The 72,089-nt window shown below is 40.0% G+C and overlaps 2 protein-coding genes and 2 pseudogenes across 2 annotated transcripts; 3 read left to right on the top strand and 1 right to left on the bottom strand.

The window, feature by feature from the left end:
• Nucleotides 1–8,229: 8,229 nt before the first annotated feature.
• Nucleotides 8,230–8,961, top strand: LOC143567978 (uncharacterized). The gene has a single exon (XM_077054249.1). The coding sequence runs from the start codon at nt 8,230–8,232 to the stop codon at nt 8,959–8,961; it is 732 nt and encodes a 243-aa protein (XP_076910364.1).
• Nucleotides 8,962–15,608: 6,647 nt separating this feature from the next.
• LOC143567977 (peptidyl-prolyl cis-trans isomerase Pin1 pseudogene) lies at nt 15,609–17,560 on the bottom strand (annotated as a pseudogene).
• Nucleotides 17,561–26,442: 8,882 nt separating this feature from the next.
• LOC143567975 (transcription initiation factor TFIID subunit 14b-like) lies at nt 26,443–50,493 on the top strand. The gene is made up of 6 exons (XM_077054247.1): nt 26,443–26,739; nt 40,396–40,484; nt 40,572–40,793; nt 40,876–41,060; nt 41,159–41,301; nt 50,066–50,493. The coding sequence occupies exons 1-6, from the start codon at nt 26,443–26,445 to the stop codon at nt 50,096–50,098; spliced, it is 969 nt and encodes a 322-aa protein (XP_076910362.1). The 3' UTR covers nt 50,099–50,493.
• On the top strand, nt 50,485–68,314 carry LOC143567974 (auxin-responsive protein SAUR50 pseudogene; annotated as a pseudogene).
• The last annotated feature ends 3,775 nt before the right edge of the window (nt 68,315–72,089 follow it).

The raw sequence follows: 72,089 nt of genomic DNA, 5'->3' as shown, positions 1-72,089 counted from the left end.
TTTCGCAGGCGCGACACTGCTTCTCTCTTCAGCCGCGCGAAGGGAGGAGGTCACGCCACCATACCTCAAGTGGACAGGAGGTCTGCCCACTTTCACAGGCAGGGAAGCTAAAGAAACCTTGGTGGTAAACACCTGGGTTTCCTCAGGTCCCTTCGTTTGAGCATGGGGATGAGCGACAGGGGTGTCATCTTTCTTCTGTCTCTTACTGCCCCCTGCGCCAGATTTCCCCTTAGCTTTGCGCTTCAGTACGGGCGCCTCCTCTTCTTCCTCCTCCTCCTCTTCCGCGAGCTCCAGCTCGTAGTTTTCGAGCGCATCTGCAAATACAAGCAACAGAACTATTAATAAACTTGGGTATTCTAAAGGAATAAGCATAAGTGCGAAGGCTTACCAGGCGCGTCGTTATCAAAGTCAAATTCCAGATCCACAGGGATGAACATGTCATCGAAGCGATCTGGGAAGCCCACCTCCCCAGCGCCCAGCGGGACGGAGCCACCCTCCACTTGATCGTCGTAGGCGGCGTGGACAAACTCCTTGGTTACTGCGCAAAAACAAGACAAATAATATCAGCAAAGGCAAATTTTATTAGCGCGGAAATAAAGCAATGCGATAACTTACGCAAGCCGTCCACTTGGATGACAGGCTCCGCCGCGCTGTCGGCCCACAGCTTACTCATGCCGACCCCCACCAGCGCCTCCTCGCGAATTTTCTTGGCGGGGGATGGTTCGGCGGTCAGCTTCTTAACCCAGGCGCCGGTTGGGTTCTTAATAACATCCGCATCCGCGGGCGCAGAATCGATTGCGCGCATCGTCATGCGGATGGGGATTACACCAGCCCTGATGTAGAAGAACCTCTCAGACCAGTCATGAAGGCTCTTGAATGACACGGTGCTGCACTTAACCTTCTGACTGCGAGGAATAAAGGAGATCCAAGAATCTTGGATCTTGGGCTTGTAAAAAAATTGAAAGCGACGAGGGGTGGGCTCCTCGCGCTGTGATTTGCACATGAACTCGAAATGAGTCATGCGCACAAGTCCAAACGGATGGACTTGGGATATATGTATCCCGAAAAAACGTAACACCGCGCCTACAAACCTTGTCATCGGAAGACGAAGGTTGCAGTGGGTGAAAAAATGGGTGTACAGTGAAATATAGCCGGGAGGCGGGTCCGCCGCCGTTTGCCCGGCCACAGGCAACATGCAGCCAAACACAGGGAGAAAACCCTGTGACGAGATGAGGCTGTCGAGATCGGCCTGCCTCAGTTTGCAGGGGATTTCATTCCACCTTTTCGTGGCCTTGGTCCTCCCTACTTCTTCCGATGTGGTCTCAACAACCCTCTTCCCCTTGCCCTTTTGCTTCAATGTCGACATCACCACAGATTTCACACGGCGTCTTCGAGAGGCAATAGAGGTGATGGAGGGGTTAGAGGAGTCTGAGCTATCAGACATACAATAACAACAGCAACAGATAACAGGGTATCTGGAAGAAATAACCAGAAAATCGGAAAGACAGAAGCTTTGAAAACTAAAACAATGAAGATGAAGATAAAAATTTTTCCTAAGGGCCTGCTTTTATAGGCCCAGGAGAGAGAAATTGGGCAACTGATCGGATTTCACGCGCCCCCACTCGCAGGTGTAAGCCAACGAGGGCGCGGCACGTGTCCCTAACACTGTTGAGGGGACATAAAAACGTAACGGCACTGCCACGGAGCAGAGACGCGCCCCCACTCGCAGGTACAAACCAATGCGAGCGCGACACGTGTTCCAGACAGCTGTGCGAGGGGACATGAAAGGCAACTGTAGCACCTCGAGCACACGAAACGTCTGACACGTTTCCGGCGCACGTCACCACCAACCAACCACGTGTTTGGACACTTCGTTTCAAACAAATGGATAGAACTTCGCGCAAAGATGGAAACAACCAATAAAACGACAAAACCCCATTAAAAAGACCAAATCAGTAAGTCTAATATCTATCTTACCGCGCTAGCGCGAGATAAGACACACATTAGACTGGGGGGGCTTGAAGAGGTATGTACCCGCCTCAACATCGAGCGGGGCGGGTCAACCCACAAGATATATACAAGACATTAGAAATCAAAGATATTATCAAGGCACAAAGCCAAAACCTATGCGCATGGCGCATACAAAACATCGCCCAGGCACACATATGCTCGCGCATCACATATGCGCGCAGCGCATCAGCGCGCGGCGCATATCACATGCTCGTGCATATCATATCTGCGCATGAAATATCTGTGCGTGAGAATAAAGAGAAGACCTCGCGCATCCTCAGGATGGGCGCATATCACACATGCACATAATCAACCTCGTCCTTATCCAAATCAGGATTAGGGCAACCTTGATTGTGCACGTCAGACAACCTTCCAGAAGGCATCTTTTTAAGGAATAAGGATATGCTGATGTTGACAGCTGCCAAATGAAAGGTCGACAACTCAGCATGACACATGTGCTACCACGTGATTACAACCAACGAGAAAGCGCCAGGTGTCCCAGAGGACACGTGGCGTAGTGCGATTGGAGGAGGCCAACGAGGCTGAGCCCAATCAGTGGAAACCCTAGCACTATAAATACAGCATCAACTCCACTTTGATGGAGACATTCATACTCAATCATTGACAGTTACAGGCAGTGATATCACATTCAATCATATTGAATTACATTCACTCACAGTCAGTTACATACAAACACACAGTCACACAATCATACAGTATTCAGCTATTAAGCAATACTCTCAAGAGATTTCCTTACTCTCACATTATTATCTTCTCCTACACATACTTATTCTCACGCCGGAGGGTTACCCCAAAGAGGACCCCTCTGTCCCTTTCTGAGGGGTAAGTTAACGGCGTTGTTCATTTTGTAGGTGGAAGAACACAGATCCAGAAGAACCATCGGTGAAATAGTACAATCAAAACCCGAGGAAAGTAGATCTGCTACCAGTGAGTAGATCCACGTTTCTTCAATGGCCTTCCAAAAAATGGGGCCCGTTTGAATGTTACCTAATAACATATAAATAAAATGTAAATGTAAACAAATATAAACAACTGAGATCGTTAAAAAAAGTAAACAATACCCTTTGACGCATTCCCGCTTTCGCAAACCCAAGATCTTGCCAAAGCGATGAAATCGATAGTGTTCCACATTGTAACCTTTTCTCAAACCGGAGGTTCAACGGTTTCGGGTTGGGTTTCTTTAGAGGCCTCCCTTTTCAACTTCTTCTTTTACGCGGGTTCGATTTCGGGTTGGTTTTCCGGCACCACCTCTCGAACATCATCATCGGTATGAAGGGTTTGAGTTGAAATGCCTTGTTATTGGAAGTATGCTTTACAGTTGAGCCATTTGTCAAAAGCTAAAACCGCACCTTGCGAGACCTCCGGTTAAAGTTGGGATCCATTTTGGGGTGCCTAGGAATTTGTAGAAGAGTTTAGAATGTTCGAAATAGGTTGAAATGGGTTGAAATAGGTTGAAATGGGTCTGAAATGGGTTAATATATGTATTTATAAAATAGATATTAAATAAACCTTTTTTTTCAAAAAATGTTGACCGTTGGAACGGTCAATAAAGAAAGACAATGAGTGCGTGACGATATTGAGCGTCCTCAGTATGCTCAGGTCATGCATGTGGGAAGGAGGGGGGGGGGGGTTGTTCCAAATGAGACCCCTCGCGTGAGGGGAGTCAGATCAGCAGCCACGTCGGACCATTTTCCTCCCTCACTAGACCATACTGGACAGCCTAAACAAAATACAATACATCTTATTGACGGGATATAGCTAGTTAAACAACTAGTGTGACGTTTACTATACACATGATGATAAGCAAAAAAAAAAAAGGTTCAGATAGCACATGAAACGGTAAGAAAAGATGTAACGGGCTTCTGATGTCTTAAAAGTTTTTTTGGGGGTATAGTTTGACTTTCGGCGTGAGCAATGTGTCCTTTCAAAACTGGAAATATAATGGACGTTTGCATTGCCAAATCGAACTTCTAACAAATAGAGAAGCAACCAGTGCTATTGTTATGAAATTGCGAACTTCTAACAAATAGAGAAGCAACCGGTGCTATTGTTATGAAATTGCATTGCCAGGAAACCCATAATAACCTTCAATTTGCATGGAACAAATTGCGAACACCAACATACGTAGTTTAGACAATTAGGTTTTTTTAATGCTTTTTTACATAATTATAATTATTTTTATATATCTTTTTCTATTATAATTTTATGTATAAAAAATATATATTATTTAGTTCTTTATTTTTATTTTTTTCATAACATTATATATATCAATTCATTATTATTTAATATATATTTTAAAAAATTATAGATATGACAGGCTCGTTTAGGCTCGCGAGCCTGCTCGAGCTCGACAAGTGAAGCCTGGGCTCGGGCTCGATTATTAAGCGAGCTTGCTTTTAGGCACGAGCTCGATTACGCTCGGTTCGATCGGGCTTTTAACGAGCTGATCTCGAGTAGCTCGCGGGGAGCTCGGCTCGTTTGCACCCCGACTTGTGGGTAGGGAAAGACATGCTTATGTTTGGTAACATATTGATCGTTTGCCAACTTGTAAATATCGGCGTCATTACTACCACTCTTTGGATTATCCTTGGCGTTGATGTGAAGATTGTTAACCAATCCTACCTGTTTATTCATCTCCCTCCATTTTCTGTTTATGGAATCATGTGTCCGATACGCCAAGAGTTGTAAAATTTCATGATATTTGAGAGTGACGGCCTTCCAAAAAATCGGTCCTGTTTGAATGTTACCTAATAACATATAAATAAAATGTAAATGTAAACAAATTTAAACAACTGAGATCGTTAAAAAAAGTAAACAATACCCTTTGACGCATTCTCGCTTTCGCAAACCCAAGATCTTGCCAAAGCGATGAAATCGATAGTGTTCCACATGATAACCTTTTCTAGAACCGGAGGTTCAACGGTTTCGGGTTGGGTTTCTTTAGGGGCCCGCCTTTTCAACTTCTTCTTTTTCACGGGTTCGGTTTCAGGTTGGGTTTCCGGCACCACCTCTTGAACATCGTCATCAGTATGAAAGGTTTGAGTTGAATGCCTTGTTGGAGGTATGCGGTATGAAGGGTTTCGGGTTGGGTTTCCGGCACCACCTCTTGAACATTGTCATCGGTATGAAGGGCTTGAGTTGAAATGCCTTGTTGCTGGAGGTATGCATTATACTTGAGCCATTCGTCAAAAGCTAAAACCACACCTTGCGATACCTCCGGTTAAAGTTGGGATCCATTTTGGGTGGGTTGCATAGGAATTTGTAGAAGAGTTTAGAATGGTTGAAATAGGTTGAAATGGGTTTTGAAATTGGTTGAAATAGGTTGTATGGGTTTGAAATTGGTTAATATATGTATTTATAATATAGATATTAAATAATTTTAAAAAAAATGACTGTTGGAACGGTCAAAAAAGAAAGACAATGAATGCATGATGATACTGAGCGCCCTCACTATGCTCAGGTCATGCATGAGGGAAAAAAGGGAGGGGTTGTTCCAAATGAGACCCCTCGCTTGAGGGGAGCCAGATCACCAGCCACGTTAGATCATTTTCCTTCCTCACTAAACCATACCTGACAGCCTAAACAGAATACAGTACATATTACTGATGGGATATAGCTAGTTGGACAACTATTGTGATGTTTACTATCCACATGATGATAAGCAAAAAAAAAAAAAAGGTTCTGATAGCACATGAAACGGCAAGAAAAGATGTAACGGGCTTTTGATGTCTTAAAAGTTTTTTTGGGGGTATAGTTTCACTTTCTGCGTGGGCAATGTATCCTTTCAAAACCGGAAATATAATGGACGTTTGCATTGCCAAATTGAACTTCTAACAAATAGAGAAGCAACCGGTGCTATAGTTATGGAATTGCATTGCCAAGAAACCCACAATAACCTTCAATTTGCGTGGAACAAATTGCGAACACCAACATACGTAATTTAGACGATTAGTTTTTTTTAATGCTTTTTATTTATTGTACGTTGTAGTTAAGACTACTAGTTTTTTGTTTTTAATTTTTTTAATGTTTTATAGTTATTTTGTGAATTTTATTTGTTTGGGTTTCAGTAGTTTGTATCTTTTAAGCAATTTATATTAGTTTTTTTATTATTTAAATAATTGGTGTTGGAATGACTAGGAATAAAAAAAAATGAATATCAAGCCGGGTTAGTTAGGTAAATGGTGATAATTGAAACCATAATTGCACACTTTGGTTATTTAAAACAATAACCGTTTGATTTGGTTAAAATGGTTTCAGTTAATCGGTTATTAGTGGTTGATTTAGTTTGGTTAGGTTAATTAACCGCTAAACCAAAACTTTTAACATGGACTAAATTATTTTTTTAACTTTGTTAAGAATTTACTTTAATTAAACCCAAATTGAATGATATAAACAATTAGGTTATACATATTAGTTCCAAATTATAAGGATTACTCATGAACTCTAGCTTCAAAATTCCAATTTTAACATGTGAGGAGCTAATTACCAAAGTCAGTTTCATAAGAGAATTATTGCAACTTAAAGTCACCGTCATTCGAAATAAATTAAATTAATATATGTCACTAATTAATCTTTTCCGGCTAGTTTCGGGTAACCGATGGTACAAAAAATAACGGATAACCAATTTTCGGTTAATCGATTTTTAGTTGATTCAGTTTTCGGTTAATTTTGGTTCGATTTCTTTGGTTTTCGATTTAGTTTCGGTTAATTGTTCGATTATTGTTCACCCCTATTATCATATGCATTCAGGATGGTTACCAAGGGATGTATATCTGACGTTGGTATAGAAAAAATGAATACCCTCCTTCCCTATTAAGGAGCCTGGAGCCATGAAGAAAAATATGTTTTTCATCTATCTGTGTGTGCAATTGAACAATACAGCATTTATTAATTTTCGATAGCTTCTACGGTAACAATAAATGATGAAAAATAATTTTAGTTAAGGCAACTGTCATCAAGATGCTGAAACTAGACACAAAAGTACATATAAAACATAACCTATTCACATGAAATAAATTTGGATCCCAGACATGCTCACATGCACATTCATAAAAGTATACAAGGCAATCAAAACAAACGAAAGAAAGAATAGCAACTTTGCCCGGTCCATCCTACCAAAGGTAAATTTCTTTTACTTTCCTAATAGTCGAACCCAAGTGTTTTTGGGTGTAGATTGTCTCTACCATTGAGCCAAGTAGCCAACAACCTAAGGACGAAAATTCTAAGCACCCAACCCATTGTCTTATGTAGATGAATGCTAGTTGATTCTGTATTACTGTTCAATTCGGTTTTTATCAACCGGTAAAAACAGTTTTCATATTTAACTTTGGGTTAAAGTTTAGTAGAAAAGATAAAACAAGTTGCAAGACAATTGGACTGAAAATTCAGGTTGCTTGCTTAAGTAAATCTGTAGAAGATAACAAGTGGGTAGGATAAGGTGTAAGACCAACTTGTGTGTCAAGTAGTTTTGTGTTTCCCACTCTATAAATAGAGGGGTTTGTTTCTTTGATTATGTACTACCACTACCACTACCACTACTACAAATCAATTTTTATAAGAAATACAACTACAAAAGTTAGTAGAAATCTGGACCATATTTTCTGTTTTGTTTTTCTAGTTCAAGATCCAATTGTGACCAACAATTAGTATCAGAGCCTTGCTCATTGATCCAACCAGTTGTTAAACTGGTCCAGAAAAACACTACAGCCACCGCCAATCACATAGGTCGAAGGTGTCGGCCTGTTTACCAACCATAACCCCTGTTCCAGCCCAAAATCTGATAAAAAAACGAATCTGACCAGCAGCCCGTATGGCTGATTCAAGCAGCAGCAGTACCACCGCAGATCGAAACTCAGTTACAGCAGCTGCTACAATCAGAGAAGTTGGGGGAACAACATCGTACCAATGTCCGTTACTAATTACAATGAACTATACCTCTTGGGCTATCAAGATGGAGTCGTTCATGGATGCCCAAGGAATATGGGATGCCATAGAACCACTTGAAGGAGTTGACGTGGATGTCAAAGTCAGGAAGAAAGCAAGGGCTTTCATCTTCCAGGCGCTGCCGGAAGACATCTTGTTGCATGTCACAAGGAGGCTAAGGACGTGTGGAACGCCCTTAAAGTTCGGTATCTTGGTGCTGAAAGGGTACAACAGGCTCGGATTCAAACTTTTAACCTAGAGTTTGAATTATTGAGCATGAAGGAGGCTGATAGCATTGATGATTATGCTAGCAAGATTGGTGGGATCGTGTCCAAGTTCCAAACACTTGGAACGACGATTGAAGAAAAGGTGCTAGTAACGAAGTTGTTGACTTCTGCACCAACCAGATTTCTTCCTATTGTTGCTACAATAGAACAGTATTCTGACTTGAATATTATGCCGTTTGAAGAGATTGTCGGGCGTCTCAAAGCATACAAAGAACGTGTCAAACCCGTTGGAGCAGCCAAAGACTCTTTGGGTCAGTTATTACTAACCAGATCTGAGTGGCAAGAGAAGCACAGATCTGAGACGAAACAAGTCAGCAGAGGTCGAGGATCAGCTCCGATCAATCACCGTTGTCGTGGTCGAGGTCGCAATAGATTTGGCAGCCGCGGACGAGGAGGTAGACATCCCTCGAATAATAATCAAAGGTCAGAACAGGCTGATCAAAATGGCAAAAGATGTTACAATTGTAACACACTCGGTCACTTTTTAGCCAATTGTCGGGCTCTGAAAAGAACCGAAGGTGAAGCTAATTTGGCAAGGGAGGATGATGATGCTGCTTTACTGATGGAAAAGTCTACACAAGAGTTGGTAATGTTGAATGAGGAAAAGGTGTTTCCAAGCGAATATGCCAAAGACAGTACCGAGAAAGACACTTGGTACTTAGATAATGGTGCAAGCAATCACATGACCGGTGAACGGATTTACTTTAGTGAACTCGATTAAAAAACGATGGGGCATGTAAAGTTTGGAGATGGTTCGGCAGTTGAAATCAGAGGCAAAGGGTCGATTCTTCTTCAGTGTAAAAATGGCGATCAAAGACTCATTACTAATGTTTATTACATTCCAGATTTATGTAATAACATATTGAGTCTCGGGCAACTTGATGAGGTTGGATGCAAGACAAATATTGAGAATGGTTATCTCTCACTCTATGACCGATCGGGTGTAGCGTTAATGAAGGTCAAGAGGTCTCCAAACCGGCTCTATAAAGTGTGTCTTCATGTTGTTTTACCAACCTGTTTATTTTCGAAAATGAACAAGACAGCTTGGATTTGGCATGCTCGTCTCGGGCATTTAAACGTTGATGTCATGAGAATGATGACACAAGAAAAGTTGGTGATTGGGGTTCCAAGCATAAACCACAAGTCACAACTTTGTGAAAGTTGTCTGGTCGGGAAGCAATGAAGGCTTCCATTTCCGTCCCATGCCTCGTATCGAGCAAAACAACCTCTTGAACTAATACATGCTGATCTTTGCGGTTATATTACACCTTGCACACCATCTGGCAACAAGTATTTTTTGTTGCTTGTTGATGATTTTATCAGATTCATGTGGGTATACATGACAAAGTCGAAAGATCAAGCTTTGGAAGCATTTGCTAAGTTCAAGAAATCTGTTAAAGTTGAAACGGGTTATAAAATCAAGGCCTTAAGAACAGATCGTGGAAAAGAGTTTGTGTCTACAAACTTTGAACAATTGTGCAACGAAGATGGTATAAATCGGTACTTAACGGCACCATATACACCGCAGCAAAACGGTGTAGTTGAACGAAGAAATCAAACCATACTTGGAATGACAAGATCGATGATGAAAGAAATGAAGCTACCACAATGGTTGTGGGGAGAAGGTGTACGACATTCGATTTACATCTTGAACTGAACACCCACAAAAGCTTTGGGAAAGAAGACCCCGTATGAAGCATTAAAAGGACGAAAGCCGAATTTGGGACACTTGAAAGTGTTCGGTTGTACCGCCCATGTTAAAATACCCACGGTTCAGTTAACAAAATTGGCCGACATAAGTGAATCTATGGTGTGTCTCGGGAGGGAACCGGGAAGTAAAGCTTATAGACTTTACAATCCGAGAACCAAACGGGTGTGTGTAAGTAGGGATGTTCGCTTTGAGGAAAGCAGGCCATGGAATTGGGTCAAAGAACTCGATGCAAATGAAGAAGATTGGGTCGAGTTCACCATTGAAAATGAAGCCCAAACCACCCGGTTTGGTTCGGCCCAGATTTCACCCAATTAAAGCAAGATAGCTGTTGTCCAAAATACACACAGCGGGCCTGGTTCGACTACTGTGACCAGCATATAACACCCTGGCTTAAGCGGAAACGCCCGAGTGTGACGTACAGATTGCCCAAACACACGTGGTACTATTAAGTGACCATAATAACATTAATTCATTAAATTGCCAAAGTACACAAGTTCAAATAAGAATACAAATTGAAATCAAATCATAATAAAAACCTAAGTGTCTCGTTCATTAAATAGCCTAGTTATCTAAGTGTCTTCAATACTTCAACCTCTAATCATGGTACCTTTAACATATGTATAAAATATGGTCAGCTATAAATATAGCTGGTGAGTTTCCACAGTTTAAATACGTACTTAAAAACCATACAATTCATAGACATGTGATAAACGAGCAAGTAAGTCCTTTCCAGTTGGTACAACCAACGTACTTGGATAATCGCGCAAGTAAGATCCTTTTCAATTGGTAACAACCAACGTACTTGGATAATGAGGCCCTTTTTCACTCGATACAAATGGATCGGAGTGCAAAGGGGGGCGTATGATCATATTTAATGAGGCTTCCCAATCGTGCAAGTAATACAAGTAGCACACAAGTCCATATGCGAATTGTAGTTTTGTAATAGAAGAAACAATGCTTGATTTTTATAAGGATACATATGCTATCCCAAAACATTAAAACATTAAAAAGGGGTGGTGAAAAACTCACCTTATGAATAAGGTAATAAAAGAGGCTTGTAAGCGTTGAAGAATGCAACAACCGAATACGTCACGAAAGCCGAAGCGTGTGATCAATACCAACTAAAATAGATAAAAACAAGACTCAATCGATAACCTTACGGGATTGTATTTTTATTGGATATTTCATGTTATTTTGCATTATTTTATATATTTGATTATTTTATTATTATTTAAGTCTTAACGGAAAAACCGGTTATTAATATGCTTTAAGTATTTTAACGGTGAGAAAACGAAGTATATATGTTCAAAAAGCTTGAACCATTGATTATAAGTCGAAAATAAAGTTATTGTTTTAATGAGGTGATGTTTAGGAAATTAAAGTTTACGTTACGTTTAATAAGCGATTTTTTTAATAACAACTTACGAAAACGAGAAGCTTGATTTTTACATGTAAAATGGTGAGATATATTTTATTGTTAATTTACATAATTTTTATTTAATTTTAAAAGGTTTCTATAATTTTATTTTGATTTTTAAATGATTAAAGTGATATAATAATTATTAATAAGCTGAATTAAAAAGAATATATAATAAAAGAGGGTGTCTGACCCGGGTTTCGAACCCGGGTCTCAATGTTATAAGGTTAGTGTGTAGCCAGTTGCTCTAAGCTTCATATTCGTTCGGAATATAGTTTTGAATACATATATATATATATATTAACAAGTTTTAATGGTTTTAATTGATAATAATAATAATATAAACAGGTTAACAAAAAAAAATGATGAGAGGACGCGTGACCTGGGTTTCGAACCGGGTCTCTTAGTTACAAACACCACAGACTAACCAGTTGAGCTATCATATATTATCAGTTTCATATGAAAATCATTATTTATAAACAAAACAGTGGGTTCATCTTCTCCATTTCAAGAACATAAACCCAAAAAATTCAATTCTCAGTTTCTGTTCATTGATTGTTAAAATTACTTTAGGGGTTTTGTTTGTTGGATCAAAACTAACAGAATGTATATAAAAATTACCTTAAATGATGTTGATTTGGTCGAAACCCAGTTGCCGGAAAATAAAGTATAGAAATCTCCCGATTACAGACAAATCTGTGTATTAGAGGGGGGTTGAGAAGTGTGAGCGAGTTGTGACGAAGGTTTGGGTTCTATTTATACTACGAACAGGAGCGTATACGCGGTTATCCCATTAATTTGATTACCCGGATTTTCCGGCGAGCATTACGGACAAGATTAGGTGTTGATTAATGTGATTAACGGGTTGGTTAAGATATTATGACGATGGTAATTGATTTTATGATATTTAATTATGTTAAAAGTGTGTTTAGGGGGGCCGGCGGTCACCTCCGGCGCCGGAATCCGGCGGCCGGAGGCTCACCGGAAAAACGCAACGGGGAAGGGGACGGGATAGGGTTGGGTTTATTTATTTTATAAATTTTATTTTGAATATTTTACAATTTAGCCCTTAAAGATTCATAATTGTTTTATATGGAAACTTAATATATTTTTTAAGTTAATATAAGTTTTCAAAGTTTACATTTCTAACTATAAACTTTATATGGTTTTCGGTTTTGGATTATTTACGCGTTTTAAGCGAGTTATCGATAAGCCTCGTGATTTCATAAGAAATGGAACGTAGTAATAAATGAACGAACGTTTAAACATAAATGTCGGGAATTCTTTATTAATAATCATGACAAAATAATCAAACGACCTAACGGGTCGGTTTACAAATACAAATACGAATCGAAAATTGACGAATGTCACACAGCAGCCCAACAACAGAGCGTGACAGCCCCTTGCAGAACAGACAACGGGCTGATTCAGGCAGTTCGGACAGCCCAGACAGACCATTTAATGACCAAAACAGTCCGAACAGCTATGTACAGCCAAGTTCATCAGATGCGAGCCCAATTTTTAGCTCATATTATGATGACGCGCCTGCCCAGGGTTTCCGACAGCTGAATAATGTTTACTCCATGACCCAGTCATTGCAACAAATCCCGTTTAACCCGCCTCGATTTGAAGACCCAGACCTACTGTTACTTAATGAAGAACCGAGTTCATTTAGTGAGGCCAAAGATAGCCAGGAATGGAGAATTGCTATGCAAGAAGAATTAAATTTGATCAAGAAGAATGACACTTGGAAATTGGTTCAACCACCCAAAGGTGTTAAACCAATTGGTCTAAAGTGGGTCTACAAAGCCAAACGAGATGCCAAAGGTGATGTAACTCGTTACAAAGCTAGACTTGTGGCAAAGGACTATGTTCAAAAGCACGGTATCGATTATGATGAAGTATTTGCTCCGGTTACCCGAATGGAAACCGTTCGGTTACTTCTTTCTCTAGCCGCACGGGATGGGTGGGAAGTTCACCATCTTGATCTCAAAACCGCATTCCTGAATGGAGAATTGAAAGAAGATGTCTATGTGTCTCAACTTGAAGGATTTGAGAAACCGGGAAAAGAACACCTCGTGTATAAGCTATCCAAAGCCTTATATGGCTTGAAACAAGCTCCGAGAGCTTGGAATTCGAAGCTGGATGCAACACTAAAACTGCTTGGTTTTACTCGTTGTCCAAGAGAGCATGTCGAGTACAAGATAATCGCCAAGGCTGGTCCGTTAATTGTGGGAGTTTATGTGGATGATTTAATCATCACAGGAACGTGTAAAGATGAAATCAATGGATTCAAAAGGCAGATGCAAGACCGCTTTGAAATGAGTGATTTGGGATTGTTAACTTACTACTTGGAAGTAGAAGTTAAACAAGACAAGACAGGTATTACTTTGAAGCAAGCAGGTTATGCCATGAGAATTCTCAAAGATGCAAATTTGTGGGAATGCAATCCTACAAAATGTCCTATGGACCCAAGTCTAAAACTCGGAAAAGATGAGGATCAAGAGTGTGTTAATGCCATTGAATATCGAAGAATAATTGGCTGTCTTCGATATTTAACACACACATGACCAAATATTAGTTATGCTGTTGGTATAGCTAGTCGTTTTATAGAGTCCCCAAGGGCATCACATTCACAAGCTGTGAAACATGTGATGAGGTATGTGAAAGGCACGATTGACTTCGAGATGCATTACAAGAAAAATGGAGATGCAAAGTTAGTAGGCTACAGTGACAGTTCTCATGCGTCTGATCGTATGGATGGTAAGAGTACAACAGGAATGGTGTTCTATTACGGGGGTGGTCCGATAGCATGGTGTAGTCAGAAGCAAAATACAGTTGCTTTGTCATCTTGTGAAATTGAATTTATAGCTTCAACCACTACAGCTTGTCAAGCAATTTGGTTGAAAGGTTTAATAGAGGAGATAACTGAGAAAAGTGTGGAAGCTATAACACTACGTGTGGATAATAAGTCTACAATCTTGTTAATGAAAAATCCAGTATTTCACAGACGAAGCAAACATATTGATACTAAGTATCACTTCATCCGAGAATGTGTGGAAAAGAATTTGGTGAAGATAGAGCACGTGAGTGGAGATGAACAGAAAGCCGATATTTTAACTAAAGCCTTACCAAGAGTCAAGTTTATCGAGATGAGGGAAATGCTAGGAAGACCTAACAGCTTTGAAGAACGGAATCAAGGGAGTGAATGTTAGTTGATTCCGTATTACTGTTCAGTTCGGTTTTTAGCAGCCGGTAAAAACAGTTTTCATATTTAACTTTGGGTTAAAGTTTAATAGAAAAGATAAAACAAGTTGCAAACCAATTGGACTGAAAAGTCAGGTTGCTTGCTTAAGTAAATCTGCAGAAGATAACAAGTGGGTAGGATAAGGTGTAAAACCAACTTGTGTGTCAAGTAGTTTTGTGTTTCTCACTCTATAAATAAAGGGGTTTGTTTCTTTGATTATGTACTACCACTGCTAGAAATCAGTTTTTATAATAAATACAGCTATAAAAGTTAGTAGAACTCTTGTCCATATTTTCTGTTTTGTTTTTATAGTTCAAGATCCAATTGTGACCAACAATGAATATACTTTATCTCATTTTCTACACTTGAATTTATACTCTGTTTTCAAATCATGTTTGTCATCTCCTTTAAAGAAAGTACCTGAGAAAAGTGTTAGAAATGACCAAAGAATTTAGCCTCACTCACCTAAAGGTATACAGTCTTTTTCGGTCATCATACAGTAAATGAAAAAAACCAAAAAAATCTTTAACAGTATGAAAGCATTGAAGATTATTATGAAAGAAAAGTTATTTTAACCTTCAATTAAGGATACAAACCTTGAGCACTAACTTCAAACAGAAGTCAGGGAGGTACCGGTGTAATTTTTGTGACCCAACCAACTTACCAAAGACTAAGTTATAGAAAAAGAAAAAACTACCATAATTGTTAACCATTTTTTAACGGCAAACCTACACATTCTCTAAATCAGCATCACTTATCCACGACCTGACTGGAACCCATGGCCTCTTAGGAAGGGGACACACGACCTATTAGGAGGGAACACTTTTCATCACGCATAAATACCATTGGGCCAAAAGCCCTTTGGTATTGTTAGCCATGAATAGTCGCCCAAAAATATCCGATTTGTCCCCCTTTCCCTAGCAATTGGTTAATAGCATAAGATAAACATGTCCATATAGTTCAATAAATCTCACAAAATAATTATTCAAAACATATGTCATTAGTTTTCCAGATGAATCCAACAAAACAACACAAAATGAAGAATAGCCCAACTCAAGTTACAACAGAAATCATAATAGAAGTCGAAGAAGAAACAGCAACAGGAAACTTCAAATCTGTCCTTACCACTGGTTAACCAGTTCGCTTGATGATGTGAACACCGCTATCAGTATCCACAATCTCACTTATCTCTCCAACTTTCAATGCATATGTCGCTTCCTCAAATGGCTTCTGCATCTGCTTCCTTCCAAATGAACCTGCATCAAAGTTATGCAGCAACCAATGTTTGAATTGAACCGTCTTTTCTTCATAAGAATGACAAGATAACTTTGTTTTATGGAAGCCACTTGTAAATGGAATACTAACATCTAGGAAGATAACAAAATGAACCAAAACAATTGACTGTTTTATATGAGGAAAACCCCATTCTTTAATTAAAATAGATTGCAACACGAACCAAACAAGATTGTGGCTCAGGACACAAACCAATTAATTTCCACATGAATTGAGACCTATTGACCCTTTCTCATCCCTTCCCAACAAACTTGTTTCTACGCAAACACGGTCTTAAAACTGACAAAACAATGCGAGATTGTGGTTTGAACTCTAAACCAATTGACTACAATAGGATTGACTGATGATCGTCAGTTGGTTCAAACTTCAAACCACAATCTCGCATGGTATGTAGGTTTTAAGACCAGGCTTGCATACCTTAGGAGCAAGCTTGTTGGGAAAGAATGACAAAAACTCATCAGTCCAATTCATCTTGCACTTAAAGCTCGAACCACAATCGGTTTGGTTCATGTTGCGATTTCAGTCATTAGGTCAATCCTATTGTTGGAGCCCTATTTTAGTTACAGACTGATTTACTTCATCATATAGAACAATCAAATGTTTTGAGTTCGTTCTTTTCTCTCCATGAAAACAAAACTTGTTTCCCCATATACGCAAGTGCGGTCTCATAGCATCTTAACTATTAACCAACCAACAAACCAACCAACCAACTGAATGTAACTAATTCTATACTGTTTATTGTAACAAACTAACTAACTAAACTAACTGAATGTAGCTAATTATATACAGTTTATCCTAACAAGCTAACTAACTAACTGAATGTAACTAATTATATACTGTTTACTACAAACTAACACACTAACTGAATGTAACTAATTACATGCAGTTTATTCTAACAAGCTAACTAAATAACTGAATGTAACTAATTATATACTGTTTATTACAAGCTAACAAACTAACTAACTAACCAACTGAATGTAACTACCCATAACCAGGTGCTTCAATATCATCAGAATAATCATTAAATTAAACTAATAAACGTGCTAATTGTGAGAATACACTAGAGTAATTATATATAATATACAAGTAGAGTAATTATGCAAGTTGCTCTACTTGTATATATAATTACAATACTTGATTCTCGCAATTAACACGTTAATTTTCATTTGTATATGATCCAAACCGATAATACATATATCATATGATTCTAAACATCTATGGATAATCGAATTTCATAAAAGCAGATAATAACAAATAACAAAACCCTAGAAGCTCAAACCCATAACATAGCGAGATCGCCACCCGCGTTTAGCCGAGCTACAGTCCGAGTACCGAGTTGCAACATCTTCAAACTTCAGTTTCCCGGAAACAATATCCTCGCGTAGCGCCTTGAGCTGAGAAACAGCAGCGTCTCTAGTGGTGTTGCTAATAACGCGGCCTTCTGGATCCTTCCAGGAAGCCTTGCGACGAGATCCTTCGTGTTTAATGAGTATGTGTGAAGCCTTAACTTTATCAGACGAGGAAGAGGATGACATTTTGGACTTCTTGTCGTGGCGGTGGTGTTTGTGGTTGTGGTGGCTTCGGTTGTCTTTGGCTGCGGATAAATCTGCAGGCTCTTTCCTCTTCCGATCGGAATCTATGGTTGGGGATTTGGTTTACTGTTTACGGCGGCTGTGTGAGTATTAAGTTTGGAAGTGGGAAGATATTATTAGAATAAAACTAACTTTGGTAGTCCTTCAACTTCTAGAAAATTCAACATTGTGGACAATTCTACAACTTTTTTATTTTTTGGTTTCTAAATGCACGTCACGTCACGTCATGTCACATTGATCATGTTAGGTTATGTAGTTACACTAACCATGTGTTAAATTATAAGTTTACGCCGACTACTACATAGTTTAAGCACTTCAACCAAAGTTGATGGTTGTATGAACGAAAGAACACGAGGTATTGAAGTGATCAATAATTGAGTTACTTTTAACACAAAGCGAATTTGTGTGATATGAAAAAAAAATCTCGTAAATGCTTAAAAGAATATGAATGTGAATATAAAAAATGACTCGTGGATTGCATTACATGATGGACTAAGCAATAATTACCTCAAACTCCAAGGGTTTCAAAAGTATTCTACATTATGTAGTGTTGATAAGTTCTTCGTGTTAGTAATGGAAAAGGTGATAATCTAATAAACCTATAAGTATATGCGTACCTGTTATAACATGGAGATTAGTAACTGCATCGGAGAAGATTGTAGATGACATGATTGTCAGCTTGATCGAGTTCCTTTTAGGATGTATAGTTAAGGATGGTGTTAGGGTTCTTGAGAGGAATTCGGTTTAGGAGAGAGGAGACACATAAAATTGTATGTGAAAATTAGGTTATGATGTTAATTTATTCTCTCTATATACACACCCAAAGAAAACCCTTTATTAGCTAGTAAGGGTAATATGGCCCATCAACAACTACCAAGCTAATATATAATAAGGTATATTAATAATTTTGATATATTATAATATAAATGATAACGATGGTCATATTAATATATATATAGGGTAAGGTTAAAATGAAAACCCACTTGAGTTGTGAAAACCCGCAAAAACCCTATGTAACATCGTTTTTTTTTGTTACATGTAATATATGTTGTAAAATTTAATACAAAATATCGAAACATAAAAAAATGTTTTGCTATTTTTAACATTTTTTTACTAATTTTTATATATATTTTCAGGAGAAAGAAAAAGTTATATTTATATTTACATTTTTTATTCACTTTAATTGTGTACCACAAGATTTAAACATTAACTAAAAACATGTGGTTGAGAATGAGTTTCTAGAGTTTTTACAACTCAAGTGGGTTTTCATTTTATACTTAGCCTATATATATATATATATATATATATATTCTTACATTCTCCCACTTGGCCGACTAATAATTTATTAGGAGTATTAGATAAGCCTGATTAAGTATTAACACTCATTTTAGCTTTAAACTTAAATTGGAATAAAGAAATACAGTCATTGAATGGAACATCAGCTCAAGACCCCCATTAATCATACTGCAATCATTATTTAAAACCTAAGTAGTTATCTTCAAAATTTTCAAGTAAGCCCTTCAGAACGTTTAATTTGTATTATAATTTATCTATATGTCATTAGGCATGTAGAACATATTAAGAAACATACAAAATCAAAAGTGAGGAAAATTAATAATTAGTTACTCATAGTACGATATGCAATTATACATGGTCATTAGTAATCTCGTCTTGATTATTAAATGCTTACATAAAACTTATGGGTGATAAACTTTTAGTTTTCGGATCCTTAAGCATATCATGAATGCATTCGATACGAAAATTTAGCTTCCTCAATTTGTTCATAAATGAATAATTAGTTTCATATCGAAATTTTAATGCAGCGCCTCTCGAACTATTACTGTTTGAGAAAACATGGTAGCCGATTTTATCACAGTAAATCTTCAATATTTACTTTATATAGAGTTAATAAACTTATGAGTCCACTGATAGATTTTGAACAACATTTATTGCTAATTGCGTTATGGTTAATCATCATATTATGTCATTATAACTTAGGTTATTGTTATTATTCATTATGACTCCTCCATGAGATAGATTTATTTGTTGAAAAGAATGTATCCCGAAAATTACATTTTGTTATCTTTGAGTATAACAAATTTAGAGTAATCAACAGGTTTGAATTCTCACTTCTTATTATAAATTATAGTCTTTCTTTTCCTTTAAAGATATTTTAATACTCTTTTAGATGTTTCACATTAATCTAGACATATCTAGTGTGCTACGATTTTGAGTAAAATTTGAACGAGTATAGACTTGAACTTACATAAGGCTTCTACTTAATGAAGCGTAAAGATATGATCTCATTAATCCTAATATCCTCTAAAGAAGAGCAATGTTGTTTGTTACATGTGTAAGGACCCATTTAAGGTAAAACATATGGAACAAAACTAATATCCATTTGGGTCTATCTCAGCATGTTATGATATCTATTGCATAAGGGATATCTATGAGATCTATCATATCAAAGTATGTGGGTGAATAATGCTTTGACTTATGCAACATATACATGCCAGAAGAATGTCATCTATATAAGGACAAACTTGATTTTAGTTGCTCCCACTCATCTTGAGGTAGATACATTAATCCACTTGATTTTTGATGAAAATAATTGTATAAAAGATTTCATCACATTTTGATGTTTAGCTTAACCCATAACTTACATACTAAATGTTCTTTGACCTTCAGTTTATAACTTTTAGGTTGTTTCATGAACATATAAATATGCAAGCCAGTTGTTAGGGAATCTTTTATAATATAGGTAAGAAGATTCTTTGATAATTGGTTTCTCCTTGAATATAACCTTTAACAATTAACCATGCTTCTTAATGTCTTAGCGTTTCGTATTGGGATTTAGTTTAGTTATAAACACTCTTAGGTGATTCAACCAAATCTCAAAACGTTATGCTAACTTATGGAGTCAATTATGATTGATGCTAATGGTTTAATTATAAGGGATAGGATCATTAAACTTTCCAACATTCATTTCAACTTAGTTAGGGAGGTTACATAATCATCAAAGTTAGCAAGTTTTAGAATCTAGATGACCTCTAGAGTTGATAATTGGGTTTATTAAAAGTTTCAGTTTTATGGATTAACTATTGGTTAGGTTGCTATCATTTTCAGGATTCTAAATATGTAAGAGTTGGTGCAATAAGTGTACGAGAGGTGTAATCAGAGTTAAATTTGGAGTAAAATTTAATGACCCTCTTCCCCATACCTCTTGTACTTTCGATAAGTCATTATAAGAAATTTTACTGCTCCCACTGACCTTAGAAACCATTAGGAAATTAGCATGCTTATGGTCAATATATAAAGACCAATAGATTCTAATAGAGAAACAAGTTAATGGCGTTAGTCATTGAAGTTTCTCTTGATGAGGATTATTTTAGTAAGATATCTGAGTATGCCCACATTTAAGCAACAATGAGACTTTTGTAAAAGTAGCATTCTCAGGGGATAAGTTTTGATGGAACAGTGTCGTGATGGAGCAGTGTCTTGTACAAGAAGTGTAAATTGAGATGATATCAAGTTTTCACTCCCCCACCTCTTGTAAATCTTTCAAGTTATGATTGAGACACTTAAGGCTCCAACGGATCATCGATATCTCTAGGAAAACCACATGAGAAGTTTCAATGATCTACGTGATGTGAGAATTTCATACATACGTTAGACTTGATTGACTTTCTTAACGTCCATATATCATAAGAAACTTAGGGACACATTTAGAAGAAATCGTATTAAGTATATATTGATGGATCTCTTTAAGACCATGGACCATAGAAGACAGGTTAGATACAAGTAGATAGTTTATAAATGATATATGAATTATGTCTGAATATTTCTGATTGACCCATACTTATTCCTCAAGCAAAGTAATGTTCACGGCATCTAACACATGATTTAAAATCACTAAGAATGAGACTAATACCATGTCATAATTTCTCATGAAATTTGATTTCAATGGATCAAATTTTTAGGTCTCATTTGTCTTTTGTTAAATTATCATTTGCATGATAACAAAATGTGTAAAAATGTATTGTATTATCTAGTTCTATCAAAATATTGATAACCAATAATATGACAATTTAAGGTAAGGATGACTTTTTGTTAGCTATGCAAATCTCATAACTATTGTAAGGCCCCGTTCCCGGAAACCCTACTTTCACGCTGGTTGGATTTACTCAATCACATAATTCGGAAAATCATAGTTAATTTAAACATTTCGCGGAAATAAAAGTCAACCATTCATACATAACATAAATACTTTGTCTTAAACAAAAATAACATAAGTCTTAAACATAAACCATAAATGACACGAGAGTCTTCTTCATAGCGATGCCGGTCTTCTTATTATTGCCACGTATCCTCATCAAGCAACTTACCTCATTCTAATTGCCTGTGTGCATACTAAAAGTCAGCTACGCTGAGTGAGTTCTAGATAATCAATTAACATACATCTATTCACAATCATACTTATACGTGTCCGAAGATACGTATTCCATACATTACTTACTATTCCTCGTTCATACATACATTATGTACATGCATACGTACTTACATCCTTTCTTTCATACTCTTCCTATGGTATACCATAAACTATTCTATTTCTTTTATCTCATATATTCTCAGGGTCTGGTCCCTCTATCTCAGATATTATCAAGGTCTGGTCCCTACTATCTCAGATATTATTAGGGTCTGGTCCCTTCTGTCTCAATCTCAGATATATTAGGGTCTGATCCCTTCGTCTCGCTTAACCATATATTCATACATGTCTTGTCAACTATCCATACTTTCGCATCATACGTGCATACTTTACCTGTCTTATGTATATAATATGTATATACATATTCATTCATATAATCATCATATAATCATCATATAATAATAACATTCAATGCATAATCATACACGTATGTTATACTTATCACTTATGATAAGTATTTTATCTATCACTTAGGAGTATGCACACAGCCCCGGAAAAAACATCACATAGAAAGGGGCTAGAACTCACCTAGAGTCGATTCCTCTTTGAATTAATAGTAATTCCTCTCTTCAACTGTGTCCGACTAACTGTTAATAACATATACGTATTAAACTTTATATTTGTTTGATCTTTATTCTCCAAAGTTAACGGTGTTAACTTTTAAGTTGACTGAACCGACATGTATTCTTCTTTAACCGTTCATTTTAATTTAATACACTTTAATCCTCATTTATTAGTATCGTATATTTATATTATATCCACTTCTTTATTATTAATTCAAGTCCTTAATGCGTTTATTAGTTAACGTCCTTAAGCGGGTGTGGGTTCGTATTTAACTCGTGCTCGGTTAAGTTCTTACTTATGAGTAGGTTCTTGTGTTAGGCTCACCTTCAACTCATATTCCTTTATTTGTGGTGGGTCACGGGTTCTAAACGAGTTGGGTCTCGGGTTCGGGTTTCGTCGAGTTGTCGTATCCATATTGCTCTTTATTAATATTATAGTATATTTATTAAACTTTTATTATATATATATATATATATATATATACCAAACACCCACCCCCAACCCTAGCCCCTTTAGACCGTACCCCCCCCACCCGTCTCTTCCTTCCTTCCTCCTTCTTCTCAATCGCCGGGCCTTCCTTCTCCAGCTACACACCATGCCGCCACATCCCTTCCATTCCCAGCCACCATGACAATCATAATGAAGAAACGATTCGCATAGGGAGGAGTGATGTTCGGGTATTTTGTATATATATTAGTGTGTTAATTATGTAGTTTTATTTAGTATATTGTTAGAACTTTGGTACTTCATACGTGCTTTTGTATTTCAGGTCATTGATCGTTAAAGATGCTAAATTGGAGACTTGTACAAGCATGGAATGATATCTCGGGAAGACCGAAGCATAAATTGAAGTCTCAGGAAGTGTTAGAAGGATTCGGGAAGAGTTTGGATGAGAAACCTAAAGACGATGCTAAAACTGAACAAGATGGGTTCACAAAAAGCGACCAGGAAGTAAAACGAGCATATCCTGGGCTAGAAAATGAGTTACGGAACCCATAACATATGAATTTTGGGTTTCTCGACGAGAGGAATCTAAATATGAAGTTGTCTTGGACCATCGCGCGCGATGGTCCAGGGAGGGTGACCATCGCCCACCGACGGGAAAGTTAGGGTTTGATGTTATATCTTGTTTTGACGACCTTAGACGCCCCCATTCAGTTTCAGGCAGTTTCTAGAGCAACAAGAGGAGAAAACCTTCATTCCTATTCATCTCAAGGCCATAGATATGATCCAAATCATCCGAATCGAAGACCGAGAGATGCCGAGACGCGGCTAGATCCTTCGAGTCATACCCGGGATGTATAGTTTGTAATCTTTTAGTTTATTTGTCATGTACTAGAACAACAAATTGTAATTGTTTTGATGTTAATCTATGGGTATTGATGTTTAGTATGTTCGTACAATCAGTCGGTTTAGGTTTATTTCGATCAGAACGATTAGTTTGTCGATTGCTATAATAATTGCTCATAGGATTGTTTGACCTGTTAATTGCAATAAAGCAGACGTTTGCCCTTAGTTGAGTCACACTGGCAGAGACCGTTTGATAACCAGTGTCGTGTGTTAGCGAGCGTGGATGCCTAAGGTTTAATCGGTTAGTCAGTCTGTAGTTGACATGAGATAATTAATCTGCTAGGTTGCATGAGATTGTTGTTAGTTACTTACTTGAATTCCCGGGTGTGATTTGCTTTGTTTATTGATTGAATCTTTGATTAATTATTTGCTTGTTATTAAAACCTAATCAACTGCTAGTGTGATCAGCACTGTTGACAGTTACTTCATAATTCTAGAAACTAGTTGCACATTACACTGACTAGATACTCCTGGTGGATACGATACCTGACTTACCCTAGCTACTTATGTTAATTAGGTTTTTGCATGACTCAAACGACGGTCATCAAAATGGCGCCGTTGTCGGGGAGTTAGTGCGCTTAGTGTTTTTGTGTTAATTGATTTCTTAGTTTAATTTAGTTTAAATTACCTTTTGTTTTTAATTTTAGTTTAGTTTTATTTTTTCATTTTACGCGGGGTGTGTTATTTGTGCAAATAACAGGTTTATGCACATCCACCATTCAGGGAGACAGTCCCCACTGATTTACGAGCCAGAGATTGAACGTTTAGCTCGGCAGAACCGAGCTCAGATCAGACAACTGGATATGGCAGGTCAGAACCAGAACCAAAACCAAAACCCACCACCCGAAATTAATGTTTTCCAACCTGAACCGAATCCACCAAATAATCAAAATCCACCAAACAATGACCTACCACCACCAATAAACACCAACCAACAAGCCCAAAATTCAGCCCGACAATCCAGAAACCGAAACCTTGACAAACCCGGGCCATCAGCCCCGAACAATACCCCTCGTCACCGACAACCGATTATTCAAGATTTTGACCATGTCAGTATTCATACTGAAGACGAAGAAGAGGGAGATGATGAGGAATTTGGGCCGAGAAATGAAAATGCGGGTTTGCGTGTTGAAGAGGTTGATGAGGTTGAGGAACCGGTTAGGGTGAGAGGTAACAGGTGGAGGAACAGGAATCTTGATCGAGGTGGTATAGGAAGATATCGGGAGGAACAGAGACAGCTGATTCAGGTTAATCGGGGAGGTTTTGAGGAACCGAGGGCCAAACAAAGGAATTACAGGCCTCCGGTTCAGGGTGTTAACAGTCGGTTCAGACCAGCTATTTCAGATGGTGCATCACCGATTGTCCCACAGGTGCGTGTTCAGGGACAACCGAAATTTAAATCCCATCCGTCCTACATCAACATAGTTCCCCATTTCACGGACTGGGATCAGAGGACCCGTATTCACACTTGTCAGATTTTTCAGCTATTTGCGGGTCTATTGGTGATGGTACTTATGATCAGAATAAGGTTTGGTTGCAGTTGTTCCAGTTTTCATTAAAAGACAAGGCAAAACACTGGTTCAACTCGCTACCGATGCACAGTATTGAGAGCTGGGCCGAGATGCAGCAGGTTTTCCTTAACGAGTATTATTCGCAGTCGAAGGCTAACGAAGCCCGGATGGAGATTCGACATTTTGCACAGTCACCGGGTGAGTTATTTTATGAGGTATTTATTCGTTATAAGGAGATGATCAGGAAATGCCCGCACCACGAGATTGAGTTGTGGGAGTTAGTGAAGTGTTTTGTTGACGGGTTGACTTACGAAGACAGAAAGTATTTGAAATCGTCATGTAATGGGATGTTGTTGAACCAACCAGAAGAGGATGATTGGGATTTCCTTTAGTTTATGTGTGAGGATTCCAAGTTAGAAGCAGCAGCTGAACGAAGACAAAAAGTCGGGGTCACCCGAACAGTTAAATCAGCCTCAAGCTAGTCAGACAGAATTGCAGAGTTGGAACGGGAACTCGCGGGTTATCGGAAAGAGAAAAAGAAGGAGGTTGGTAAAGTCGGGGTGAAATTCCCGGTTTGTTCAGATTGTGGCGAGTTGGGGCATAAGGTTGAAGATTGCCTCGGGGTTGATGATGATGAGTATACTGATGAAGAGGAAGTCAGTTACGCGTACGGAGATTCTAAGGGTCAAGGGTTCAATTCAAATACATATCACCCGGGCCTAAGGAATCACCCGAATTTTAGATACAGGAACGCGTCGAATCAGTTGAACCTGAACTTTCAGGGGTCCAGTCAGAATCAACAGCAGAACAGCTACCGCTAGGGCGGTTATCAGCAGGGTTCGAACAGTCAGAGTGATAGTCGGGGTTATAACAGAAATGGTTACCGGGGTAACAGTTCGTCAGGTAATCAGAATCAGGACCAGCAGAAGGGTAGTTCTGGAAATTCAGACGAGTTAATACATTCAAAACTCGATGCGTTGTTGAAGCTTGTGTCAGATAATCAGAAGGAAACTCAGAGACAGTTCGAGTTAATGGGTAGGTCATCAGAGGCAATGTCAAAGCAGATTGGTCAACTCGTAGCAGACGTGGCAAGATTTCAGAAGAATGCGGGCCAGTTACTGACTGATACTACAGTAAACCCGCAACATGCTAGTTCAAGCTCTAAGAAAGGTAATAGTGTGCACATCAACGCGGTAAGTCTTGTACCTCATTTTGAAATTACCTGTGTTGAAGTTAAGTCACCACCGCAGTTTGTTGAGGCGGTGGTAAATGATGTTAGTGATGAGAATGAATGTGTTGGTCAAAATGAAATGGTTTTCCAAAATGAAGTAAAATTAAAAACTGATGAATCAACTTTTTGTGAAAATTGCACTTGTGAAAAATGTTTAAATGCCAAATTAACCAACACGGGAGATGAGGAGGTAGAGGATAATACCACTTCAAGTAAACTCCAGGACCCGGGAGTGCCATTTTTATCAATTCAAATTGGTGATTTTAAAACTGATCAGACACTTCTAGATCTTGGAGCTTGTGTTTATGTCATGCCTGGCAGTTTATATAATCAGTATGAGTTTGGCACGTTAGAAAGTGTAAACACCACCGTGGTGTTGGCGAATCAAACTCATACACAAGTCCGGGGCATGGTCACTAATGTAATGGTTCAAGTGGATGAATTTAGTTACCCAGTTGACTTCCTTGTACTTGATTATGCTAAGGGTAATATTAAACAATCTGAAGTCATACTGGGTAGGCCATTCCTTGCAACAGCACATGAGGTAATTGATTGTGCTGAGGGATTTTTGGGCATTAAGTGCGGGAACCGTGTTAAGTGGTTATTATTGTTTGAAAATGCTACTAACCCTCTTGTTGACAACTGTCTACAATCATCAACAATTCATACAAGAGAATAATTCGCAAGCCCAAACCATTCGCTCAGATCTTATTTGCATATGATCAATTCGCGCGAATGCGAGTGTCGGAAAGTATTCGCACGATTTCGGGTCGCGCGAATGGTTTGTTCTATTCGCATCGGAGTTCGTGTGAATATTTGAATCGATTTGCGTCTACTTTCTGATTGCCGGAGCCGGGGTTGTTGACGGAACTCAGATTCAGGCCACAACGCGGCCGTTTGTGACCATCGCGAAGGACCGGTGATACTTTGGGTCTAGTGGTTCGGGTTGCCGTATTGCAGATATGTTCTTGCTGAAGGGTTAGGTGGTTCGAGTTGCAGGTTACCAAGTCGTTTGGGACCCGAGTCTCGTTTAACCCATTTACACTGATCTATCTTTACTATTTGCATTTGTTACACCGATGTTATTATTGTTATTGCTAGATTTGGTTGGAACTTGTTCATCTCGGTTCGTTTATGTTACAACTTTTCAGATTTCGTTTATTCGTACGTTATAAATCTTAATAAGGAAATGAAATAAAAATAAGCATAATATTTACCTTATAGATTCGATTGGTTAGATCTTGAGTGTTTGGAAAAATGGATTGTGTGCACAGGAGAATTTTGTTATGTATGGATATGTATGACAAATGATGGGGAGATGATGATGAAATGATGAGGATAAAGATAAATTAGGGTTTAGGGGTTTAAATAGGCAAAGCCAAAGGCTTTTAGGCCCATAAATCACCCTCAAATCCATTAACCTCTCTTAACCTTATCTATTCTTAATATATTTAATTAATTTAATTCAACCTTACACGACACGATAATTAAAATAAACGCGTAATACTTTATTTATTATTGTCGAAACGAGGACGTTACAACTATCGTAATGTAGTTTAAGTATTGATACTGAATTTTGAATTATCTCCATAATTTTGCAAGGTATCATAGGGCGTAACTAGAAAACAGTTTAGTATGGTTTTAATAGCCTTAGCATTTAAATTTGTCACAAATCCTCGTGTTAGTTTTTTGTTGATTTTTGGTAAGGAAACGTATAAAACTATACTCAGCCAATCATGTGTTTATTGGAATACTAGGATTAGCATAATTAAATGCCATTAATATACGACTACCGATTTTAGCCAGCTATTCTTTTGAATTATGGTTAGTCTCGTTGCTCATGCCTAATTTAATGAGATATTTTTGCAACGAGATTTCTCCTTAGAGAACTTAAAGCTAAAAGTAGTACTTGTATTTTGTTCATGGACCTTAGCACTATCCTCTTTCAGGTTATAATGGTAATGAGATGAATAACATCTTAGTTTTTAGTGCTAAACATTATTTATCCTGTACATATGTTGCTCATCAACACATTCATTTTTCTTTGGTACTTGTGAGCTTTATAGTTGATTCTTAAGGCATCAAATTGTACTAGTGGAAAATTTAGTATGTAATATATTGAAAATGTGCCATCACCACTTTGGTGGGATGGTAAAGGCTTTGGCCTTTGGGTGAGAGGTCCAGGGTTCGATTCCTGGCATTGGCGGTATAATGTAAATAGTAGGAGGAAAGCTTGAACATTCAAAAAAAAAAAAAAAAAAAAAAAAATTGAAAATGTGCACTTATTTCCATGTGTGGGCCCTTAATTTTATAAGTCATGGTATTATACATTATGATGTATTCACAAATGTCATTTAACCTTATAGTTAGAATTTAGAAGGAATGCATGCATCTTATGAGTTATTTTGATTAGTTTTAGGAAAAACTAAATCTAAAATAACTCTAGTGATAACATTTATTTAAATGGGTTCTTGATTATCATTATCATAAGAGACATTATGATTGACTCATTTCATTTGTTATGCTCTAGTTTTCAATATAATGATTGTTATTAGAAAGAGCAGTAGGATAGTCATATCATGTCTTAAAGGATAATTAAAACTGAGAAGAGCTGAATGCTATTGAGACTCTTTATGATGTAAAACTTATATTATGTTTTAATATTATAGTGAATTATTTGGATGGGATAGTTATTTATAGAAGAAAATTATAGCGAGTAATGTTATGGGATATTAAAATAATACAGATTAAAATTTATGATCATTAGATTAATGAATGATCATTAATGTGATAATCATTATATTTTATTGAAGATGTGATATGTCTATTATTCACATTAAACTAATAGACTATAATTAAAAGTTCTACTTAAATAAAAAATAAATCACCTTTAGGCAAAATTAAAATTTATTTATGTATGTGTGCAAAATAATTGTAACACATCACCTTTGGGCAAAAGTGAGACAATTATTTAAATTATGCACAAGCTAATTTTGCTAGACAAAAATGTAACACATCACCTTTGGCAGAAGTGAGACATTTGTATTAGTGGCGGATACAGAAAAATTTGTACGGGGGGGCACAATACTTTTTTTTTTGAAAGGTAACCGGGGGTGGGGGGGGGGGGGGGCAATACTAAATGGATAAAAATAGGTTAAATAAAAAAATGACGATAAAAATACGTATGGCACGCCAGTTTTTATCCCCTATCTTTCTTTTTGGAAAGTTATGTTCACGTATTGGCACGATCATTTTAACCAATATGTTATCTTTCTTTCATCTCTTTCATTTGCATCTAAAATTCGTATCATATTAACGGGATCTCAAGGAAAATTATCAAAGTCAACTAATTTAGGCGTAATCAGGGGTAGAGACATGTCTCGGATTATCACTACTACTAGATGAAATTTCACTTGTTATGTTTTTAAGAAATTGTTACGAGTACCTAGATGAAAACTATATTGTCAATTTACACAAACAAAACAATCAACACAATTATATAAGAGGGTTAAAATTATGCACCTTGTTTTTGTTTTTGTTGTGGAGACATTACCAATTCAATAAACACCCAAATCATCAACGCAAATGTAAATTGACTATTAAATATGTTTCAGCAATTAGAAAATTCGTAGTAACAAATGCAATTGCAATTGTAAATGGAATTTAGAAAATATAAATTAGCAATTGAAAAAATGTGTAGATCTTCCCGATAAGCCTTGGTGTCAAACTATAATGAGTCCATTTACAGTGAGTTTAAAATTTCATGACAATTTAACGTAAAAGAGTTTAACTAACCCAAAATATGTAATATTTAAATCTGGAGAAAATAAAACAATAAATATTAACAATAATAAATTAGAAATCTAACACTTAAATCGGTCCACTACTCATCCGTTACCACCAACACCTGTTTCTGGCTGGAATCCCAGTTCCATCTTCACCGGCGCCCTTTATTCCTCTACAGTTTCAGGCAGCTGTAGACGAACCGAACACGAGCCGTTTGGACTTTGGATTCTGGATATCTGGAAGAGGAATTAGGTTTCAAATGCTTTTGAGCTTGGGCTAGAATGCACGATGGACACTTGGGCTAGAATGCATGGTGGGCACTTCGGCTTAACAGAAAATTTAGGCTACGTACAGGCTATGCACTACACTAATAACATGGATCAGACGGTGGGCCTAAGCCCACCCTACTTTACTTCTATATCCACCCCTGATTTGTATTATGTTAGGCAAACTAACAAAAGCTTTCAATTAGACTTGAATGATATGAGAAATATAACACATCACCTTTGGGCATAAGTAATACATAAAAATTCACTCACGTTAAGTTTTTTACGTTTTGTAAAATTTTATAAGATTTAATAATTTACAAAACATTTAATTAGGAATAGTTTATGAGAAAATTATAGTTCTCGGGAAATTAGTTATCGTGACTTTTGAGTTCTTAGGAATTATGAGTTCTCGGGAATTTTAGTTAGCCCGGCTTTTAGTGGGTTTTCGGGATTATGAGATTTTTTGGGTTTTATAAGATTTTCAGGATTTTGGTAAACCAAACCATTTAAAAAAAACAAAATCTATTTTTAAATCATTAACCCATAAATTATTTTTAAATCCCATAAACTAATTTATGATAAAGATGGAATTCGTATTTTAATGATTTATTTTGTTTCCTAATTTAAATGATTTAATTATAGTTATCTAAGATTTTTAAATTTTTTATTGATAAAACTATCTAATGTTTCAAATAAAAATCAATCAAAATTGGAAACAACATATTTTATTCCTACGATTCATCCAAAATAAGGACGATTCTTCAAATTTTATGATAAACATGAAGAGCATTTTCGAAGAATCTTAAGTCAGTTTTCTTTGGAATCAAAATCATAAACATAATTTTAACATATTTCGAGTATATTAGAGTTTTAATTATGAATTTTAGCAATTATAACCAGTTTTCTAAACAAACATGAAAATAGAAAACCGAAAAAAGTAGGGTTTTAATTAAAATTCATGTCTTTCGATTTTAATTCCAGATTTAGGGAAAAAAAATAAGGAACTAATTATCAACATCACTCTGATACCACATGTTGATAAGTTCTTTGTGTTAGTAATGGAAAAACATAATAATATGATAAACCTATAATTATATGCGTACTGTTACAACATGGAGATTAGTAACTGAATCAGAGAAGGATGTAGACGACATGATTGTCAGCTTGATCGAGTTTCCCTTTAGGATGTATAGTTAAGGATGGTGCTAGTGTTCTGGAGAGAAACCCGGTTTAGGAGAGAGGAGATACATAAAATTGTATGTGAAAATTAGGTTATGATGTTAATTTATTCTCTCCATATATACCCCCAAAGGGAAACCCTTTATTAGCTAGTAAGGGTAATATGACTTATCAACAATTACTAAGCTAATATATAATAAGATATATTAATAATTTGATCTATTATAATATAAATGATAACGATGGTAATATTAATAAACATAATATATATTAGTTTGAGGCCCGTGTATTACACGAGTAATTGATGAAAATTTTAAACTCTAGCCATTAAATGAAATTCAGTCAACAAAATGATCATATATTGTTAATACAATCACAATTTTATTAAAATTGTAAAAATTAGATAACTAATATTACACAAATATGTTACAAATAAGTAAAAAACTTCATTGTACATTAATTTGTTTTTGTATTGGTCGGTATACATTATTATCAAAAATCAAATCTTTAGTCCATGTCTGCTTGTAACTCTTGATAAGCTAAGGTTTGCTTGTAACTCTTGATGTAGCCACGTATAGTTGTCCGTGTGACAAATAAGGTTCTTTGAAGTACATACCTACCCTAAATAATGATAAATATATCCATGAAACTAACAAAAAAAATATTCTTACACATAAAATATCATACCTTTTAAACAATTAATATGATGTCATTTGAGATCATCAGCTCAAGTTTATCCAAAAAAAATATGATTATTCCAAAAACCTGATTACCTGAACTTTGATGATATAATAATAATAATAATAATAATAATAATAATAATAATAATTATTATTATTATTATTATTATTATTATTATTATTATTGCAGATTTGACTCATGAGTTCTTATTATTAATAATAAAAAACAACCAAACGATTTACAATGAAGTGGCAGGTAAGCGGGCAACAAGCTGCGCCGCAACCCCCTTTTGGATAGCAAACCCAACCCTACTAAAAACAAAGTTTTGATTCTTATGGGTCGATAAATTGCTATGCATTACTTTCTAACTCTATTTAGAAGGTCCACGGCATCTGGAACTAAGTAACCAAAAGTGTCAATGGCAAATGGGATAAACACGTGTTGATTCTCCAAACAAGCTTTCTCGCCGCAAATGGGATATAATCATCCTTATAATCTTTAGATTCTGAAATTGATTGATCATGATAAATTTGTTATCATTAATATTTTGTGTATGATAAATTTTTAATAGATTTTATATTTTATAATTAAAAGTTATATAATCAAGCAACATATAAAATCAAAAATTAAAATATAACAAAGTGAAATTATACTATCATATAAAATCAACCAACAGAATATACTATCATAACCCCAATTCGTTATATTTTTTTAAAAATAAAATTAATAAGTTAATGTAATATTGAAATTATGTAAAAACCTAACGTAAACAATATTCTATGAATCTAGGTTTCGATATCCTAAATGATTTTTGGAAAGCGAAAATAGTGGGATGAGATTGAAACATATTTTATGGTTAAAAATTTTGAATTTGAATGCTTTTAATTAAGTACAGTAGAAACTCGATAAATTAATACTCGATTATTTAATAAACTCTCTAAGATAATATTTTTTGCCGGTCCCGACTCGGGGATAGGGTGCTAAATTAATAATTCACTAAAATTATAAGATAATACATTTTTGATAATTTCTTTAGACCCCATATAAAATATAAATTAATAATTCCTTATATATAGCATATTATATGAATGATTTATGAAGGTTTATTGAAAAATGACTCAATTGTCTTTTGTTTTTTTGTTGAAATCAATTTCCCCTTGAATCTCGTCTCTAATTTTCCTTAGCATGGTAAGAACTTCTGGTGTTGTTTTCTCATAGCTCAACAAGAAATTGTTCAATGTGATTGCCGCTTTAATAGCTTCGTTTCGCGAAGGGGGCTCCATTGTAAAACTTTCATCATCTTCTTCATCGATATCATCTTTATTAATTCCAATAACACTTTCAATAATTTCTTCATAAGTCAACAACTGTGCAACTACATTTTTCTTCTGGGTGAGTCAGAACATTCTACTATAAATTAATAAAATATTAATTAATATATAAATTAATAATTATTAATTTATCGATTAATTAATAACTCTTTTAATTAATAAATTTTGGTAGTCCCAAGTGTATTATTTTATAGAGTTTCTACTGTAATATTATAAGGCATATTAAATTAAATTTAAATGTATAAAAAAGGTATAAATCAAGTCATAAAACATATGTTTTGAAGTTTTTTGGTCTGAGCTATGAAAGTCAATATTGAAAACTAAATATTGATCTTCTTATCGTTAAAACACTTTATATTACATAAAACGTCAAACAAATAAATGACATATAGTTCATATAGTAAATCGTTATACATATGGATTGTAATTATAATATTCAACTTTAATAAATTAATTAAAGCTAAACACCAAGATTTATGTAATAGGTATTCTCCATGTTTGTAATATTTTTACAAAATGTTTAGAGAAAATAAAGAAAATACACAATTTTCTAAGTTCAAATACATATGAGAAAATTTTAAATCCAAATTTGAAACAAACCTTATATAAATATTATACACTTTTGCTCGAATCCCAGTTTAAAAACAATTTGTAGTTTATTTTCATAAAAAAATTCAAATTCTTCAACAATGATGCGCCATTATTTTCTTTAATTTGCAATTACTCGTGACTTGAAAATTTTATTCTAGCAGACCTCAACTTCAATGTTGAAATTTCCTTATTTTTTTATTTCACTATTAATGTTAATGAATGAATCGGTTATGATTTACCTTTAATAAAAATAAACTTGAATTCATATATTAAAATGGTTTAAAGATTAGGGACCATATATTAAAATAGGTTGAAAAATAGATGAGGAAAGCTATGAGATTGACAAGTGATAAAATTAAGTAGTCTGTTATTAGAATAGATAGATTTATTCTTACATGTAGATTTTACACTAATTTGTGATTAAGAATTATCATGAAATCGAGAATACATTATGAATTACATTAACCAAGAACGCTTGTAACCGAGACTAGTGTTGTTCAAGAAATTTGTACTCACTTGAAACAAATTTTCCATTTCCATTTTGTTTTATGCTTTCATTTCATAAAAGATGTCATCTTTTATAAACGCTAAGTCTTACAAATAATATCATCGTATTATGTTACTTTGTTATGATCTAATCGCCTTGTTAATCATTGTTCTTATGTTATAAAAACTTGTTAAACTCCTAGCAATATCTTTGTGTGGACTTAGGATGATACATTACATGACCGTGGAACTTTGTATAATATTTTTTCTTTAGTTTGTTTTAATTTATTAACCTATTGACATCCTTGTTGATTATTAAAGAACGTGGGATATGAAGATTGAAGAGACGAATAAATGGATGGCCACATTTAGACATTCATAATATTAAATTAAGTAGCTTACTTATCAAAATGTGACGATGTGCACATCAAATGTTGTTACATTTCACATAGTGATGGTTTAAAGAGAAATCGAATGATTTAATGAGCTAAGAGAAAAAGGTTGGAAATTGGAATAACCGAAATTTGCAAAATATTGAGTGCGATGCATTATTATTATTATGATTATATTATTGCCTAATAAGAAACTAGGTTATAATTTGTTGATTAAAAAAATGTAGTTCCTAATAAAAAGCAAAGCATGTGATAAGAAGTTATAAGATCCGGTACAAATATCATATCATCGGAAAAAAGGCGGGTGGTTATCATCTCGTCATACCAATCAATCGATGAAACCAATTAAACATTTCAAACCCTAATTAATCACCCCACATTGTACCCTCAAATTCCCCCAAACTCATGACTCGCAGTGATCAGGATGACACCTGTAGGGTATGGTACTAAACCCGGTTTTACGACCCTAAATTTATTATGTTTGGCTTATTTTATTATATGGACTAATACAATGTTATTGGGCTGAGGTGGTTTTGTGGAGGTAACCCTAATTGGGCTAGGCCCATCTCGTGCTTCGACAATGAACAAACTCAGAATAAACTAATCTCGGGACACGATATTTCAATTTTCAACTACAGTAGCAAACTCATTTGGTGGCTTAATCAACTACAGTTCAAATCCTAATATTTCATATTCACTCATTTTCTATCAACAATAACTCCCACTTGTCATGTTTAATCTTACTTTCGTTTCATATCCGACCTGAAACTTATGCGGAAATTCGAACACAAACAGGGTGAAATGAATTAAAGTTTTAAAATTGAACCCAAATGTGAATTACTAGGGTTTTTGTGATTCCCACAATTTGGGACGATCATATGATATGACAGACAACAAAGGCATGCATTGGATAACCAGAAGCTGCAGGTACGTATTACCTCATATAATAATTGTTAACAATAAAGTAAGTACCTTGTTGTTGTCTTCTTCTTCAATTTCAATGGGAGTTGAATCAGATTCTTCAGCGGGGTGCATATGGGTGTTGTAGGGGTATGGTACTAAACCCGGTTTTACGACCCTAAATTTATTATGTTTGGCTTATTTTATTATATGGACTAATACAATGTTATTGGGCTGAGGGGGTTTTGTGGAGGTAACCCTAATTGGGCTAGGCCCATTAGGGTACCATGATGGTGGCCATGAGGCTCCCTATATAAGGAGGTCTCCACCTCCTTATGAGGGGTTGGTCATTCTCAATAAGAGCCACCACCATATTTTTGTGTCTGTGAACAAGAGATCCGAGAGATTTCTTAGCGGTCACCTCCACACCCCCAAAAAGTCATTGCAGATCCCAACCAGCCGGAGAAGAAGATCAAGACGTGGTTCGTTCATCTCGAAATCCGTGGAAACATCGTCATGGATCAGGTCAGATTCATCTCGTGCTTCGACATTGGCGCCATCCGTGGGACGGCAATGAACCACGCTTCGCTTCTCGTCTCGGCCCTTCGATCTGTTCATCAATATCTCGGGTCTACGGTTTCTTCTTTCAGATATGTTCTATGGAAATCCAAAAATCCGTAGATCTAAAAAATACTTCCAGATCTGGAAATACACAGGAAGAAATACCACCGAACTTTTGGGGAAAACCCTTAGATCTGTGTTTTTTCTAAGTGAAATATACCAAATCTAGTTATGATTTTTTCAGATCTGGGTTCGTTTGAGCAACAGTCACACTTCATATTCATAGATCTATAAATCCTATTAGATCTGTTGGTTTTACATAAAACCTACCTGATGTGGATATTCAAAATCTCTAGATCGTGCGCGCCACCGCGGATCAAAATCGCTCCCTGTGGATCAACTTCGGATTCCGCATGCGCGCCCCCGGCGATCACTCTACGCCACAGCGGGTCGCATGCGCGCTCCCGGCGATCACTCTACGCCACAGCGGGACGCATGCGCGCTCCCGGCGATCACTCTACGCCACAGCGGGTCGCATGCGCGCTCCCGGCGATTACTCTACGCCACAGCTCACGCATATCACATGCTCATGAAGACAGCCAAAACCTTTGTTCGTGGCGCATATCACATGCTCACGCATCACGCATGCTCACGCGTATCACGTATGCTCACGCATCACGTATGCTCACGCATATCACATGCTCGCGCATCTCATATGCTCACGCATCACATATGTTATTGGGCTTCACGTACGCTCATGCATATTAGATGCTCACGCATCATGCACGCTCACGCACCACATATGCGCGTGAGAATAAAGGAGACATTGCGCAGGCCGCGCGTAAGCGGCATAACAAATGAATAATCTAATCCAAATCAGGATAAGAACAACCATGATTGTACTCATATGGCTACGCACCATACTTAAAGGTTGGGAATCCTCATAATATCCCATATGGCTACGCGCCATACTTAAAGGTTGGTAATCCTCATAATATCCCATATGGCTACGCGCCATACTTAAAGGTTGGGAATCCTCATAATATCCCATATGGCTACGCGCCATACTTAAAGGTTGGGAATCCTCATAATATCCCATATGGCTACGCGCCATACTTAAAGGTTGGGAATCCTCATAATATCCCATATGGCTACGCGCCATACTTAAAGGTTGGGAATCCTCATAATATCCCATATGGCTACGCGCCATACTTAAAGGTTGGGAATCCTCATAATATCCCATATGGCTACGCGCCATACTTAAAGGTTGGGAATCCTCATAATATCCCATATGGCTACGCGCCATACTTAAAGGTTGGGAATCCTCATAAACCCATAGGCCACGCGCCAGCTTAATTATTCTTATAGCTCGTAAGTCGCCTCGCGCGCAAGCTTAATTATTCTTATAGCTCGTAAGTCGCCTCACGCGCCAGCTTAATTATTCTTATAGCTCGTAAGTCGCCTCACGCGCCAGCTTAATTATTCTTATAGATCGTAAGTCGCCTCGCGCGCAAGCTTTATTATTTTATAGCTCGTAAGTCGCCTCACGCGCCAGCTTAATTATTCTTATAGCTCGTAGGTCGCCTCGCGCGCAAGCTTAATTATTCTTATAGCTCGTAAGTCGCCTCACGCGCCAGCTTAATTATTCTTATAGCTCGTAAGACGCCTCGCGCGCAAGCTTTTATTATTCTTATAGCTCGTAAGACGCCACGCGCGCAGGCTTCATTATTCTCATAGATCCATAAGTCGCCTCGCGCGCAGGCTTCATTATTTTTATAGCTCGTAAGACACCACGCGCGCAGGCTTCATTATTCTCATAGATCCGTAAGTCGCCTCGCGCGCAGGCTTCATTATTCTTATAGCTCGTAAGACGCCTCGCGCGCAAGCTTTTATTATTCTTATAGCTCGTAAGACGCCACGCGCGCAGGCTTCATTATTCTCATAGATCCATAAGTCGCCTCGCGCGCAGGCTTCATTATTTTTATAGCTCGTAAGACGCCACGCGCGCAGGCTTCATTATTCTCATAGATCCGTAAGTCGCCTCGCGCGCAGGCTTCATTATTCTTATAGCTCGTAAGACGCCTCGCGCGCAAGCTTTTATTATTCTTATAGCTCGTAAGACGCCACGCGCGCAGGCTTCATTATTCTCATAGATCCATAAGTCGCCTCGCGCGCAGGCTTCATTATTTTTATAGCTCGTAAGACGCCACGCGCGCAGGCTTCATTATTCTCATAGATCCGTAAGTCGCCTCACGCGCAGGCTTCATTATTCTTATAGCTCGTAAGACGCTTCGCGCGCAAGCTTTTATTATTCTTATAGCTCGTAAGACGCCACGCGCGCATGCTTCATTATTCTCATAGATCCGTAAGTCGCCTCGCGCGCAGGCTTCATTATTCTTATAGCTCGTAAGACGCCTCGCGCGCAAGCTTTTATTATTCTTATAGCTCGTAAGACGTCACGCGAGCAGGCTTTATTATTCTCATAGATCCGTAAGTCGCCTCGCGCGCAGGCTTCATTATTCTTACAGCTCGTAAGTCGCCTCACGCGCGCAAGCTTTATTATTCTTATAGCTCGTAAGTCGCCTCGCGCGCAAGCTTTTATTATTCTTATAGCTCGTTAGACGCCACGCGCGCAGGCTTCATTATTCTCATAGATCCGTAAGTCGCCTCGCGCGCAGGCTTCATTATTCTTATAGCTCGTAAGTCGCCTCGCGCGCAAGCTTTTATTATCCTCATAGCTCATAAGTCGCCTCGCGCGCAAGCTTTATTATTCTCACAGCTCGTAAGTCGCCTCGCGCGCAGGCTTTTAATATGCGGCGTGCTATATCTTATTCATGCTAGTGCACCATCATTATCATAAAAACCACAACACGTCACCATCATGAAGAAAACCTCCCAAAACTCAAAGACAATAAAGATAAGGCCGAAGAAAAGGGAAAAAACCGCCTCACGCCCTAACACACCTCATAAAGTCCAGCGCTCCACCTAAACGCTTGCGCGCCCAGGAGCAACGCTGGACTTGGGGGGCTAATGTCGAAGCACGAGATGAATCTGACCTGATCCATGACGATGTTTCCACGGATTTCGAGATGAACGAACCACGTCTTGATCTTCTTCTCCGGCTGGTTGGGATCTGCAATGACTTTTTGGGGGTGTGGAGGTGACCGCTAAGAAATCTCCCGGATCTCTTGCTCACAGACACAAAAATATGGTGGTGGCTCTTATTGAGAATGACCAACCCCTCATAAGGAGGTGGAGACCTCCTTATATAGGGAGCCTCATGGCCACCATCATGGTACCCTAATGGGCCTAGCCCAATTAGGGTTAACTCCACAAAACCCCCTCAGCCCAATAACATTGTATTAGTCCATATAATAAAATAAGCCAAACATAATAAATTTAGGGTCGTAAAACCGGGTTTAGTACCATACCCCTACATTCATAATTAATGATAAGTCTTGAACTAAGCTTGAATTGACCTCATATGTCAAGCATGCTTCTACATTTGAATATATAAGTTTTATATGAGATTGAACTTTGTGACATAAATAATCTTTTTGTATGGTTGGTTTCATAGAATTCAACCAAGAAGATTAAAGATCTTGAAATCTGTGTCCCCATCGCCTATGGAACCATCTCGTTTTGGCTAGGAAAGAAGGCCACCGAGTAAGTGAAAGCCAGTTGGAAGTCATTTAACATTTAACAACACTTATAGTTTACATTTGAGCGAAATTTTTAAATTTATTTTACTAGAACTCAATCTCACGTGTGGACTGTTTACGTGCGTGGGGCCACAAACGAGGACTTGGGCGCAGTCATAAAAAAAGTTGTTTTTCAACTGCATCCTAGCTTCAGTAACGCAAGGCGAGTGGTGGAATCACCTCCTTTTGAGCTTACTGAACGCGGATGGGGTGAATTTGAAATAGCCATTTCAATATTCTTTCACGATGATGTTTGTGATAAACAGTTAGACTTGTGAGTCAGTGATTTCATCAGTGTCTTTAATTCTTTATTGCTTGTAGTTCAAATGTTATGCTTACATCATCATTATATTCAGGTTTCACCCTCTGAAGTTATACTCTGAAGTCGAGCACGGTCCATTATCCACCAAGAAACCTGTAATTGTTGAATCTTACGATGAAATCGTTTTCCCAAACCCTTCTGATAAGTTTCTTGCGCGTGTTCATGATCATCCGTCTGTAATCGTGCCACGTATTCCACTCACTTTGAACTTACCTCATGGTAAATTAACAAATTTCAATTACTGCATTCTTTTTTAAAACTTATTATATACCATTGGTGCAAAATTGGATTATGATTTGCTGTTTGTTACGTCATAGTACCGACGGAAGACACACGTTACAACAAAAGAGGTGATACTAAAGATCACCAACTTGGCCAATGGTTCAATAGATTTTCTGAGGCAGATGAGCTGTTAAGATTAGCAGAGGCCCGCCAGCAGGTGCAGAATCATATTGAAGAGGTAGGTCCCAGCAGAGCCCAGTTGGACCCGCAAGACTCACCTTGAAAAGGGACGTCTGCGCAGTTGAACCCGCAAGACTCCTTAACGGACGTCTGCGCGGTTGAACCCGCAAGACTTAACTAAAGGAACGTCTGCGCAGAAACCAACTGGATCAGCAGGACCCACCACGCTCAGAGACGTGACGTCCTCACGCGCGGTACGCAAGCTGTCCCCGCAGGAAACGCCTCCCAATGGTTAAGTACTCCGCCTGTTCCCGCAGTTACGGATACCAGCCATCAGGGAAGGCTACCCGCGCAGCATGGCTACACGCACAAGGCTTAACTCTCATAATAAGTCAGCAGTCACCTGAAGAAGGAATGAGCAAGCCGGGAACAGTCCCGCACAAAGGCGGGAGGGGGAATACTCCCGCCCAAATGAGCCAGTCCGTACGATACTGAAAGATCTTTTGTACTGTACCTGACGAGGTATGGGCAAAAGATCTGACCAAAGATACGACAGCTCACTGATAACAGTATGGCGAGCAGCATGCTCTTGTACTGTATGTCACTATTAGCCGCTACCTACTCACCAACTCCTGACATACCACGTGCATAGCCTGTAGTTGGTGGAAAAGGAATAGTAGACAGCAGGCCTGGTCACTATCAGCCGCTGCCTACCCACCAACTACCAGCATGGCACGTGCGTAGGCCACAGTTGGTTGAACAGGAGTACTATTCAGCCGGCTACACCTCCTTGGAAACCTACCTTCGGCTATAAATACCCCAAATGGTATGATCATCTCATCTTATCTTGTATCTGATATATTATACCTGATATCTGCTCTAGCAATCTCTTAATATACATTTATATTCAAGAGCAATCTAGTCTGATTCTCACGCCGGAGGGTGGTCACAAGGAGGAACCCCCCCTTCTCAGTGACGAGCTCACGGTGTCTGTTTTGCAGGTTATCAGAAGAACCATCTTTGCCGGGTCTAACCCCTCGTGGGAAACATCTATTCAACCCCCAGGTTACCCGTAATCTGCCCGGGGTCGGTTAGTGTTTCTTCATTGGCGCCATCCGTGCATAAAAGCTAGAACTTCATTTCTTTTCAGTTTTTTCAAACTTCTGGAAAGATGGTTAAAGAAACTCCGGTAACCACAACCCCAACTACTGGGGGGAATACCGGCGACTACACAGTTTTTACGAACACTACCCCGGTTACCCAAGCCGGGGCAAGTGCAGTAAATTTTACGAACACTACCCCAGTTTCCCAAGCTGGGGCAAGTGCAGTAAACAACCATCCCCTGGGATTCAATAATACCCAGGTGGAAAGACAATAGACGAGACTCCCCCGCCAAACACTTGAACAAGTTAAAGCGTGGGCGGAGGCACGTCAGAAGGAATTCCAAGCTGAGTTGGACGAACGCTTGCGTTCCGTCCAACAGGCTGACGAATTTGGAAGCACTCGCCAACAGCTCAACATGATCAGTGAGTGCGAGTCCTCGGACGATGATCAGGAGGAATTCGACACCGACGCAAACCCTCGCCTTAGGGCGAAAGGGAAGCGTAAGGAAACGGATTTCCAAACGAGAAGGAATTTCGGAGAAACCTTCAAACAAAGGAACGCGGGGGGAAACCCACGTGACTTCTCCAAAACCTTCAGACCAACTGCTGCAAACGCGGGAACATCCAAGTTTGCAAGGGACATTGCGGAAGCAATCGCCCCGAAAAGTGCCAAGCAGATGCCCAACATCGGCACTTATGATGGTATATCCGACCCAGATGATCACCTGAACAGATTCATAGCGGGGGCAACCGTCAGCAACTGGACGGAACCCACGTGGTGTTATATGTTCCAGATGACACTGGTTGGAGCGGCTAGAGCGTGGTTTGACCGTTTACTGGTCCACCACATCTATGATTGGGCGGACTTCCAACACAAGTTTAGCCAACACTTCAGTCAACAGAGGAAATATATTGAAGAACAGTGGACGATCCTCAACTGCGTTAGAGATAAGGATGAACCTTTACTAGACTTCATCACCCGCTTTAACTCGAAAAAGCTGAGTCTGGGCGTTATAAGCGAGGACCTTGTTTGCGCCGCTTTCATCCAAGGCGCCGAATACCCAGAGCTTATCCGCACGTTGACGGGTAAAGATGGCATGCCACCCACATGGGATGCCATCATGACGGCAGCCAAGCGCTTTGCCGAAACGGAGAAGCAACTGGGTGGGAATCTGCCCCAGACTACAAACTTCTACACGCAGAGGACTAGAGAAAACAATGTCCAGACCGCCTGGCAAAACAAAAGGAGGCCAAGCATGTGGCAGTCAAGGGTAAACTTTGACACCTCATCCAGCTCTCGCTCCCTAGTAGGCGGAAGGGGTAATACACACCCATCAAGCCGACATCCCAGGTGGACGCCGCTCACCAAAAGCGTCACGGAGATATTTGCCACTGAGAAACTCCCATGGCCAAAAGCTCCAACGGTCCGGCAACGACCTGACGTGGATCAGAGCAAATACTGTGACTTCCACGGCACAAAGGGTCACACCACTGAGAAGTGTTCATCTTTGAGGAATATTATCGAAACATTCGTCAAGGAGGGCAAACTTACACACCTGGTGGCATCAATCAGGAATAGAGGGAAGAATGACAACCGATACAAAAGCAACGGACGAAAGCCCGTTGACATCAGCATTCACATGGTTCGTGGTAACATCAGAGGAAGAAAAAGACAGACGACAGAACCATGCGCATGGAAAGAAGCTGAGGTGCGCTTCCCGCGAGTGCCAGGAGGACCCAGCAAAGAAGGCCCTATCGTCATCAAAAGCCAGCTGGGGCACTACATCACTTCCCGCACTCTTGTTGACAACGGTGCCTCGTCAACAGTTATGTACAGGCAGTTCTTCGACAAGCTAGATGATGAAGACAAAGAACGCTTGGAAACGGTATACGCCTCGATGGAAGGGTTCGACGGCAGCACAAACACCCCTCTGGGTATCCTATCTTTCCCCGTCACTCTCACAGACGGAAAACTCTCCCGCACAGAGGATGTGGACTTTGTCGTAATGAGGAAGCCACACCACACGTACGACATTCTCTTCGGGAGAGACGGGATGGCAAGATTCAATGCCGTAGTATCTTCAGTCCACGGCATGATGGGATGGCCAACAGCTGAGGGTGTGGCGATGGTCACCGGTATTCCCCAGGTATGCATCGCATCTGTCTCCTCAACACCCAAACCAAAGATGGCTAAACCCACCATCACCGAACCAGAAGAATGGGCTTTTAATGGAAAATACCCCGACCAGGCGGTTACCATTGGCCCAACAATAACTGATCCTACGCGCACATTACTCAAACGCTTACTACAAAAAAACGCTGACATCTTCGCATGGAAACCAGCAGACATGACTGGTGTACCTCGAAGTAAAGCAGAGCATAAGCTCAAGTGTGACCAGGCTTTTACGCCGGTCATACAAAAGCGTAGAGTAATGGGGGCGGAACAAGCTAACGCGTGTAGAACCCAAGTCAAGGAACTCCTTGACGCGGGCATCGTACGCGTTAGCAGATATCAAACTTGGGTTGCAAATCCCGTTATGGTACCGAAGTCTAACAAGCAATGGCGCATGTGCATAGATTTCAAAGACTTGAACAAAGCATGCCCCAAAGATTGTTACCCGTTACCCGAAATTGATCTTAAGGTAGATTCGTTATCACCGTTTCACCTTAAATGCTTCCTTGATGCGTATAAAGGGTACCATCAAATCCACATGGCCGTTGACGATCAGGACAAAACCGCATTTTGGACGCCCGATGGCACATTCTGTTATCAAATGATGCCATTCGGACTTAAGAATGCCGGGTCCACATACCAACGCCTGATGGACAAAGAGTTTCATGCCCAAATTGGGAGGAACTTGGAAGTATACATGGATGACCTGGTCATTAAAAGCCTTAACCCAGAAGCGATGTTGAAAGACATCGAAGAAACATTCAACACACTCAGAAGGATAAACATGAAGCTCAACCCGAGCAAGTGTTCCTTTGGGATGGAAGAAGGGAAGTTCTTAGGAGTCATTGTTACAAAAGATGGCTTCAGAGCGAACCCTGAAAAGGTCGAAGCCATTATCAAAATGGAATCACCTACTACCATCAAGCAAGCTCAGACACTGAACGGACGCCTAGTTGCACTTAACCGCTTCTTGGCAAATCATGCGGATAGGTCGTTCCCATTCGTGTCGACGCTGAGAAACTGTCTAAAGAAAACGCACTTCCGCTGGACACCAGAAGCGGAAGCAGCTTTTCAGGAAATTCGGTCACGTTTGATCGAACTCCCAACGCTCACAGCACCAGAAGCGGGAGAGGAATTAATCCTATACCTCTCCGCCACAGATAGAGCAACCGGGGCCGTCCTGTTAGTCGAGCGAAAAGGCATCCAGATGCCAATCTACTATGTTAGCCGTCTCCTAACAGACGACGAAACTCGGTACTCTACCCTGGAAAAATTAGTCTTAGCACTTGTACAGGCTTCACGCAGGCTAAGACGATATTTCCAAGGTCACCCAATTACTATTTTCACCAACTTCAAACTTGCAAACGTTTTAGGCAAACCCGAACTTTCGGGACGCCTAGCCAAATGGGCAATAGAATTAGGAGAATACGCGATAAAATACAAGCCAAGGCCAGCTATAAAAGGCCAGGTCTTGGCCGACTTTATTGCCGAAGTCCCCGCATCGCGGGAGAAAGAGTGCCAGGACGAGGCTCAACCCTCTCCAGCACTAGACATCGATGAAGTCTGGCGACTTTACACTGACGGAGCGGCCAGCAGCGAGGGCTCAGGCGCAGGGTTAAAACTTACCAACCCAGCAGGCCAAGAATACACTTACGCTATTCGACTAGACTTTCCAAGTACGAATAACGAAGCTGAGTATGAAGCATTCTTGGCCGGGTTGAGGATTGCGCGTAAAATGGGAGTAAAGAACTTGGAAGCCCATGTGGATTCCATGTTAGTTGCCAATCAGATAAACGGGACGTACACGGGCGTGAACGACACAATGACCCTGTACCTCGCTCAAGCAAAAACCCTCATGCGCGATTTTAATGATTGTAAAGTCATACACGTCAAGCGTAGCGAAAACAAATCTGCGGATGCGTTAAGCAAGCTTGCGTCATTAGCTTTCACTCACTTGGGAAAGGACATCCGCATTGAACTCCTGGGAGCACCATCAGTCCCACACAAGGAAGTCCGTGTCATCAAAACCGGCACAGATTCGTGGATGACACCAATAATAAATTACCTTGCGGCGGGTATACCACCAGAGTAAAAAACACAGGCAAGAAAACTACGCTGTAAAGCACTGAACTATCAACTCATTGATGACGTCCTTTACAGACGTAACTTTCTTGGCCCCCTCCTCAGATGCGTTGACGACCAAGATGCCAACTACCTCCTAAGGGAAGTACACGAAGGCATATGTGGGATACATGCAGGTCCACGCGCAGTTGTGGCTAAGCTAAACAACGCGGGATACTTTTGGCCGGGGATGCATACGGATGCGCTGGAGTACATCAGAAAATGCAGGTCTTGTCAGCTCTACGCACCCAACACGCATCGCCCGAAGAATGAACTTGTTCCAGTCACCTCTGCATGGCCATTTCAGAAGTGGGCCATCGACGTGACAGACCCATTTCCCACAGCAGCAGGGAACGTCCAGTTTCTAGTGGTTGCCATCGACTACTTCACCAAGTGGATAGAGGCAAAACCCTTAGCCCAAACGACCGCAAAACATATCAAAAAATTCATTTGGGAATTTATCATTTGTCGTTTCGGGCTTCCGCAGAATTTGGTGAGCGATAACGGCACCAACTTTGCTGACAAGAAGCTACAACAGTGGCTTAAAGAACTTCAAATCACCCACACCTTTACCTCGGTGGCGCACCCGCAAGGTAATGGTGAGGTGGAAAGAGCAAATAGGAGCATCGTCGGCGGCATAAAGAGAAGACTATTGGAACACAGATCCGGCTGGGTGGACGAAGTTCCACACGTACTTTGGGCACACAGAACGATGAAAAAGGCAAGTACGGGAGAAACCCCGTTCAGCCTCACTTATGGCACTGAAGCCATGGTCCCGGTCGAAATTGGTTTACCCTCACCAAGGGTCATGATTCAACCAGAGGACAATAATGCGGAAAGACGGTTAGACCTTATGCTAACCGAGGAACGCAGAGACTTAGCCGCAATGCGTGAAGAGAACTACAAACGGCAAATGCAAAAGTACTACAACACGCGGGTAAAACTCTGCAACTTCAACGTAGGAGACTACATATTGCGTAACAACGAGGCTTCGAACCAAGAGCGCCCAGGAAAGCTGACACCTGTCTGGGAAGGACCGTACGTTATCAAACAAGTACTGGGAAAGGGCGCATACCGGCTCGAAAGGCTCGATGGCACTCCCGTCCCAAGAACATGGAACGGAGCTCAATTACGTAAATGTTACATGTAGATCAATTCCAAATTTGTAAAGAAAAGGCCCAGAGCCACTTCTAATGGAAATGATTCTCCTTAGAGCATCGACGCTGATGATTTTACATTTATACTTTTAACTTTCCACACGGATATGCCGGTCTTCACCGCATAATTACGAGGAAAGTCGTTGCGTGGGGAAGGCGGCAAAACCCGCATAAACCCAAAAAACGGCAAACCTTCACGCAGGTCAGTCATAGGTAAACTTTGGTCACCCCACTAAATGAAAGTGCCGGTCCTAACCGCACAAATCATAAGAGGAAACCGAACCTATTGACAACCGCGCGTCGAACGGTTAACTTATCCAAAGCACTGGGAAAATTGCTAAAATAAACTAAAATATGCATGCGCAATTCATATAACGTTTATAACGCAAGTCTCAAAGATTCAAAAGTAAGCGGGAATATACCCCTTACCTTGGCAACCAAGTAACTATAAGACGGGTGCGGGTACAGTGTCAAGGCAAAACCCTTCACATACTTAGCACCCACAGGGAATTGAAGCCAAGAATACCTCGGCAACCAAGTAACTATAAGACGGGTGCGGGCACAGTGTTAAGGCAAAACCCTTCACATACCTAGCACCTGCAGGGAATTGACGCCAGGAATACCTCGGCAACCAAGTAACTATAAGACGGGTGCGGGTACAGTGTTAAGGCAAAACCCTTCACATACCTAGCACCTGCAGGGAATTGACGCCAGGAATACCTTGGGAGTAAAGTAACTATAAGACGAGTGCGGGTACAGTGTCAAGGAAAAACCCTTCACATACCTAGCACTCCGCAGGGAAATGAAACCAAGAAGGATCTTCTGGGCCATGCTTGCGCAAACGGGAATAACATCCCCGCATAGCGGGAACGTCGAGAACTAGATTGTTTGAAACTTCAAGATGGAATTGGTGGTTTTAACATAATTGATCACTATGTTCAAAACTACCAAAACCTCACGGAGAATCTACACAAGAGGTACTCAACGCTCCTGACTTGCGAGGAGGTTACAGACCTACCCGCATCATACCCAAAGATCAAGCAGAACAGTGGGAAATTCTGCGTGACATTAGGACTTCCGCGGGAAGAATCCCCATGGAAAACCTTAAACCTAAACCCTTTTCAAAAACCCTTTGCTTAAGTCCAAAAGTTCACCTCACTTTATTAAACATTCATGAGAAGAACATTGGACTGGGGGGACTTGAAGAGGTAGGTCCCAGCAGAGCCCAGTTGGACCCGCAAGACTCACCTTGAAAAGGGACGTCTGCGCAGTTGAACCCGCAAGACTCCTTAACGGACATCTGCGCGGTTGAACCCGCAAGACTTAACTAAAGAAACGTCTGCGCAGAAACCAACTGGATCAGCAGGACCCACCACGCTCAGAGACGTGACGTCCTCACGCGCGGTACGCAAGCTGTCCCATCAGGAAACGCCTCCCAATGGTTAAGTACTCCGCCTGTTCCCGCAGTTACGGATACCAGCCATCAGGGAAGGCTACCCGCGCAGCATGGCTACACGCACAAGGCTTAACTCTCATAATAATTCAGCAGTCACCTGAAGAAGGAATGAGCAAGCCGGGAACAGTCCCGCACAAAGGCGGGAGGGGGAATACTCCCGCCCAAATGAGCCAGTCCGTACGATACTGAAAGATCTTTTGTACTGTACCTGACGAGGTATGGGCAAAAGATCTGACCAAAGATACGACAGCTCACTGATAACAGTATGGCGAGCAGCATGCTCTTGTACTGTATGTCACTATTAGCCGCTACCTACTCACCAACTCCTGACATACCACGTGCATAGCCTGTAGTTGGTGGAAAAGGAATAGTAGACAGCAGGCCTGGTCACTATCAGCCGCTGCCTACCCACCAACTACCAGCATGGCACGTGCGTAGGCCACAGTTGGTTGAACAGGAATACTATTCAGCCGGCTACACCTACTTGGAAACCTACCTTCGGCTATAAATACCCCAAATGGTATGATCATCTCATCTTATCTTGTATCTGATATATTATACCTGATATCTGCTCTAGCAATCTCTTAATATACATTTATATTCAAGAGCAATCTAGTCTGATTCTCACGCCGGAGGGTGGTCACAAGGAGGAACCCCCCCCTTCTCAGTGACGAGCTCACGGTGTCTGTTTTGCAGGTTATCAGAAGAACCATCTTTGCCGAGTCTAACCTCTCGTGGGAAACATCTATTCAACCCCCAGGTTACCCGTAATCTGCCCGGGGTCGGTTAGTGTTTCTTCACATATCGTGAAGCTAAAAAGGCGTTTGAGTATTCTGGAAGGTTGACTCGTTCATTTTGCTTTAAGTATCTTAGATAATATCTGAAATCATAATACGTTAGATATTTGTAAAAGCGTCAATGCTAGGATCTTTGAATTGCACTTTTCTGCGCTTTCGATATAAGTTCGTTATCAAGATCGCACGTTCTTGAATGAGTAATGCGACACTTGCATGTGAAAGTAACTTAAAAGGTTATGCTTTATTTGGTAGTAGTCTCCTTTCAAGTAGAGATATTTTGTTTAGCCCCTACCAGGTCCAATAATGACAAGGGGATTATCTATCAACCATTTGCTGTCTTGATGTGTCTATTTGTGTTTTAACTTTGGAATATCCAAATTGTCGAGGTGTTAAAAACGTTTGTGGAAAAGTAGTTCAGGATGTTTTGCGTCATTATGATACGGGCGGGCCCTAGAAACGGGTTAAAGGTACCAAGTCATATGGTACTCTTTTATTTTATTTTAGTATACCAACAAACACTTTCTTTTTGTTTGTTTCATTGTCGATGCTGTCATTCACAAAAACTATGTTCATGTAGTAATAAGATAAGTTTTTAACAAGGCAGTGTAGAGGATGTATCATGTATGCATGTTTCACTTAATTTCTTTCTAAATATTACTTAGACTCGTGCTCTTGACTAATGACGGATCCATAAATTATTTCTATGTATGTCGCTTATTTTCGGTACTTGAACTTCTATCAACTTTGGATCTGGTTGACTGTTTTGAAAACTCAATAGAATTATTCAAATTTAAGACTCTATCTGACGGCTACTTGACTTTTAATTGTTTAAATAAATTTCGTTTATAGTTTATAATGGTATTTGGGCAACTTTCTTTAGTTGGTTACGTATTTGTTTTGCAAGTAAAAGCATGTGAGCTTTAAAAGGAATGAAAAAACTGTGTTTTTTAGCATAACTTTTAAAACTTACATTAACAATTCTATCGCATGTAAGAAGTCATGAAATAACTTGAAATTTCGAATGTCATCGATATATTATTCGTAATGACAATCCGTAACAAATTATAAAGAAAATGTATTTCAAAGTAGGAATATAAAAAGCAAGAAGCAATGTTTGAACATTTGGCCTTCGATCTTTTAGAATGAATGCTGAAGAAATGTGGATCAACCATTGTAGCATGCATCACCTTTGATCTCTTTTAGTTTCTTCATTGTTGTATTTAATTTCTTATATGTTAATCTGATAACAAATCAATAGAATATATCCCTATAAAAGAGAGACCCTTGTAACGTTTTATTTATTCAATATTCATAAGTTTATCAACTTTTCTAAACAATTGTTCCGTCTTTTATCCACATACGCTCTACGTTAAAAAAGAACACTAGCTAACACACTGTACACATATAAACGTATCGTAACACAAAATAACTAAGTCATATGGGTAAGATGAAAAATAGTTACATTTGGGGATAAACACTTTTAATCTGCTTCTAAATGCAAATAAATAACATAAATGCAAATGTCTCATCGACTCATGATAAATAAGAAATTTAATATTGATAACAAAATATTTTAAATTCTTAAAAAAACGCACAATTAAGTCATAGGTATATTCATTGAAGTGTTTGATAAAATTCTGAAGCGATAAGACAATAGGTAAATCGAAAGCTATATTGTATTAAGATTTTTAGTATGGTACTAACTAATAACAAATCTAGAAATGCTAGACCGTTTGTTTGCTACCGCTTCTGTATTCTATCAAAGTATCCAACCAACCAACCTGGAAAATTGACCTGACCTGACCTGATAATTAAATCATATAGTCCCACACCATTTAAAACGACAACGATGCCTTAAAAATTATACCACTTTTACTCGTTCCTTTTTTGTATTTTGTCGTTATCACACTAAAAGCATTCTCAATCTATTCCCAATATATATATGTGAAGAAAAATTTATAAATCATATGCTATGATTATAAATGATTGTGAGCAGAGGAGAGATAAAATATTATATGTAAAAGTTAAGTTTGAGGTTTTAAAGTTCACACCGTATAATATTTTAATATTTTCTGAGAGTGATTGTGAGTGAAAGAGAAAAGAAATGATAATGATAAAAGTATAAAAGTGTACTATTTAATTAAAAAAGAGAGAAACTGTAGTGATTTTTAGTGTAATTATATAATATATATGAAATTATGAATATATGATAGGGAACTGAATGCGAATGCTCTAATCGAGGACACTACAACCATTAATTTTTAAACAGTAATAACATAATAGTATTATTATGTTAATGGTATTATTTAGAAATTGACGGATTCTAATATGAAATAAATTAACATAGTCAAATGGTCAATGAATCCTTTAAATGAGCTACGGGTTAAATCATCACATCGGGATATACTCATCATTTGATCCGAGGAAAAAGCTCATCTAAGGCCAACGCCTGTGAACACTCGCCCAAAGGCACGACAGCCAGTGGCCGATTCAGGAATTTTTTTCATGTGGTGCATTACTTTTAGATGTTTCAATTTAATGGAATTGGATATAAATATTTCGGGTTGGTTCATTACATAAAATACTATAAAATAATAGAAAAGACACCGTCATTCGAAATTAGAAAACACATAACATAAATACAATTGTTTTTACGAATACAAAAAACACTTATAGTTGTTCCCTACGAGCTTTCATCTTTTGAAATCGTTATATAACATAAATACAATCGTTCAGCTGGATGCCTGGGCTACCAAAGGAAGGAGGTGTGGCGCCTGCATAATCATGGTGGAGAGTGGAGAGAGGCAGAGAGTGACGTTTGTAATTGTATCTTTGTTTAAAATTTTTGGTTTATGAAACCCTAAAAAACTGTATATAAAAAAAATTAAAAAAAAAGTAGTGTAAAACGGATTTGAACTCTAAAAGGTTGCATAGAAAAAATAAAAATAAAAAAAAGTAGCGTAAAACATATTTGAACCTATGACCTTAAAATTTTTAATTAACCAGCTAAGAGACTTATCCACCAAACCAACAATTTATATTTTAATTTAGGATGGTTCCATTCTATTTTATAAGGTGGTTAACTTTGTTATTTTTTACATACCAATACACTATTATTTCAAAACTGGGGTGGTTCCTGAGAAACACCCATTTAGTAGGTAGATCCACCCATGACGACAGTGTGGTGAGGTAAAACTCGTTTAGTTCAAGAATCCAATTAGTGAAAGCCAGCTACTCGCATAGTCTTCCATCATCACCTGATAAACTAAATAATGGGGACAAAAATCGAATTTGGGTCACATGAAACACCAAGTCTCTTTCTTACTCATTCACCACCAACTCATTGACAAAACTAGTTAACGTGTTATTAAGCGAAATAATGAGTTAATTGTATATACATTTAAGGATTAAATTAAATTTCTATTTTAATTTGAGTTTTGATTTTTCAAATAAGCGAAAGAATTAGATTACTTTTAGTTCATCGTCTTAATACGAGACAGATTTAGAGCTTCCGAGGCATGTCAAAGAGACTCATTATTTAATATTGGAATAGTCATCTTTACACATAAAAGTCTAATATCCATCTATCTATATTCTATACTATATTATAAGTTTATATAACATAGCATCTAGAGGCCTTTTAAAATTTTAATAACACAAGATTTATTGATAATGGTATACCGTACACAACTTTGCCCCTTATTTTTAATAACTAACTTTTGGCCATTTCAAAATGACGTTTGTGTTTCCTGTTGCATTGCATCATGCGGACGCTCTTTTCGTATTAATAAATATATATATATTTTTTGGAATGATAACCAGAGTTGTGGGACTTTGCACGGACGTACATGGTGTATAATCAAGGGTAGCCTCTTTGATCCGTCAACTTTTTGTCAGTAGTGTAATTTTTTTGATTGCTTTTTGTATTTCGCTACCTCTTAAAAATATAACGTTATCCTTATTTGTTTATGTTTCAACCAAATTAAAAGTTCAACCAACTAAAGCTCAAACCAATTGAAACTCATTAACCTTATTTGTAATACTCTTTGTTGTTTGATTTAGGCTGAACATCAACAAAACAGAAACAACTGCCGCTTCCACTAGTTCCATGCTACACTAGACGCCGGTCACTGACTCACCCCATGCTGCTCTCCTTCGGTCACCGGTGCTGCTTCGGGTTCCGGCCAGCGCTCCTTCTTCCACGATCTGACTTCTACTTGTTCAATTTATCTATTCTTCTACTTCTATATAAATTGTAATTCTTTACTTGTTTATATAAATTGTTAATTTGTAATAGTTTATTTGCAATTGAAGAATTGATTATGATTTGTTGGATATTTGGATAATGTAAATTGAATATTAGAATTGATTATAGATTTAGTGTTTATGTGTAAATTATAATTGTTTAAGGATTTAGGGTTTATATGTAAATTGGAATTAATTTTGGATTTATGCAAGGTTTAAATTATATTTCTTTTAAAATTAGAGAACTTGAAAGATAAAGCGACAAAGTCTTATAAACAATCTTTTTAAACGGAAATTTCATTTGTAAAAAATGATGATATTGGTTAACACCAATTAATTAAAAAAATTATTATATCCAATACGATAAAAAAAATATTTGTTTAAACATTATCCGATTTTAGTTTAAATCCTCCACTTACCTTGGTATACTTTTTGTTTATGATGCATATCTATGGACGCGTCTTTGCATGTATTTTAGTCACTAAGACTGCAATAAAAGTGGGACATAAACGAAGTCAAGTCGGTGTATGAAACGAAGGGCCAAAAGTTCATAGTGCCTTACAATCCTTAGCCACTTTTTGTACCCTCATGATTGCTACATAACTTTTGGCTCCACCATATGAATCCCATGCACGATTTTGGGAGTGTATTTTTGGAAATTAAAATGGTTATAGTTTTTACATTTTGACTAAGCGTATATTGTTTACGCAAAAGAATAAATATGCATATATACAGACTCACCGGAAGAACATGGAAGCCATAGCTGTCGGCCATTACTCAATCCGGCCACTGAGGTATTCTCGTCTCCTGATCCCTTACCTCCGGATTCACCAAGTCGACCCTAGCAGGGATTTTGATTACCCATATGGGTAACGACGCCAAGGGCAATGGATGTGGGGCCAACTCATTTATAAATTTTATATATAACAAAAATATTAAATAATAATAATTGCGGTTTTGGTTAGTTAAAGCTCCTCTACTACAAGTTTGATGAGTTGGTTAGTGCCCCGCTGCCTAGGTGATAGTGACATGAAAACACTGTTAGTTAATTTACCATGCTCTACTACACTTGGTCTAATAATTAAAAGAGTATTATGGATGTCCAATTTCATTGGCAGCTTGTTGGTTAAGGCATGCACCAGTGGAAGTCTGTGGCTAATTAATTGAACGTTAGAAAAACAGTTGTGGGTAATCTCATTTGCGGCATATTATCGACATAATTTACACGTGGATAACCTACAACTTTTGTAAGATTTACCGTAATTGTTTCTGATGGAATCATTAGCCGCGACATACTGACATACCGTTAATTACCGACGGATTCCAAAGGAACTTTTTAAGTATTGCCAGCGAAAATACTGTAGGTACTTGTACATCCGTGAAACTCCTTTCTTTATTAGCGTCTTCTCTCAAAACCTTTGTTTAATAGATTTTGATTTCAAACCTTTGTGGATTTTGATATGTGACATCAACTAACCATATTATCATGTGACAGAAATATTAAACGAGTTGTTATTAATTGTTATTTGATAGGCGTGTACGAATGTACGTAACAATTGTATACATACATATATATGCATCCATGCGTACATTAATGACTAATATAAGTAATGATGTATACACTCCAGTAACTTGGTAGATTCAGTTTTAAAAAATCATGTTGTTAATTTAAAAAGAAAATAATAATAACAACAACAACAATAACAACAACAAAAACAAAAACAAAGCTAAAATATCGACCTGAAAATAATAATAACAACTAATGATACATAATAATAATTTGGTCAAATATGGCTTCTTCATAGGCGATTTTAGTAAATAACGAAATATGATTATACTTGAGCTAAGCATCAAGTAGGTGATTTTCATTATTTTTCACTCATCCTTTTTTTGTTAGATTTGTTGATGCATGTGTTTCTAACTACAAATAAGATAACTTTCACCGAATGCAAGCTAGATTTCGTCACTTAACCGGCCATCAGTAAATACCTAGGCGGCAATCTCTTTAGGTCGATATTTAGGGCTAATATAGACATAAATGGAATTGGTCCCATGGGTCATGACGTCCTAGACAAAGGTAGCAAGGTAGGGTTACTAGCCTAAATTAAGGGATATGAAATTATGAACGTATGACCATCTCAAGAAATACCATGCTTAATTACCACCTGCGGTCCTCCCCTTCACATGCACTTGCCTCTCAATCTTGCTTATAAAAACCTCCTTCCATGGAGTCACTTAGTGTCCCCCAGATTATCTATAATCTGTCCAGGGTTCACTTAGTGTTTCTTCATTGGCGCCATCCGTGGGACCAAAAGCTAGAACAAGTTTAGTTTTTTCAAAATTTCTGAAGAAATGGTTAACGTTACTCCGGTCCCAAGGCCAGTAACCGACCAAGAAACCCAGGTAACCACAACCCCAACAACTGGGGGGAACACTGGCGGTTATACAATCCTTACGAACACTACCCCGACTACCCAAGCCGGGGCAAGTGCAGTAAATATTCCACTAGGGTTCACCGATGCCCAGTTGGAAAAACGAACAAGGGTCCCTCACCAAACACTAGATCAAGTGAAGGCTTGGGCCGAAGAACGTCAAAGAGAGTTCCAAGCTGAATTGGACGAACGCTTGCGTTCAGTTCAACAGGCTGACGAATTCGGCAGTACTCGCCAACACCTCAATATGAACAGCGAGGGCGAGTACTCAGACGACGAGAGGGAGGAGTCCGATACCGACGCAAACCCTCGCCATAAGGCGAAAGGGAAGCGTAAGGAAACGGACTCCCAGCCGAAAAGGAATTTTGGGGAAGCTTTTAAGCTAACGACTGCGGAGAGAAACCCGCGTGACTTCTTCAAAACCTTTAGACCAACTGCTACAAATGCAGGAAAGTCAAAATTCGCAAGGAACATTGCGGAAGCAATCGCCCCAAGAAGTGCCAAACAAATGTCCAACATTGGCACTTATGATGGTCTATCCGACCCAGACGACCATTTGAACAGGTTCATCGCGGGGGCTACCGTCAGTAACTGGACGGAACCCACGTGGTGTTACATGTTCCAGATGACTCTGGTCGGAGCGGCCAGGGCATGGTTCGATCGTTTACCGGTCCACCACATATATGACTGGGCGGACTTTCAGAACAAGTTCAGCCAGCACTTCAGCCAGCAGAGGAAGTATACTGAAGAGCAGTGGACGATCCTCAACTGCGTTAGAGAGGAGGATGAATCTTTACTAGACTTCATCACCCGCTTCAACTCCAAGAAGCTGAGTCTGGGCAACATAAGTGAAGATCTTGTTCGCGCCGCTTTCATCCAGGGCGCTGAGTACCCAGAGCTTATCCGCACATTGACGGGTAAGGACGGCATGCCATCCACATGGGATGCCATCATGACGGCAGCCAAGCGCTTTGCCGAGACGGAGAAGCAGCTGGGAAGAGATCTTCCCCAGAGTACACACCTCTACACGCAGAGGACAAGGGAGAACAACGTTAGGACCGCCCGGCAGAACAAAAAGAGGCGGCTAGGTATTAGGCAGTCAAGGGTAAACTTTGACACCTCATCCAGCTCTCGCCCTCTTGTTGGCGGAAGGGACAGCACACACCCTTCAAACCGAAAACACCGGTGGACGCCACTCACCAAGAGCGTCACGGAGATATTTGCCACGGAAAAATTGCCATGGCCAAAAGCCCCATTGATCCGGCAGAAACCTAATGCGGATCAAAGCAAATCCTGTGATTTCCACGGGACAAAGGGTCATGGTACTGAAGAGTGCACATCCTTGAAGGATATTGTTGAGACATTTGTCAAGGATGGAAGACTTGCACATCTCGTGGCATCAATCAAGAAGGGAGGAAGGAATGACAACCGGTACCGAGGCAACGGACGAAAGCCCGTGGACATCAGCATCAACATGGTTCATGGTAACATCAGAGGAAGAAAAAGGCAAACGCCAGAACCATGTGCGTGGAAGGAAGCTGAGGTGCGCTTCCCGCGAGTGCCAGGAGGACCCAGCAAAGAAGGCCCTATCGTCATCAAAAGCCAGCTGGGGCACTACATCACCTCCCGCACCCTTGCTAACAACGGCGCATCGTCAACGGTGATGTACAGGCAGTTCTTTGACAAGCTAGATGACGAAGACAAGGAACGCCTGGAAACGATCAACGCCTCGATGGAAGGGTTCGATGGCAGCACAAACACCCCCTGGGTATCCTATCTTTCCCCGTCACTCTTACAGATGGGAAATACTCCCGCACAGAAGATGTGGACTTTGTCGTTATGAGACAGCAACACCACACATACGACATCCTCTTCGGGAGAGACGGGATGGCAAGATTCAACGCCGTGGTATCCTCAGTCCACGGCATGATGGGATGGCCAACAGCTGAGGGTGTAGCGATGATCACCGGCATTCCCCAGGTATGCATCGCATCTGTCTCATCTAAACCCAAACCAAAGATGGCTAAACCAACCATCACCGAACCAGAAAGATGGGCCTTCAACGGCAAATACCCGGACCAGGCCGTTACCATTGGACCAACAATCGTTGATCCCACCCGCACCTTACTCAAACGCTTACTGCAGAAAAACGCTGACATCTTTGCGTGGGCACCAGCTGACATGACTGGTGTACCCCGAAGTAAGGCGGAGCATAAGCTTAAGTGCGATCCGGCTGTTACGCCAGTCGTACAAAAGCGCAGAGTAATGGGGCCTGAACAAACTAACGCGTGTAGAACCCAAGTCAAGGAACTCCTTGACGCAGGCATCGTACGCGTTAGTAGATATCAAACATGGGTTGCAAATCCCGTAATGGTACCGAAGAATGACAAACAATGGCGCATGTGCATAGATTTCAAAGATTTGAACAAAGCATGCCCCAAAGATTGTTATCCGTTACCAGAAATTGATCTTAAGGTGGATTCGTTGGCACCATTTCGCCTTAAATGCTTCTTGGATGCGTATAAGGGGTACCATCAAATCCACATGGCCGTAGATGACCAGGACAAAACCGCATTTCGGACGCCCGATGGTACATTTTGTTATAAAATGATGCCATTCGGACTTAAGAATGCAGGGTCCACGTACCAACGACTGATGGACAAAGAGTTTCATGCCCAAATCGGGAGAAACTTGGAAGTCTATATGGATGATTTGGTCATCAAAAGCCCCGAGCCAGAAGCGATGTTGAAAGACATTGAAGAAACTTTCAACACGCTTAGAAAGATAAACATGAAGCTCAACCCGAGCAAGTGTTCATTTGGGACGGAAGAAGGGAAGTTCTTGGGAGTCATTGTTACTAAAGATGGCTTCAGAGCAAACCCTGAAAAGGTCGAAGCCATTGTTAAAATGGAATCACCTACCACCATCAAACAGGCTCAGACACTGAATGGACGACTAGTCGCACTTAATCGCTTTTTGGCAAACCATGCGGATAAGTCGTTTCCTTTCGTGTCAACATTGAGAAACTGCTTAAAGAAAACGCACTTCCGCTGGACACCAGAAGCGGAAGCAGCTTTTCAGGAGATTCGGTCACGCCTGATCGAACTCCCAACACTTACAGCACCACAAGCGGGAGAGGAGTTAATCCTATACCTTTCCGCAACAGATAGAGCAACCGGGGCAGTCCTGCTAATAGAACGAAAAGGCATCCAGATGCCAATCTATTATGTTAGCCGTGTACTAACAGACGTAGAAACCCGGTACTCTACCCTCGAAAAATTAGTCTTAGCACTTATACACGCTTCACGCAGGTTAAGACGATATTTCCAGGGCCACCCAATCACCATTCTCACCAACTTCAAACTCTCAAACGTTCTAGGCAAACCCGAATTATCGGGACGTCTAGCCAAATGGGCAATTGAATTGGGAGAATATGCAATTAAGTACAAGCCAAGACCAGCCATAAAAGGCCAGGTCCTGGCCGATTTTATTGCAGAAGTCCCCGCTTCGCGGGAGAAAGAGTGCCAGGAGGAGGCTCAACCCTCCCCAGCACAGGACATCAATGATGTCTGGCGACTCTACACTGATGGAGCAGCCAGTAACGAGGGTTCAGGCGGAGGGTTAAAATTAACCAACCCAGCAGGCCAAGAATATACTTACGCTATTCGGTTGGATTTTCCAAGTACGAATAACGAAGCCGAATATGAAGCATTCTTGGCCGGATTGAGAATTGCGCGTAAGATGGGTGTGAAAAACTTGGAAGCCCACGTGGATTCCATGCTGGTGGCCAACCAAATAAATGGGACGTACACGGCTGTGAACGACACAATGGCCCTGTACCTCGCCCAGGCAAAAACCCTTATGCGTGATTTTAATGATTGTAAAGTCATACACGTCAAGCGCAGCGAAAACAAATCTGCGGATGCGTTAAGCAAGCTTGCATCACTAGCCTTCACCCACTTGGGAAAGGACATCCGCATTGAACTCCTCGAAGCACCATCAGTCCCGCACAAGGAAATTTGTGTCATCCAAACCGGTACAGAAACGTGGATGACACCAATAATAAATTACCTTGCAGCAGGAACACTACCAGAGTAAAAAACACAGGCAAGAAAACTACGCTGTAAAGCACTGAATTATCAACTCATCGATGACACCCTTTACAGACGTAACTTTCTTGGCCCACTCTTAAGATGCGTGGACAACCAAGATGCTGACTACCTCTTGAGGGAAGTACACGAAGGCATCTGTGGAGTTCACGCAGGTCCCCGCGCTGTTGTGGCTAAGCTGAACAATGCGGGATACTTTTGGCCGGGGATGCATACGGATGCACTGGCATACATTAGAAAATGCAGATCTTGCCAGCTTTACGCACCCAACACGCACCGCCCGAAGAACGAACTTGTTCCAGTCACTTCTTCATGGCCATTTCAGAAGTGGGCCATCGACGTGACAGGCCCATTTCCTACAGCAGCAGAAAATGTTCAGTTCCTAGTGGTAGCCATCGACTACTTCACCAAGTGGATAGAAGCAAAACCTTTAGCCCAAACAACCGCGAAACATATCAAAAAATTTATTTGGGAATTTATTATTTGTCGTTTTGGACTTCCACAGAATTTGGTGAGCGATAACGGCACCAACTTTGCTGACAAGAAGCTACAACAGTGGCTGAAAGAACTTCAAATCACCCACACCTTTACCTCAGTGGCACACCCGCAAGGTAATGGTGAGGTGGAAAGAGCAAATAAGAGCATCGTCGAAGGCATCAAGAAGAGACTATTGAAACACAGATCCGGCTGGGTGGACGAGCTTCCGCACGTCCTTTGGGCAAACAGAACGCTGAAGAAGGCCAGTACGGGAGAAACCCCGTTCAGCCTCACTTATGGCACTGAAGCCATGGTCCCGGTCGAAATTGGTCTACCCTCACCAAGGGTCTTGATTCAGCAGAAGACAATGATGCGGAAAGACGGTTGGATCTTATGCTAACCGAGGAACGCAGAGACTTAGCCGCAGTGCGTGAAGAGAACTACAAACGACAAATGCAAAAATACTACAACACGCGGGTAAAACTCTGCAACTTCAATATAGGAGACTACATACTGCGTAACAACGAGGCTTCAAACCAAGAGCGCCCGGGAAAGCTGGCCCCGGTCTGGGAAGGGCCATACATTATCAAAGAAGTCCTGGGAAAGGGCGCATACCGGCTCGAAAGGCTCGATGGCACTCCCATCCCAAGAACATGGAATGGAGCTCAATTACACAAATGTTATATGTAGATCAATTCCAAAACTTGTAAAGAAAAGGCCTAGAGCCACTTCTAATGGAAATGATTCTCCTGTCATAACGTGTTTACCTTTATACTTATGAACTTCCCACTGGTGCCGGTATTCACCGCATAAATGGGGGAAGAAGTAAGTCGTTACATGTGGAAGGCGGCAAAACCCGCATAAACACAACGTTAAAAATAAGGGAAACCTACACGCAGGTCAGATGTAAGTAAAGTTTAGCCACCCTTGTAAGTGCAAGTGACGGTCTTACCCGCACAATCACGAACAAGGAAGCAAAACTTCAACCTATCATCTACCAGTTCAAAGGTTACCCTAAAAAAAAAAAAAAAAAAAAAAAAAAAAAGGATAAGGAAAACCTACACGCAGGTCAGATATGGGTAAAGTTTAGCCATCCTACTACGTGCAAGTGACGGTCATACCCGCACAATCACGAAAGAGGAAGCAAAACTTCACACCTATTATCTACCACGTTCAAAGGTTAACTTATCCTCAAAGATGAGGAAAACCTACACGCAGGTCAGATGGTAAAGTTTAGCCATCCTACTACGTGCAAGTGACGGTCCTACCCGCACAATCACGGAAGAGGAAGCAAAACTTCACACTTATCTACCACGTTCAAAGGTTAACTTATTCTAAACACTTGGAAAATTGCTAATTTAAACTAAAGTATGTGTCATATAACGTTTATAAAGCAAGGAATCCAATGAATCAAGCGGTCTTAGCCGCACAAAGATTTACATTTCATAAATATTCTTACAAGAATGACCGGGTAACTACCCGCCTACAAGAAAGTAAACCTATACAAACTAAATCTATCCTAGCAGCGGGAAGGGATCTTCAGGATCAGGCTTCAGGGCCACTTCCACTTGGACCAGCGCCGTCAGTAGAACGTGGCTGTTCAAGGAAAGCCTTAAGGATAGGTAGCCCATCATCAGCAGCAGCAATTTTATTCACCTTCTCCACCACCGGATGCGGGAAGGCGGCGTATTGATTTACTGCTTGGTCATATATGGCTTCAGTATCTACATTGTACAAAGGGAAGTTGGATGGCGGGACGCCTTTCTCAACAAACCCTAGACCAAGCAGGAAGCCGACTCGTTCCCCATCCTCGTGAGAAGCGTTGAGGGCTGCGCTCATAGCATCGTCGTAAGATGTCTCTGAGAAGACCCGATGCACAACCTACATAAGAAAATATACAAGTGTCAACACCCTATTTACAAAGAAAAGCGTGAAGACAAAAAGATAGACTTACCTGAGACAACGCTTCTCGAAGAAGCCATTCCTTGGCAACCAGAGCTTCTTGAAGGGCGGCTTGAGCTTGGTTGCAGGCACGTTCGGCTTCGCTTTTGTTAAGGTTGGCAAGTAGCACTTCCTTTGCGGCAGCCTCTTCGACGCCCTTAAGCTTCCGCTCGGTATGGTCAAGCAAACCCCTCTGGTCCAAGATCTCCTGGAGCTTCTTGGCATCTTCCATCGCCAAGGCATCATGAGCACGTTGGAGAGCCTCTAATTTGGCCTTGAGCTCCTCATTCTCCACGCGTAAAGGCTCAGCAACGGCTTCAGCCTTGGTGGCCCTCTCGGTTGCGTTCCTCGCAGTCTCCTTAGCCAGCCGAAGCTGTTCGTTAACAGCTTGGGCAGCCTTGGAGCGGGCCTCGAGTCGTGCTTGAACCTCAACCTCGAGGGCCTTGAAGGCCTTCTCCTTCTCCGCAGCAGCTGCGGACAGCTTTTGGTTCTCCTCCCGAAGAGCCCGCGCTTGAGATACTTCCTTGGCGCGAGCTGCTTTCAACTTGTCGTTTTCACGACAAAGCAGCTCGACGCGCGGCTGCATCCGGGCCTGGAGAACCCGAAGCTCGTTGGTTAGCCTACCCTCCTGGTAGCTAGCCATGGCTTCCCCCAACGCCCCATGGGGAGCAGCGTGGCGAGCCCATTCCACGCACTCCACAGGGGTACGAAGGGTTGTTCCTCGGCGGATGTTCCATCGTGGAACATACACTTCATTGGAATCCGACACTGCAAGAAACATAAAGCAGTTAGGAAAAGATGATAAAATATATATGTATAAAATGGGCCAGAAAAACCCTACGCACCTGTAGAGTCAATTACAGGCCGATAGCCGCCGAACCCATCACCTGAACCCAATGGAAATCCATCCAAGAGGTCAGGCAGATGGGAAGGTGGCGGAGAGATGCGAGAATCCCCACGCGTACCTGATGGACCGGCCGTCGTTGCCGATGGTGGTGGGGGCATGCTTGCAGCCGCCGTGGTCGCCACCGCGGTCACTGCCGCAGAATCCGCAGCAATCGTAACCGCCGGCTCTGTGAAGGATGCTGTAAAAATCTCACTCACAGCCGGCGGTGACGTCATCTCGGCTGGAACAGTCGGCTCAAAGGAGTGAGCAACTGATCCAGCGGAAGCAGGCGCAGGCGCCTGGGTCGACGCCTCAGGTAGGCTGACCAAGCCTACCGTCATTGGCGGAGAGGTAATACTCGGCCCTTCACCCTGGAATGCGCCAACATCCACGCCTGCGTAAAAGAAGAAAAGTGTTAAAAGACTAAGGATTAAGCTATGAAGATAAAAGCTAAAGGAAAGTTGTACTTACGGGTTTTCTTGAGCCTAAAGGTACGGAGAGGCGGGGACGGACCCGATGGAGCCGGCCTCTTTGCGCCGGTAACCGTCGTCTTCTTTGGCTCTCCGGAAATGACAGTTGCAACCTCCGGAGCAGTGGTCTTATCACCACCGGGATTCCCCGCCACCTCTTCGCTCTCGGTCTCCGAATCAGACCGAGGCGCTGGATCGGCAGTGGAGGCCTTCTCTTTCCCCTTCCCGCCGGCAGCCTTCTTCTTCCGCACCAACGGAGGACCATCTGCGGATTCCTCATCAGAACATACGATTAGAGGAATTCCAGCAGAGGTTTCAACATTGAGGGGTCGAGGGTCGAAGAGCGCCTTACCTGGCCGACGGGCGCTGAGGATCTCATGGCCTAGCGGATAGACCTCCACGAACCGATCCGCGGTTTGTTCGAGGATGGGCAACTCGTTCTCATCTAGAGCGCGAGTACCCATCCGTGCGGGACCGTCAGCCTCCCGCGGGTTCAGGAGCGACTGCAGGTCGTTCCCCTCTGAAATAAAACAGGAAAAAAGTTAGAAGAAATTCAAAATCAACAAAAGGGAGAAAGGCATACCGTAAGGAACAGAGTTCGAACCGTATTCGAGGACGATCGGAATCTTGCGCGCATCAGCCTCCTTCCACACCCGGCTCATCCCCAGCATCACCATCCCGGACTCCGCAAACCGGTAAACCGGAGATTGGACCCGAGATATCTTGGCAAACCATTCCGCCTCCTGGAAGCTGGAGGCGTGAAGGCTGGGAAGTGCCTGCCCATTCTTGAATTTCATAGCAATGGGGATGGCGCGGGCGGATATGAAGAAAAACTCCCTCTTCCACGCGCGAAGACTGCGCTCGGTCGCACAGATCTTTAAACCCTTAATCCGGGTCGTCAACGTGTACCACCCCTGGATGCACCTCCAAGTGTAGAAGGTCATCAGGCGGTCAACATAGGGCTCAACGCCCAGTATCCGGCACACCCACTCAAAATGGCGAATCTTGGCGATCGCCATGGGGTGCAACTCGGTCAAATGAACACCATGCCTCTCGAGGACACGGTAAACAAACTTTGTCAGTGGGAACCTAAGATTCTTATAGACAAAGAATGCTGCATAAACCCCGATCTTGCCTCGGGGGGCATCGTACACGGTCTGATGGGGTTCAGGAAACTCAGGATCGAGAGACTCGAGCATGAACTTCCTGACAACATACCGGTACAGATCGCCAGGAAGAGCACACTGGCACTCACCAGCAGTACTCCTGTCGTCAGCTGTAGAATCGATATCACGAGACATCTTGTAAAGAAAGAAAACGATTTCGGGAGAATGCTTGCCTGAAAAGGATAAGTATTCACCGGAAATCGCAAAGAAGATGAAGAAGAGTGAAAGTGTGAATTACAAATAACCCTCTCCCCCTTTATATACTAATCGCAATTAATGCGATGAAATTAATGCGGAAGAGAGAGAAAACAAAGGTGCAATGAAACTATGACACGTGGCAAAAAGCAAGCTGGCAACAGCTGTTGACAGGACGCATACCATTAATTTCGAGGCCACGCGCCCGAAAAAACGCGACCACGCGCCTGAAAAAGCGACTGGAATGACCATGTACTGTCACGTCACCATAACTTCCTGCACGTCCTGACAAAGTCAGAAGAAACCGTCGCACGACGTTTGAGGTTTGGACTGTTCTTATCCTTTCACCAACTCTTCGAATTTCAAAATTCAAAAAGATTCAAGTGAGCGGGAAAATACCCCTTACCTTGGCAACCAAGTAACCGTCAGACGGATGCGGGTACAGTGTCAAGGCAAAACCCTTCACATACCTAGCACCCGCAGGGAATTGAAGCCAAGAATACCTTGGAAGTAAAGTAACCGTAAGACGAGTGCGGGTACAGTGTCAAGGCAAAACCCTTCATGTACTTAGCACTCTGCAGGGAATTCAAACCAAGAAGGATCTTCTGGGCCATGCTTGCGGAAACGTGAATAACATTCCCGCACGATTGGAACGTCGAGAGCTATATTGTTTGAAACTCCAAGATGGAATTGGTGGTTTCAGCATAAATGATCACTATGTCGAAAACCACCAAAACCCCATGGAGAATCCACACAATTGGGACTCAACGCTCCTAACGCGCGAGGAGGTTACAAACCTACCCGCTTCACACCCAAAGATCAAGCAGAAAAGTCGGGAATTTCTGCGTGACATCAGGAAAACCGCGGGATGAATCACCACGGAAAACCGAAAAACTATACCCTTTTCAAAACCCCTTGCTAAGTCCAAAAGTTCACCTCACTTCATTAAACATTCATGAGAAGAACATTGGACTGGGGGGACTTGAAGAGGTAGGTCCCAGCAGAGTCCAGTTGGACCCGCAAGACTCACCTTGAACAGGGACGTCTGCGCAATAACCAACTGCTCCAGCAGGACACCATGCTTAAAGAACCTTACGCGCAGTACACCAGCTGTACCCGCAGGGAATGCCTCCCAATGGTGAAGTACCCCGCCTGTTCCCGCAGCTGCGGATACAAGCCATCAGGGAAGGCTACCCGCACTAACAGCAAAGCTACACGCACAAGGTATTCGTTCAGTAGTCACATGAAGGAATGAGCAAGGCGGGAACACTCCCGCCTAAATGAGCCAGTCCGTATGCTTCTGGAAGGTCTTCCGTACTATACCTACTAAGGTATGGGTGGAACAGACAGTTTGACCAGAGCAGCCCATGAACTAATCACAGGGTGACAGCTCACCGACAACAATACGAGGAGGAGCACCCTCTAGTACTGTTCGTCACTATTAGCCGCTGCCTACTCACCAACCCTTACGATGGGACGTGCGCAGCCTACAGTTGGTGGAACAGTGCGCAGCCGGCAGTAAAAGGAACAGTATACAGCCGACCTTATTACTGTTGGCCGTAACCTATCCACCAACCAGTATGGCTTGTGCGTGATCCACTGTTGGTAGAACAGGAATACTATTCAGCCGGCTGTACCTGCTTGGAAACCTACCTTCGGCTATAAATACTCCAACACCTTGGAATGGTAAGGACATCATCTGATATCCCAATCTTATCTAGCAATCTCTTAATATACTCTTATATTCAGAGCAATCTAGTCTGATTCTCACGCCGGAGGGTGGTCACAAGGAGGAACCCCCCCTTCTCAGTGACGAGCTTACGGTGTCTGTTTTGTAGGTCTCCTGAAGAACAACCTTCTCAGCTAGATCTCATCCGTGGGAAACATTACTTAACCCCCAGATTATCTATAATCTGTCCAGGGTTCACTTAGTGTTTCTTCACCTTCACATGCACTTGCCTCTCAATCTTGCTTATAAAAACCTCCTTCCATGGAGTCACCGCCACCGCCTTATCTTCAACCCTTTCTCATCGACCAAACATATCCATAACGGGTCTAATTAGAAAAGCACACAACAAACAAACTCAAGCAGTAGCCCTCAAGAAAATCATCAAGAAATGCACAAACAACGGCTCCCCGACCGATGTCCCTAAAGGACACTTTGTTGTTTATGTTGGAGAAACAAGAAGCCGATACATTGTGCCCATATCATGGCTGCATCACAAAGCCTTCCAAAGCTTGCTACAACAAGCCGAGGAAGAGTTTGGGTTTGATCATGGAATGGGGTTAACCATTCCTTGTCATGAAGAGGACTTCCGGTCACTCTTCTTGGTCATGGGATGATCGAAACCATCATTCGATCATCCTTATATGACCTCAATCATAAGTTGTGTTACTATGATTTGTCATGTTAATTAATTTATATGAACAAAATCATTGTAATTCCTTAACATTCTTCTCTTCTTCTCGTATGCTGGTGGTAATGCACCCTTGGAAAATATTAGAATTCAATGTTTTCTCATGCCATATATATGTGGCATATTATATATAATTATAAGTGTTTCTTTTATAAATTTATTTTGATATTGATTATTAACCTTTTGTGCAACATCATTAAGTATTCAAACATAATGATGTTAATCAATTAAATTATTCTTAATAAAGTTTCAACTATTTTGATAAACATGGCAACAACATATCCATGCGTATATACGCCTATATTTGAATCATCGACTTGCATTTAACTTGCATATATAGAAATGTTGTAAGTAGTATTCGATCAGTGCTTAACAAGATGGATATACCCATACATGTTATAACCCTAATCTAGAATATTTACAAAATAGAACCAGCCTAAGTGTAATCATGAACACTTTTCATTTTTTCCATCTTCTAATGATGAAACTCATCTTCAATCATTCTGATTGTTCTTCAGTTTTCTTGATGCAGTTTCAATCAAATAATAAAAATATATGAAAACCCCTAGAATAGAAAGTGGAACCAAATGTGCCTCTTTTGAATTATTTCAAATAAAGGATTTGATTATATCAACGACTACATGCGGGATCCAGGATAGTTATGTTTTAGTTTTTAGAGATCTGTTAATTCAATTGATTTACGGATTTTATGGGATCGATCACTGATCATATGATTAATCTAGATTTGGTGCTAAAAGGTTTATATAGTGGCCTCTGACTGTTGAAAGAGTTTGTATTAGAAGAGTTAAATGGCAAATAAGGTTTGAGTCTACTTATTGTCTGTATTATTGATTGTGTTTATTAACTTGATTACAAATAACCCTTATTTAGAGCCCTCTAATCCTAAATCTGCATGGATCCTTATTAGACTCAAACGTAGGATAAAACTATCTCAAAACCTTAGGTTTGTAAGTACGACAATTAACCATATGTACTTACTATTAGGTCCCATTTTGTATATTTAGTTTTTTGTATTGGTTTGATTATGTATTTAGGCTTATGAGCCATTTTGTATGTTTGGACCCAAGGTCCATTGTAAAAAGCCCATTGGGCCATTGAAAATAAAATGAAGCTTCTCATGCATGCTTCTTATAAAAGGGGAAGCATGTCATGAGAAACATACTCTTGAACCTTTGAAACCTTTTGCAGATTCTCTTACTTTCTCTCTTGTTCTCTCTCTCTCACTCTCTCTCTTCCCTCCACCCGAAAATAACAATCAAGATCACCAAAAGGTGACTTCGTGTGATTTCCGCTAACACCAAGTTTGGTTGATCCAAAGATAGTTGTTAGATCCACCCGCGTTGGGACCTACAATTGGTATCAGAGCTTCGGCTCACTAGTTGAGGTTTTTGGATCACAACCTTGGGTTTTGATCTTGAGTAGAAAGATAAGAAAGGTTCTTACAAGAAAACTACAAAAAAAAAAAATACAAAAAGAATCGGGTTTCCAGTTCATAAACATGTCTTAGAAAGTGCTCTTGGTGAAAACAACAAGTGTAAAAGTCTAGATCTAGAAATTACAAGTTTAAAAGTTGTTAAAACTCAAGAAATAAAAACTTAAAAGTTGCTAAAAATGGAGAATTTACAATTTCGCTTTGCATGTACTTGAAAAGTTGTTGTACCAAACTGACAAGATTAGGTGGACAGATCCCAAGAAAGATAGTTTCTGGAAGCTTTAAGAATTTCGCTTCTTATGACCATTTCGCTTAGCCTTTTCGTTTCGCATCACATAGCCTTTTCGTTTCGCTTGGAACTTTTTCGCATCGCTTGAGTTTGTTTCGCTTCGCACAAGATCATTTCGCATCGCTTGAGTTTGTTTCGCTTCGCACAAGATCATTTCGCTTCGCATCACTATTCACTTCACACAACTATTTCGCTTCGCACGTCATTTCGCTTCGCTTCAGAATTTGCTTCACCTCGATTGTGTTTTTCGCTTCACTTGGAACAACAATTTTGCTTCGCATAAACCTGTTTTGCGCAAAATTCTTGATCGGTTAAGATTTAAACTGTTTAAGGACTATTAAGTGTTTGAGACTGTTGTAACCATGGCCAGTACAGATTCTGAGCTGTTAAAGGGTTACTTGTTGCTTAAGAACCAAGTGGGAACACCTACAAAACCTCCAAAGTACATGACCTTAGATGATAACTTTGCCGATTTAAATGGAGGTTCATGAATTTTATCTCGTTGACTGACTTTGAGTTGATGAGATGTTTTGAGATAGGTCCTCATGTTCCCGTAATAGTTACTGCAAATGGGGAACAAGCAAAACCCGTTGAAAATTATGATGAAACTGATAAGACTTTGATTGAGCAAGACAAAAAGGCGTACCTCACTTTAACCGTTTGTCTTTCAAATGAAATTACTGAAACTCTATGTGAACACAAAAGTGCAAAGGGTTTGTGGGATGCACTAGTTGAGAAAGTTGAAGGAATGCTGAAATTAGGGAAAATAAGAAGGCCCTTTTGAAAGAAGAGTTCAATATGTTCAACCATCGTCAAGGTGAAGGTGTTTTGGATTTGGTAAAGAGGTTTGAAAAGTTGATGGTAAGAATCACGAACTCTAAAATCAACCACAAGTTGATGAATTCTTTGCCATATAGCTGGAGTACCAATACAGTAACGATCAAGAGAACTACCAACATGAATGCCATGACAAATACTGATTTGATTTCCACCATCAAATCATTTGAAATGGACGAGCAAATAAGAATGAACAATCATCTAAGTTCTCTAAATCAAGCTAGGATGAGTACTGCTTCATCAATGCCAACTGCTTTCATAAGCAAAACTGATCGATGTCGAAAGGTCAATAAAAAATATTTATAAAATACCTTTACTAGGAAGGGCAAGTAAGGTGTCGAATCCACAGGGAATCAGTGGAAAGTGCTAATCAATTTTGATACTTAATTATTAATTATACTAAGTGGACAAACGATGTCAAGCGGTTTAAAAGATTTTGGTTTGTAAACAATTATTAAAAAGTAACCAATCTCCAGGTTCAAGTCTTGAAGTAAATTAGATTGATGACTAAACCTATTGAATTTATAACCTTTGTTTGAAGCAATAAACCAAAAGACTAAATGTTCGACTATGATGATCGTTAGAACTTAATCCAATTGATTGACACAGCCAAACAATAATCTACTTGATTATAATCTTAGGTAGTGATGAAATATTAGTTGTATGGTTAAAGATAACTAGGCCAATGACACTAAGAACTCAATCCTAATCGTTGATGACCAAAATCAATAACTGATAAACTACAAATCTCAATTATTACCCAAAAGTATGTTCAAGCATACAAACAAAATCCAAAAGTAAGGTTTAGAGTACCAACAATCCAATGAACAACTCAACCATACACCCAGAGATGGTCACGAGTGGTTTAGCCTAACATGGTGATCTTGAATAGCTTCTTTGATTCTTGAAGAGATGATGCCATGGATGATTCGGGTGATTGAAAGGTTTTAGAATGGTGGAAAGATGCTCCAAAAATGTCCAAGTATGTTGTGATATCGAAGATAGGCGGCCTAGGGTCGAACCGGGCTTAAAATAGTCAACAAAAACCTAAAAATCGTGTTTTTCCGCCCAGGCCACCGTAGCCTACGGTCTCCCCACCATAAGCTACGGTGGGACCGTAAC

This window comes from Bidens hawaiensis, unplaced genomic scaffold (genome assembly GCF_021521415.1).
Source record: "Bidens hawaiensis isolate Kalapana, Puna unplaced genomic scaffold, B.hawaiensis_p1.1 tig00023787_1, whole genome shotgun sequence".
NCBI classification, from domain to species: domain Eukaryota; kingdom Viridiplantae; phylum Streptophyta; class Magnoliopsida; order Asterales; family Asteraceae; genus Bidens; species Bidens hawaiensis.
The sequence above is the reverse complement of the archived record's forward strand: the minus strand, read 5'-3'. Positions and strand labels throughout refer to the sequence as shown.

What these genes read in the sequence shown, in the direction of transcription:
- LOC143567978 (XM_077054249.1), top strand. Translation starts at nt 8,230, where the DNA reads ATGAAGGAGGCTGATAGCATTGATGATTATGCTAGCAAGATTGGTGGG.
- LOC143567975 (XM_077054247.1), top strand. Translation starts at nt 26,443, where the DNA reads ATGGGTAGGTCATCAGAGGCAATGTCAAAGCAGATTGGTCAACTCGTA. An exon ending in AAATGGTTTTCCAAAATGAA is followed by an intron (nt 26,740 to 40,395) that starts GTAAAATTAAAA and finishes TTGGTTTCATAG; the next exon opens with AATTCAACCAAGAAGATTAA. An exon ending in TGCAGAATCATATTGAAGAG is followed by an intron (nt 41,302 to 50,065) that starts GTAGGTCCCAGC and finishes CATATCGTGAAG; the next exon opens with CTAAAAAGGCGTTTGAGTAT.